Here is a 72,089-nt window from a genome sequence, read left to right as displayed (position 1 = left end):
CATGAAAATTTAAAAGGTAAATAAAAATTAAAAGAACATTTAATTGCCTCTTGTGTTAATTTATCTTCAAAGGCTAAAGCAGATAGACTCTGATGTCAATAAACAATGGTAGGAGCAGAAATGTTTCACGTCTCATAAAGAATCAGTCTTGCACACAGAAGAAAACTTTGACCTCTGTTGTTACATGTGGTCTGGAGTTTGTTTGTTTGTTTTTGACAGCGCCATTCACATTCAGGATTCATTTTTTTTCATTCAGGTCACTAATCTATATTCCAAATTTCTCTGGAAACACCCCAATAGACACAAATAGAAATGTGTTTTTAATATGTTTTTAGCTGTTACTTTTTATTTATTTTTTTTAAATTTTATGTGCATTATTGTGAAGGTGTCAGATCCCTTAGAACTGGCTTTACAAACAGTTGTGAACTGCCATGTGGATGTTGGGAATTGAACCAGGGTCCTTTGAAAGAGTAAACAGTGTTCTTAACCATTGAGGCATCTTTCCAGCCCTTAAGCTGTTTCTTAATGTAGTCAAGTTTACAAGGAAGATTAATCATAGCAATAGGAAAAGAAGCAAAATGCTTTCTATACAATTCATCACTCTATCAGCTTGATCCTCAGAATTCTTCTCTGATTCCTTTTTTGTAGTTTTCATGATATACAAATACTTTCATAGTTTTCATCTGTTCAGAGCAGTCTATTTATATAACTGTTTCTTACTATTTTTTTCTTATCAATTTTCCAACTATCTTCCTTCTAAGTCCTTGAACTTTTGGTCAAACTAATTGGTTTACAATGTTATGTGTGAATATTGCTAAACTCTTAATCTAATCATACTGTCTGTACTTACTACTCATTAGAATTACAGATATGCAACACCATGATTGAATATATATCTATGTAAACATACCCAGACATTTCCATTCATTATCATACTTCAGCTATGGCCCATACATAACTTTTAGTACTTTAGCTGTAGAGTTTTAAAAACTGTTGCATATAATATTCATAGTCATACATGTTTTTGATAAAATCTAATTCTTATCTTCAGCTTTCCAAATTTTTCCTATCCTCCCCAACACATTTTGTTCCTAATTTCATGTAGCCTCACTTTTTAAGTACACTCAGTGAGTCTATTTAATATACACATTCTTGCATATGCATAGGTGTGGGAGCATCTACTAGCTAACAAGTTGGAGCAAGGTTCAACTGTGCTTTCAAATGCTAATTTCAGTGCCTTGAGATCTGGTTACAGCCCTGCCAAGGGCATTGTTATGAATGGTGAATTATCTCCTTTAACCATGTGATGATAATGAATGTTCCTCAGTTATCCCTGATTGGCTAAATAAAGATGCTGAAGCCTATGACTGAGATGACTGAGCAGTAAAGAGGTAGGTGAAGTGTTAAGTTCATGGGCTTGGGTTTGAGAGAGGAGAGAGGCAGAAGGTGGAAGAGCAGTTTGAGGAGAGGAAGCTAAAGAGAGGGGAGTAGAGAGAAGGCAAGATGGCAATGAGCACATGGCTGTAGGACCAGACTGATGGAGCAGAAGCCACCTCGGGAGTCATCAGATTAGCAAGTAATTGGTTTTTTATGTGGCTTTCAAAGATACTAGTATTAGAGTAGCTCAGAATCTGCCCATCATAGTGTTTACAGCTTAAAAATAAACTGTAGTATCTCTGTGTCAGTCATTGGAGAACTAGTTGGTTAAAGGAAACTAACACTGTAATAATTTACTGTATTGATACATATAGGAAGAATAATTCTTCTTTCTACAATCATGGGTAGCTTCTCAGGGCACAAATCCCTAATGAAAACCTATTCTCTCCCCATCAGCCATCAATGACAAAATGCTGCTCTTCTATGTGCTGAACATAAGGAGCTCCCCTTAGGTATACTCTGATTTTGGTTGGTTTGATTTTGCGTAGGTCTTATACATGCAGTCATAGCAGCTGTCAGTTGATGTGTAAAACTACTCCATGTTTGGCAAACAGTGTTTCACTGTAGAAATACACTACCTCTAGCTCCTAAATAGTTTATTCCTTCTTCATAAGACCTCTGAGTTTTGCTTGAGCGTGCATGTGTGTGCGTGTGCATGTGTGTGTATTTGATATCTTATTTATGCCACAGTACTCCCCAATCTCTTTGTTCTCTTCACATTGACTGGATGTGGGTCTTTGCATTAATTGCCATTTATTGTTTAAAAAAAAACTTTGTCGAAGGTTGAGAGAGGAAGTATTCTAAGGTCATAAAAACAAGCATTTGGGGTAGTCTATTACTACATCCTGTTAGGGTTGATAACTTAGCCAGTCACAGATTTTTGAGTGTCATCTGCATATATGCAGAAGAAACTATAAATCAAGCTTCAGTACTCTCTTTTTCTGTAAAATGATGTTTAAAATTTTTTTTTACTTTTTAATTTGTTTATAATTTGTTTAATCTTTATAACAATAATAGTAATTATTATTAATTACAATTTATTCACTTTATATCCTGGCTATAGACCCCTCCCTCATCTCATCCCAGACCAACTTTTTCTTCTTCTTCTCCTCCATGTTCCCCTTCTAGTCCACTGATAGGGTTGGTCCTTCTACCCTCTTATCTGACCCTAGCCTATCATGTCTCATCAGGACTATCTGGATCTCTTTCTCTGTGGCCTATTAAGACCACCTAGCCAGGGGAAGGGGATTAAAGAGCCAGCCAGAACTGAGTCCATGTCAGAGATAGCCCCTGCTTCCCTTACTAGGGAACCCATATGGAGACTGAACTGTCCCTGTGCTATATCTGATCAGTGGATCTAGGTCCTCTCCATGCATGGTCCTTAGCTGATTCATCAGTCTCTGCAGCCTTCAACCCCGGCCCAGATTTTTTGACTCTGTGGGTCTCCTTGTGGAGCTCCTGTCTCCTCCTGGCCTTTCATAAGGCTCCCTGTGATTTGCCCAAAGTTTGATGTTAAGAAACTCACAGAGCTAAACAGAGAAATCTCAACAGAGGACCACTGAACGCCAGGAAAACACTTAAAGAAATGTTCAACATCTTTAGTCACCAGGGAAAATCAAATCAAAAGGACCCTGAGATTTCACCTTACAACCACCAGAATGGCTAAGATCAAATACTCAAGTGACAACACAGGCTGGAGAGGATGTGGAGAAAGGGGAAGCCTCCTCCATTGCTGGTGGGAATGTAAACTTCTACAACCACTTCGAAAATCAATCTGGTGCTTTCTCAGACAGTTAGGAATAGTGCTTCCTCAATATACAGCTATAGTGCTTCTAGGCATATATACAAAATATGCTCAAGTATACCCAACAATGGCATTTAATCAACCGTGTTCATAGAAGCTTTATTCACAATAGCAAGAATCTGGACACAACCCAGATGCTCCTCAGTTGAGGAATGGATGTAGAAATTGTGGTACATTTGCAAGATGGAATACTGCTCAGCTATTAAAAACAGAGAAATCATGAAATTTGCAGGTAAATGGTGGGACCTAGAAAAGATCATCCTGAGTGAGGTATCCCAGAAGTAGAAAGACACACATGTTATATACTCACTTTAAGTGGATATTAGACATATAATATAGGATAATCATACTAAAATCTGTACACCTAAGGAAGCTAATCAAGAAGGAAGACCCTGGGTAACATGCTCAATCTTCATTCAGAAAGACAAAAGGGACAGACATCAAAAGAGAGAGAAAACAGTACTGGAGCATACCACAGAGGGCCTCTGAAAGACTCTACCCAGCAAGGTATCAAAGCAGATGCTGAGTCTCATAGCCAACTTTGGGCAGAGTGCAGGGAATCTTATGAAAGAAGGGGTGATAGGAAGACCTGGAAGGAATAGGGACTCCACAAGGAGAACAACAGAACCAAAAAAATCGTGCCAAAGGTATCTTTTGTGAGACTGATACTCCAACCAGGACCATGCATAAAGATAACCTAGAACCCCTGCACAAATGTAGCCCATAGCAGCTCAGTGTCCAAGAGAGTTCCCTAGTAAGAGGAACAGGGACTGTCCCTGACATAAGCTCATGGGCTGGCTCTTTGATCCTTCCCCCCTGAAGGGGGAGCAGCCTTGCCAGGCCACAGAGGAGGACAATGAAGCCAGTCCTGATGAGACCTGGTAGACTAGCCTCAGGTGGAAGGGGAGTAGGACCTCCCCTATCATTGTATTGGGGGAGGGGCATAGAAGAAGAACAGGGAGGGAGGGTGGAATTGGGAGGAGATGTGGCAGGGGGCTACATCTGGGATATGAAGTGAATAAACTGTAATTAATAAAAATAAAATATTTTTTAAAAAAGAAACTCACCATGAGAAAGACAATAGGGGCAAGCTGAAATAGGAAAAACAATAAAGCAGTGGGAATCACTGTTGTTTGAGCCATTTTTTTTAGTTTGTTATTTTTTTCTTTTTTATTACTATTATCATTCATTACAATTTATTCAATTTGTATTCAGGATGTGGTCCCCTCCCCTGTCTCCTTCCAAATCCACCCTCCCTCTTCTCTAATAGGCGAGGTCCTCCTCCCCTTCCATTTGACCCTAGCTTATCACGTCTCATCAGGACTGGTTGCATTGTCTTCCTCTGTGGCCTGGCAAGGCTGCCCCCCCCTTCCAAGGGGAAGGTGATCAGAGAGCCTGTCACTGAGTTCGTGCAACCATTTTTAATGTAACTTTATTGTGTGTCAGGTTCTGCTTATGTGCATTACTTCCACTGAATGGTGGGATATTATTGTGCATATTCAATTATATAGCATGGTGGGTTATTTCTCAAATTGTAATTTCTCAAATTGTATAGCATGGTGGGTTATTTCTCAAACTGTAATTTCTCAAATTGTAATACTGAATGTAGTATTTTAGCTTACTGAGCCCATGCCAGTAAATGCAGCTTGATTCAATTGTATACTTTTACTTGACATTATATTTATACCGTTAATATCTGTTCTCCAGTATGTTCTTTGACTTTATATTTGTACAAATTAATAAGCCCAATGAATTGTATTGTGTCATAGTACATGTTTTATGGATCAAATTTTGTGCCTCACTTTTAGTTGTCTACCAGAACTTAAGGTTTCTAATCAGTCTAAAAGCAAAACAGATGATGAGAAGGGTGCATCCTGAGCATAAAAACTGTCATATTGCATGGTAACTGACTCAGAGAAGAGGCCCAGAGACAGGATCAGGCCCAGGTGGGAACCACATCAAAAAGCTCTCTTGGTAAGTCTGACCCGGGACCTTCAGTCTATGCCTCCCCCTGGATGGTTAGGCACAGGTGGCAGTTATATTTGGGTTGTTGTTGTTGTTGTTTTGTGACTCATTTTCCTCTCTTTTTATGCCTCCTTGCCAAGCTGAAGTGCACACAAAAGCCTCATCCGTGAGCCTTCTTGTTGAGTCTAACTTAGGACCCTCACTGTTGCTCAATACCTACAGCCTCTCATGGCCAAAGACCAAGTAGGAGTGACATCTGCAAGCTCCCTTGCTGTGTTTGATAGAGGACTCTCACCTGGTACTACCTTTCCATGTTGCCCTTCCAGGCTCAAGAAAAAGCCTTTTTTTTTTCTTGTTCCCTGGATCAGCATCTGTGCATTCTTTTATTGAGTCTGACTCAGGTCACTGGACCTGTACTTCCCTCTAGGCTAAGGCCCAAGCCCAACCAGTAGCTGCATTCACATGCTTTCAGAGTTTTTCCTGGTCTCTTGCCCTATACTACTTTTCTATGCCAAGGCATAGCTGAGAGACAAACCAGTGGACATTCTTGGACTTCACTTTCATTCAAGCAATATCACCTTACCCTTCTGTCACACCAGTTACTGCTGAGTTCTAATTACTTCATCCTCTTCAGTGATCATTGCTAAGTGCTTATAACAGTAACCTGCTCACACTTTTGATCTGACCTGAAGTCAAACCAAATAAAGGTAATAGGTAAAATAGAACAAGCTTCCCCTCTGCATCAGTAGAACAGGCTAGAAGTTCATACCTGAAGTACAAACAATGAAATAAATCCACTTCCTTCTAATCAAGGGAGATATTAACCAAGAAGTCATAATTCTAAACATCTTTAGACCAAACAGGTATTATACTGGACTTCAAGATGTAGATTAGCCCCAATTCAATAATTCTAAGTGATTTTAATACGCTACTTTATCTAATCAACAGATAATCTGAATTAAAGAAAAAACATTGTCATTAACAGATCCTATCCATCAAATGGCCTTAACACACACACATACAAACACACACACACACACACACACACATATATATACATATGTGTGTGTTTGTGTATGTATATATTTCCACCTAAACACCAAAAAATACACATTTTACTCAATAGACAATGGAATTTTTCTAAAATGGTCCACACATTGTGACACAAAACAAGTATCAGTGAACACAGAGAAATTGAAATGACTCCATGTGTCCTATCTGGTCACAAGGCAATAAAGGTTGAAATCAAGAGCAAAAGAATCTCTAAAAGTTCCACCAACCCATCGATACTAAACAACACACTGCATAATGATGAATGAGTCAAAGAAACCGGAAAGAAGGAAATACGAAAACTCCCAGAAAGGAGTGAGAGCACTGGGAAGCACTGCTGCCAAGAAGAAATTTATAGCTCTATGCATCTCCATTCAGAAGTCAGCAAAAACACAATTTTATGACTTATTTGGTTCATGAAAACACAAACCAAATCTAAATTCAGTAACAGAAAGAAATAAAATCAAGGGCAGAAATTAATGTCATAGAAAAACAAATGAAAAGTCAAACAATGATAATCAGTGAGTCTAAGAACAGGTTCTTTGAAAAAAATGTACAAAACAACAGACATTTAGTTCAACTAACCATATAAACGAGGAGATCCAAATTAATAAAATTAGAGATAAACAAAGAAACATTGCAAACAAACACCCAAGAAACTCAGAAAATCATAAGGGAGTACTTAAGAAATCCATGTTACATTAAAATAAACGGATGAATTTCTTGACACACTTAAACTACCAAAATTAAATGGAGAACTCAAAAATTTAACCAGACACAGAACAATGAGAAGACTGAAATAGTAAGAAAAATCCTTCCAATTAAAAGAAGACCAAGTCTAGAGAGACACACAGTAAAATTCTTATGGTCTTTCAAGGAAGAATTACAACCAAAACTTTTCAAACTATTGAAAAAAATAAATTGAAATTATACCCATGTCTATCTTCATGCACAATAATCACATTCACATTCTCAGGAGACCTTTCCATTTCATAAATTTTCTCTTTCTAATTCTAAGTATGATCTGTCACCTACATTTTTGTTTTCAAACATAAGAACCTGTAAAACTTCAACAAGTTCTCTGGTAGTCTCTCTACACTAATAACACCGAAGGTTCCACAAATACATAATGGATAAAACATAGCCTCTTTAATAAAGTTTGAAAAAATTAATACACAAAAGGATGCCACTGTATATTTTTCTTTTGTCACACATAAAATTAATTCAAATTAAATAAAGACTCAAACATAAGGCCTGGAAATACAGAATGCTTAAAATGAGAAGAGGTCTTTAATATTGGCATTGGAGAGGATTGTTGGATATAACACTTGAAGTACAGACACAAAAGTGAAATTTGGGAAGCGTGACTATCACATCTACCTGAGCCTGGCTCGAGTTTGGAGACCTGTCTTTAGCTTCTGACTTAAGAGGCACCACTTCCTGGCAAAAATGATTCAGCATATCTGCCTTAGTGACTCGGCATATCTGCCTTAAAATCAACCCTGCCTGGCAACTGTTACGTGGAGTTTTGTCGCTGACCCACCTCTCCTTGCACCACTTAACATTGCCCTCTACATTATCTTACCTCACTTCCTTAATCCTGCCCCTTGACTCAAACCTATAAAAGGGGCTGCTTAATTTAATAAACTGAGTTCCTGCTTCGACAGATCTCCGGCTCGGTGTTTTATTCACTGGGGCGTCCGAGGAGGTTCAGGCTGTCAACACTCGCCATCCCACTCAGCCATGGAGGGCATCCAGCTGGACTGGCCACCCTCCTCTCAGCTACACCTGCCAGGTACTGACCTGGCAGAAGTGTTTTGTTGAGCAGGAGAAAAAATCTACAGAATGGGAGAAACATATCTGAAATATTTTTCTGATAAGGTGTTAGTATTCAAAAATACATGAGAATCTCTAACCAGTATGGTCATACATAACTGTAAAAACTGCACTTAGAAGTTAGAGGCAGAGCTGGACATGATGGCCTTTAATCCCAGCATTCAGGGAGGTAGAGGCAGGCAGATAGCTGTGAATTTGAGGCCAACCTGGTCTACAAAGTGAGTCCAGCACACACAGCCAAGCCACAGAGAAACCCTATCTCAAAAAACAAAACAAAACAAAACAAAACAAAAACCCATGATAAAAGAAGTTAGAGACAGTAGGATTGCAAGCTCAAGGCTAGCCTAGGCTATATTAGAGAGAACTAATGCCAAATAGCAGCAATTAAACTACCAACTGGTCACCTGAAGAAAAATTGCCAAAGGACATGAACAGACATGTCTAACTATCTTAATGTTTTAGAGACATACAGATGTACAACAGTATTAGAATATATTGACTCTCGCTACTTGTAAGGAAAATGCAAATATCACTTGTATTACAATATCACTTCATACACATTGGTGCTATTTTCCCAGCACCATCACTACAGCAAAAAGATAGCAACAGGCATGGAGGAAATAAATTATTTTTAATGATAATTATTTTTTATTTCATTAGCTTTAGGAGTTTTGCTTGTGACCAAGTAGTTTAAGGTGTGATGTTAGTGAAATGAAGTAAAATATTAAAACTTTTACAAACACTGTTGCTGATAGATGTTGATGAGAATTGTCTTTTTAATTTTTGGAAATTTTATACATGTATACAATGTGATCTTATTCATCCCAATTATCCTATCTTATCTCTCTTTTATCTTTGATGTCCCCTCTCATCTCCCCAACTAGTCTTCCTCCTACTTGCATGCATTGTTTGTTTCTTTGTATATTTGTGCAAGATAGGAAGTCAAGCTGTTGTGTGTTCATGTGTGTTCAAAGGCCGTGACAAATTCAAAGACAGTATTTCATAGCACTTCTTCCCATTCTCTGTCTCATATTATCTTTTCAGCTCCACTTACATATACCATGTTCCTTGGCTCCTAGGAGTGATATACATATTATATTTAGAATTGAGCATACGACAATCACTTATTTTCTGCTCTTTGTCTAGTTGTTCTCTGCATATACCATTATCCATTTCAAGATGATTCTCTAATTTATGCCCAGGTGAAGTGTCATGTAAGGTTTTCAATGGAAACGCTTAGAAACCTGTTAACTGCATATCCATTCAGCAAACCATCAGTAGTAATACATTTACTACTAGCGCCTGTGACCTCCCACCCAGAGTACTCGGTATATATTTCCTCCAGTTAAGCAGGTCCCAAGCCCTACCAAACAGCAGTGCCTTGCCCTTAAAACAGTCATGCCACTATTGCATATATTACCTAACAGGTGACTACTGTAACATTCAGGGTTCACAGCTGGATAAGACACTGAAGAATTTCTCCTCCAAAAGCCTGCACAGGACATTCTGGCCTTACAACAGCTAGTCAGCAGAGAAGTGATAGCATCCCGGTCAGTTCCATTTTTATTTCTCTATGTTCTGTAAAGCAGGAATGTGGTGTCTTCAGTAATAGGGTCTTACCACTGCCTTATGGCATCCAAATAAGAGGTATATTTACTTTTTTTTTAAATACTTTTTTAATTTTAATTTTTTTCACAATTCATTATATATCAATTAATGCCCCCTACCTCAAATCCTCCTACCTTCTCTCCCCCTTCCCACCTAACCTAACCACTTCCCCTAGTCTACTAGTCTACAAAACTTTTCACCCAAACAAAAAAGAATTTACCTTCTCAGCACCTCATCAAATCTTCTTTAAAATAGACCATACAGTTGGTCACAAAGCAAGCCTCAACAGATACAAGAAGATTAAAATAATCCCGTGTATTCAATCAGACCATCATGAACTAAAGCTGGACCTCAACAACAACAGAAATAACAAAAAGCCTACACACACATAGAAACTGAACAACTCACTACTCAATGACAGCTGGGTCAGGGAAAAAATAAAGAAAGAAATTAAAGTCTTGCTAGAATTCAATGAAAATGATGGCATAACATACCCAAACTTATGGGAAATAGTAAAATCCTAGTAAAAGGAAAGTTTATAGCACTAAGTGCCTTCATAAAGAAATTTGAAACATCTCATACAAGCAACTTAATAGTTCACCTGAAAGCCTGAGGGGAAAAAAAGCAGACATACCCAAGAGGAATAGTTGGCATGAAATAATCAAACTCAGGGCTGAAAACAATAAAATAGAAACAAAGAGAACAATTCAAAGAATCAATGAAACCAAGAGCTGGTTCTTTGAGAAAATCAACAAGATAGATAAACCCTTAGCCAAGCTAACTAAAAGGCAGAGAGACACCATCTAAATCAACAAAATCAGAAATGAAAAAGGAGACATAACTACAGACACTGAGGAAATCCAAACAATCATTAGGTCCTACATCAAGACTCTATATGCAACAAAATTAGAAAACCTAAATTAAATAGACAACATTCTTGGTAGATTCCATTTACCAAAACTGACTCAAGATCAGGTAAATCACTTAAATTTTCCTATATCCCCTCAGGAAATAGAAGCTGTAATCAAAAGTCTCCCATCCAGATGGTTTCAGTGAAGAATTCTACCAGAACTTCAAAGAAGAGCTAACACCAATTCTCTTCAAACTATTCTTCAAAATAGATACAGAAGTAACATTACCAAACTCATTCTATGAAACCATAATCACCTTGATATCTAAACCTCACAAAGACCCAACAAAGAAAGAGAATTTCAGACCAATTTCTCTTATGAACATTGATGCAAAAATACTCCCAAATTGAATCCAAGAATACATCAAAGCGATCATCCACTATGACCAAGTAGGCTTCATCCCAGGTATGCAGGGGTGGTTCAATATACAGAAATCCATCAATGTAATCTATAGTATAAACAAACTGAAAGAAAAAAAAATCACATGATCATCTCCTTAGATGCTGAAAAAGCATTTTATAAAATCTAGCATTTATTCATGTTTAAAATCATGGAGAGATCAGGGATACAAGGCTCTTACCTAAACATAATAAATGCAATATACACCAAGCCTATAGTCAACATCAAACTAAACAGAGAAAAACTTAAATCATTCTCACTGAAATCATGGACAAGGAAAGGCTGCCCACCCTCTCCATATCTCTTCAGCATAGTACTTGAAGTTCTAGCTAGAGCAGTTAAGATTATTGAAGGAGCTCAAGGAGATTCAAAACAGAAAAAAAGTCAAAGTATCACTATTTGCAGATGATATGATGGTATACCTGAGTGACCCCAAAAATTCTACCAGAGAACTCCTACAGCTGACAAACACCTTCAGCAGAGTGGCTGGATACAAAATTAACTCAAAAAATCAGTAGCCTTCCTGTATATAAGAGAAAAAGGCTGAGAAAGAAATCAGGAAAACAACACCATTAACAATAGCCCCCCCAACAACAACAAAACAAAACAAATAACCCCAAAACTTATCTTGGTGTAACTCTAACCAAGCAAGTGGTTTCAAGTGAAAGACCTGTACAAAAAAAACAAAACAAAACAAAACAAAACAAAAACAAAACAAAAAAAAAAAACTTCAAGTCTCTGAAGAAAGAAATTGAAAATATCAGAAGATAGAAAGATTTCCCATGCTCATGGATTGTTAGGCTCAAAATAGTTAAAATGGCCATCTTACCAAAAGCAGTCTATAGATTCAATGCAATTCCCTTCAAATTATCAGCACAATTCTTTACAGATCTTGAAAGAAAAATTCTCAACTTCATATGGAATAACAAGAAACCCAGAATTGCTAAAACAATCCTCTACAATAAAAGATCTTCTGGAGGTATCTCCATCCCTGATCTTAAGCTGTACTATAGAACAACAATAAGAAGAACTTCATGGTACTGGCATAGAAACAGACTGGAGTTATAGTATTTACGAGTGTGTGGGCATGCATATTGGGAGTGAGAAACCACTCTAAGAATGGTTGGAAAAATATAGCTCATAAGAGCATCTTGGACCTGGAATTTGGATTTTCATAAAGCTTACATTTTCTGGGAGTAGTATTATCAGTTAATACAGTGTAACTTCTTTTAAACTGTTTTTTTTCTTTATTTTTTTTATTAGTTACATTTTATTAACTCTGTATCCCCGCTGTATCCTGCTCCCTCATTCCCTCCCAAGCCCTCCCTCTCTCATCTCCTCCTTGCCCCTTTCCAAGTCCACTGATTGGGGAGGACCTCCTCCCCTTTCATACGACCCTGTTTTATCAGGTATCTTCAGGACTAGCTGCAAAGTCCTCCTCTGTGGCCTAGCAGGACTGCTCCTCCCTTGAGGGGTGAAGAGGTCAAAGAGCCTGCTATTGAGTTCCTGTCAGAAATAGTCCTTGTTCCCCTTACTATGGGAAACCAATTGGATACTGAGCTATCATGGGCTTCATCTGAGCAGGGGTTCTAGGTTATATCCATACATGGTTCTTGGTGGAGTGTCAGTCTCAAAAAAGACCCCTGTGCCCAGATATATTTGGTCCTTGTGGCGCTCCTATCCTTTCCACGTCATGCAAACTCCCTCTTCTTTAAACTGTTTTTTAATATAAATAATATTTTTAGTTAATTTATACACTATTATAGGTTGCCAAGTGTTTTTTTTTTAATGCATGCTTAGTTTTGGTTAGCCTCCCTTAATCTTCTGCTTTTCTCTTTCCCTCTCTCCTACATTTTTATACCTTTCTACTCCTAGTATAACCCTGTCTATATATATCATGTATATTTTACTATCCTCCTTGATAACTATCTCCCTCTTCCACATACACACTCTTGTGACTCTTTTTTTTGCTTTCTGGTTTCAACAGACACCCCATATTAAAGACGGAGATCTAAATTTTTGATGTTAGTATCTAGTATCTACATATGATACCGAACACATGACGTTTGTCTTTTTGGCTGGGGTTACATTTTTCAATATAATATATTCCAGTTCCATTCATTAACTTTAAAATTTCATAATTTCATTTATTTTTAGTATGTGATAAAATTCTGTTTTTATATGTACCATGTTTTCATTATCTAGTCATTAATTACTGAATGTCTAAATTGAGTCCAAAGTTATTGTGAACAGAACAGCAATGAACTTGTATGTGCAGGTACCTCTATGATCTGTCCTTGAATCCTTTGAATGTGGTATAATTCAGGAGTGGTATAGCTGATGAAATTTAAGTTTTATTTTCAATTTTTTGAGAAACATCTATACTAATTAAAGAAATGACATTTTTGTGCACTGTTGTGGTGGTTTAAATAAAAATGGTCCCCACAGACTCAGGGAGTAGTACTGTTAAGAGGTATGGAAGTATTGGAGTAACTGTGGCCTTGTTGAAGGAAGTGTGTCACTAAAGATGGGCTAGTTTTGAGGTTTCAAAAGCTCAAGCCAGACCCTTTGTCACTCTTTCTTCCTGCTGCTTGCCACTCTGGATGTAGAACTCTTGGCTCCTTCTCCAGTACCATATCTGCCTGTGTGCCACCATACTTTCAATCAAGGCAATAATGGACTAAACATCTGACCCTGTAAACCAGCCCCAATTAACTGTTTTCTTTTTGTAAGTGTTGCCATGATCATGGTGTCTCTTCACAGCAATAGAAACGTTAACTGAGAAAACTGCTGAAAATTTGTGAGGCCAATACACATGTTTTGTTTGGGCATTTTTTGGTTTCACTGGTTTTGTGTTTGTTTGTTTGAATTTTTTGAGAGAGGGATATAGAAAGAGAAAGAAAAGTGAGAGAGGAGAAAGAGAAACATAGATTTTGGTGGGTAGTGGGGAAGGACTGAGGATATGGGAGGAGTTGGGGGAGAAGAAACATGATCAAATTTTTTTTGTATTTTTATTTTATTTTATCTTTTGTATTTAAATCATTTAATACTAACAGTATACATTGAAATTAAGCTTTCTCAGTAGAGACAGCATAGTCCTTTCTGCTCCTCAATTACACAGTGCACAAAGAGGTTAAAAAATATTCTGGTTTCAGACTTTTTTATATAAATTTTCTTTCTTCCTTTTATTGAAAATAGATATTTTTCTAGGCTGAGGGTGTCCTGCAAGGACTGATATGCTAAGCAAGGACCATGCATGGATAGGAACTAGAACCCCCGCTCTCAGATGTAGCCATAGGCAGCTCAGTTTTCAAGGGGTTCCCTAGTAAGGGAAGCAGGGGTTGCCTCTGACATGAACTCAGGGGCTGGCTCTTTGATCTCCTCCCGCTGGGGAATGCAGTGGGAGGAGATCTTTCCTACCTTTCCCAGGCCAGGTAGGAAAAAGATACAGCTTGCCCTGATGAGACCTGACAGGCTAAGGTCAGATAGAAAGGAAGGAGGTCCTCCCCTATCAATGGACTAGGGGAAAGGTCATAGGGGGACAACAGAGTATGAGGGTAGGACTTGGAGGAGACCAGGGAGGGACTACAGCCAGGATACAAACTGAATAAATTGAAATAAATAATAAATAAGTTAAAAAGAAAATAGTTTTATATATATTATATTATATTACATTATATTATATTATATTATATTATATTATATTATATTATATTATATTATATATCTTGATTATGGTTTTCTCTCCCTCTGCTCCTTCCAGATCCTTCCTACCTCCCTTTACATCTGGACCCACCCTTTTTTGCCTGTCATTACAAATTACAGGTTTCTAAAGGAAATAATAAAATAAAGTATAGTAATATAAAACAAACCCAAACACATCAGAATAGAAAAAAATAAACACATAGAAGGAAAAAAGCCCAAAGAAAAGCACATAATCAGATATAAATGGAGAAACACACTCATTTGTACACTCTGGAATCCCATAAAATCATAAACCCAGAATCCATAATGTATATGAGAAGAAACTGTAGGAAGGAAAAAAAAAACATTAAAATGAAAAAAAAATAAAGAAAAGAACAAAATTCTTGACAGGACATTATTAGACAAGGAGCCTCCAAAGACGCTGTAGAGTTCATTTCCTGTTGGCCATTTACTGGTTATGCAATCTTAAGAGTAGTTTGTTTCCACAGGAAGACACCCTTAGAGGAACCAAAATTTTCATTTGGAAGTAGTTATCAATTGGAGATAGCTTCTAGATTAGGGATTCAGGCATGTGTTCACTTGTCCTTTCAGCGCTAGGACCCCGTGTGGTGCAGCCCCACTTAAGACCTGTGCATGGTGCCTCAGTCTCTGTGAGTTCATATGTGTGTTGGTCTTGTGTTTAGAAGGCCTTGATTTTTGTATCCCCTTTGATTCTTACAATGTCTCGACCTCTTCTTCTAAAGGATCACCCAAACCTGGGGGAATTTGATGGAGGCATTCCATTTAGGACTGAGTGGTTCAAGGCATCTCACTCTCTGAACATTATCTTACTGTGGCTATATATATATATATATATTCCCATCTGCTATATTAGGAAGCTTTTCTAAAGATAGCTGAGCAAGGCATGTATATATATACCATTGCTGGTATAGAACCTTCATTTGGTGACAAAAGATGTCCACTTAAGGCTCTTTTTCCCCTGTTATTTGATGATTCCATTTAAATTGTTTTCATAAATGCATATATTGAGGAAGGTTCTACTGTATTAGCTTTTCTTATTAACCCTCAAATGTTCCTTGATTTTAGCTGCTTTTTCCCATATTATCTCCCTTGTCTCCCTCATTACTACCTCTCTCGACTTGACCTCCTTTTCCAGTTCCTCCCTGCCCATCCATTCATATTTTATTTTTTCTCATTTATTATTTATTTATTTAGGCTTGGGGGGGCTTGTTGCATATGGCACATCTCATTGGTAAAGGTGATTTTTTAAAATTTTATTTAATTTTATTTTTAATTACACTTCATTTACTTTGTATCCCCCCTCTAGTTCCTTCCCTCCTCCCCTCCCAATCCTCCTTTTTTCCCCCTTCTCCACACCCCTCCAAGTCCACTGATAAGGGAGCTCCTCCTCTCCTTCCTTCTGATCTTCGTCTATCAGATCACATCAGGAGTGGCTGCATTGTCATCTTCTGTGGCCTGGTAAGGCTGCTCCCCCCTCAGGGGGAAGTGATTAAAGAGCAGGCCAATCAGATTATGTCAGAGGCAGTCCCTGTTTCCATTACTATGTAACCCACTTGGACACTGTTGCCATGGGCTACATCTGTGCAGGGGTTCTAGGTTATTTCCATTCCTGGTACTTGGTTGGAGTATGAGTCTCTGGGAAGTTCCCTGTGTTCAAATTTTCTGGTTCTGTTGCTCTCCTTGTGGGGTTCCTGTCCTCTCCAGATCTTACTATTTCCCATGTCTTACATAAGATTCCATGCACTCTGCCCAACAGTTGGCCATAAGTCTCAGCATCTGCTTTGATAGTCTGCAGGGCAGAGCCTTTCAGAGGCCCTCTGTGGCAGGTTTCTAGGTTGTTTCCTGTTTTCTCCTTCTTCTGATGTTTTCCTCTTTGCCTTTCAGGATGGGGATTGAGCATTTTAACCAGAGTCCTCCCTCTAGATTAGTTTCTTTAGATGTACAGATTTTAGTAGGTTTATCCTATAAGTCTATATGAATGAGTATATACCGTGTGTGTCTTTCTGCTTCTGGGACAGCTCACTCAGGATGATCCTTAGTTTTTTGAGTTCTTACAAACTTTGGAGATTAGCCTTCAATCAGATATATAGTTGGTAAAAAGAATCTTTTCTCACTCTGGAGGCTGCTGCCCTGTCCGAATGGTGGTGTCTTTTGCAGTACAGAAGCTTGTAAGTTTCATGAAGTCCCATTTATTAATTGTTGCTATTAGTGCCTATGCTAACAGCGTTTTGTTCAGAAACTCTTTCCAGTGACAGGAGTTCCAGGCTATTCCCTACTTTCTATTCTGTCAGGTTCAGTGTATCTACTTTTCTGTTGAGGTGTTTAAGACAGTTGGAGTTGATTTCTCTGCAGGTTATTAAGTATGAATGTACTTGGATTCTTCCATATGTAGCCATCCACCTTGACCAGTACCATTTGTTGGAGATACTGTCTTTACAGGGTATATTTACTGCTTTTTTTTTTTAAACCAAAAAATGAAGTCGCCATAGATGTGTAGATTTATATCTGGGTCTTCAATTTGCTTTCATTGATAGCTATGTCTGGTTTTGTGCCAATACCATACTGTTTTGTATTACTCTAGCTCTTTAATTCAATGTAAGATTAAAGAAAATGATACCTCCAGCAATTCTTTTATCATTCAGGAGTCTTTTAGTTATTCTGTTTGTGTGTGTATGTGTGTTTCCATATTTTGGTGGAGACTGCACAGAATCTCTAGAATGCTTTTTTCAGAAGTTATTTTTTTATTATATTAATCATCCTGATCTATGAACATGACAGACTTTTTTTCTATCTTCTGTTATGTTCTTCAGTTTCTTTCTTTGGTTTCTTAAATTTTATCTTACAAGTCTTTCACTTGCATGGTAAAAGTTATTCCAAAATATTTTATATTTTTTGAGGCCATTGTGAAAGGTGTTATTTTCTTAATTTCTTTCTTAGCCCATTTGTCATTTGTATATTGAAAGGCTTCTCATTTTTGTGAGCTAACTTTGTAGCCACATACTTTGCTGGAAGTGCTTATCAGTGGAATGTGATTCCCAGTGGAATTTTTAGGATCACTGATGTATACTATCCTATCATCTGAAAAACAATATCCTTTGACTTCTTCCTTTCGAATTTGCATCCCCTTGATCTTCTTCAGTTGTTTTACTGCTCTACATAAGACTTCATTCACATAGTATATTGAATATGGATACAGAGAGTGAACAATCTTGTCTCATTCCTGAATTTAAAGGAATTACTTTTAGATTCTCTCCATTTAAGTTGATGTTAGAGATGGGCTTACTATAAACTGACTTTATTATGTTGAGGCATGTAACCTGTATTCATTTCTTTTAGGCTTTACTTATGAAGGGTGTTGGATTCTGTTAAAGGCCTTTTTATTGCATCTAATGAAATAATTATGTGTTATTTCTTTTACTTTGTTTATATGGAGAACTGTATTTATTGACTTTTGTATATTGGACCATCCCTGCATCTCTAGGATGCCTATTTGATCATATTGGATGATGTTTTTGAGGTGTTCTTGGATTCCATTTGCAAGAATTTTGTTGATATCATGTTCATAAGGGAAATTGGTCTGTAATTCTTTGTTGTTGTTGTTGTTGTTGGTTCTTTGTGTGGGTATAAGGGTCTCATAAAATAAATTGGGCAATATTCCTTATGTTTCTATTTTGTGGAATTATTTGAGGAGTATCATTGTTAACTCTTCTTTGAACATCTGGCAGAATTCTGCACTAAAACCATTTGTCCCTGGTTTGTTTGTTTGTTTGTTTTTTGGTTAGGAGAATTTAGTGAAAATTTCTATTTCACTAGGGGTTAGAGGTCTATTTGAATTGCTTATCTTATCTTAATTTAACTTTGGTAAGTGGTACCTATCAAGAAAATTATTAATTTGTTTTGAATTTCCAATTCGGTGGAGTACCAACTGATTTCTGCTTTTAATTCCATTTTTTTTTTGTTTCTGATTTTGTTAATCTGGATATAATCTCTTGGCATTTTAATTAGTTTGGATATGTCTTGTTGATTTTCTCAAAGAACAAAATCTTTGTTTCATTTTATTTTATTTTTTCTATTCTCTTTATTTTGTCCCTAAATTTGATTATTTCTTGCTGTGTACTCATTTTGGGTTTAACTTCTCTTTGTTTTAGAACTCTCATGTGTGTTATCAAGTTATTAGTATGAAACCTCTCCAAATTTTCTTTTTGTGTAGACACTTAGTACTATGTACTTGCCTCTCAGAGCCACCTTCATTGAGTTCCATATGTTTGTCTGTGTTTCCATTTCCATAGAATTCATTTTTTATTCTCCTCTCATATATTATATCTTGACTACACTTTCCCCTCTCCTCTCTCTCTGTAGTCTCCCCCTCCACGACACCTCTCTTTTCCTCAGATCCACCTCCCTTCCGCAACCCCTCAGAAAAGAGCTGGTCTCCCAGGAACATCAACCAAATGTGGCATGACAAGCCACAGTAAGACCAGGCACATACCATCACATCTTCTGTCTTTGACCCAAATTTCTTTCAGTAGTGAGCTTTTCAGTTTCCTAGATTTTGTAGGCATTCTGTTGTTTTGATATTAACTTTAACCTGTGATATTCAGATAGAATTCTGGCTGTTCTTTCTACCTTATTTTATATATGAGATTTGCTTTGTGTCTGGGTATGTGATCAATTTTGAAGAAAGTTCCATGAGGTGCTGATAAGAAGGTGTATTGCTTTGTCTTTGTGTGAAATGTTCTGAAAATATCTGTTAGGTCCATTTGGTATATAAAGTAAGGTAGCTCCAATATTTCTCTGCTTAGTTTTTGTCTGGATGACATGTAGATTGGCAAGAGTGAAGTATTGTAGCCTGCTATCACTGTGTGAGGGTCATTGTGTGAGTTAGACTATAGTATTACTTATTTTATGAGTTTGAATGCCATTGTATTTAATACATAGATGTTGAGACTTGCAATGTACTTTTGATGGATTTTTTTTCCTTTGATGAGTATATAGTTTTCTTTAAAAAATATCTTCTATTTAGTTTTGGTTTGGGATCTATTTTGTCAGATATTAAAATAGTTACACTGTTTTGCTTCTTAGATCTATTTGCTTGGAATATATTTTTCCACCCTTTTACCATGCGGTGATGTTTATTATTGATGTTAAGATATGTTTTGTAGATGCAGCAGAAGAATTGACCCTGTTTTTGCATCTGTTCTGTTAGTCCGAATTTTTTATTGGGGAATTGAGACCATTGGTGTTGAGAAACATCAATGAGCATTCCCATTATGTTGTTGTGGTTGTATGTGTATGGTTTCTTTCACTCTCTTGTCTCAGATTCTCTCTTCTATCATTTATATTCTTTTCATGAGGATTGCCTCTAATATCCCTATTTCTGTTCCTTAATTTTTCATTTTCATTTTTCCCCAGTTTGGGATTTTTCATTTATTCTATTTCTACTTTATTGTCTTTAATTGTTTTATTTGTTTCTTTCCACTGCATGTTTGTGTTTTCATAGATTTCCTTAAGGGACTTATTACTTTTCTTTTTAGGACCTCTATCATATTTAGAAAAAAAACTATTTTTTAAGACCTTGGCTTGTGCTTCAACTGTGTTGCAATATTCATAGCACATGGTAGTAAAGAGCTGCTGGGCTCTTGTGGAAATATATTGTCCTGCCTGTTACTGTATTTTTACACTGGTATTTAGGCATCTGGGTTTGGAATAATTTTAACTGTAGGTACTGAAATCTGGTGTTGTCTTTGTTGGATAGGTGCTGTTTTCCTTGCTTTCTGTTGCCCTCTTTTGTTCCTGGGGCTTTGTTGTTCCTTAATTTTTCATTTTCAATTTTCCCACAGTTTGGGATTTTTTTAATTTATTCTATTTCAGATCTTGAATTGTTTTGTTCATTATCTTCCACTGCATACTTGTATTTTTATAGATTTCCTTACGGACTTACAATAAATGCTTGCTGTATCTTGGTAAGTAGGAGATTATTCTGGTATCCTGCCAGGTATAGCAGGGTGTCTTGGTTCTAAAAGTGTTTCTAGGTATTGGGGTCTGGTACTTAAGAATGGGAATGGGCTAAAAAGACAGTGCTGACGTGGTTCAACCAGGAGGGAGGAAAACATGGTGTCCCACCAAGATTTGCTTAGTTCCCTAGTAATGGGACAGAAAGTGAGGAAAGACCACAATAAGTAGTCTGCTACAGAGCTGGGGATTAGATGGGTATTTGATGTGAAGGAGATCAAGGAGAGTGAAAATCTAAAGCTTGCCTACCTGTTTTATTTGTCTACTTTCTTGTTGCACATGTTTGACTGAAGTGTGCCCAGGAAATGCCTGCCAAAGTTGGCGATTTTGATAATGGGAGAAGTGAAGGAAAGAAACTTGGGGGAGAAAATCTGTTTGATCTATTGGAAATGGGGTCAGGAAGGGATGAAAATCTGCAGCAGATGAACTCTCATATTGCTGAGGATGAGACTGAGGGACTGGCATTGGAAGAAAGGAAGAAAATGTGAAGCTCTGCTGTTAGTCTACATGCTTCTCTGGTCAGTGTAACGTCTGAAAACAATTTTTTCTTCTTTTTGTGAAAACAATTTTTAATTGAAAATATTTTTTAAGAACATAGAGGTTTCTTCACAGATTAAATCTTTCATGTGATGAAGTAGCAATCTCATCTGAGGGACATATATCTAAATGTATTATAATCATGATTTCAATGATCCTAATCTTATGTGTTTTTTTTTTATTATTTCAAATAGCCAAGATACAGAAGTTACAGAAATTTATAGTGGTGGATGAATGTAGAAAGAAAATTTAGTCTATATATACTATTGAAGACTGTAGTTCACCTTTAGAAAATGAGGAAAATTTGACATTTGTGACAATGTAGATGAATTAGAGTACATCACGCTAAGTATCATATGGGAGATACAATAGGAAAGAAACTTATAATTCTTATATGAGAAATCTTTAATGCAAATTAAAAACCCTTTGAGTTTTTTTGTCATTTGAATTCAAATGTCTACCATCAAGAAAACAAATGAGAACAACTGCATGATGTCTGAAAAAGACTAATCCTTGTAAGAAACTGGTGTCACTTCTGTGGAACTCAATATGGAACTTTAAAAAAACTAAATGCAAGTTCTACCTATGTTGCTCCTGAGTATGTATCTAAAGGAAACTAAGTCAACATGCTGCAGAAATACTTTACACGTATATGTTTCTTGCTGTATTATCCACAGTAGTCAAAATGAGTGTACTAGTTACGTCATTGCTATGAGAAAATATCTCAGCAAAGCAAATATAGGAAGGAAAGTTTCATTTGGACTTGGAGTTGAAAGGGAAGTACTTTATTGCAGGAAGTCATGGCTCCAGGACTGTGAGACTCCTGCTCACACTGCGTCTGGGGTCAGGAAGCAGACACTGGTGAGTGCTGAGACTAAGTTCAGTTTCTCAGTTTTTGACAGTCCAGGACTGCTGCCCAGGACTGTCAAAATTCTATATGCCACCTTCACCTGAACTCGATCTGCCCACCTCAGTGAACCTAAGCTAGAAAATCCCTCACAAATTTGACCAGAGATTTGTCTCCAAGGTGATTCTATATACTGCCAAGTTTATAATCATATTAAACACCAAGATTCAAAACTGGTTTAGATGTTCATCAATAGCCCACTGGATAATGAAAAGGTGGTACACAAACACTGACTTTCTTTGTGAAATTACATTAGCTGCAGAAAATATAAATATTGTATATTTTCTTTCATATGTAGATTCTTTTAAAAAATCACTATTTGAGAGAAGAGGACCAGAGGAAGTTTCAGACCAGTGGACTGATAGATTATTCAAGGAATGGGGGATAAACATGAGTGAAGTACTCTGATAACAATATTCGAAAATGTCAGAATGAGACCTACTAATTGAAAACCAGCTTAGAAAAATCTGGAAAAAGAACGAGGAAATTAAATCTCAAAAATAGAATAAATAAAATACATTTCTTATATTGAAATAATTGCATATTTACTAGGAAATGACATGATGGGACAGAAAGTGCTATAGACTTTGAATCCAGTTTCCTCTGATGGGTAAATGCTGACTGTAGCAATAACTTTCTGCAATATTGGATTAGGTAATTGAAAATGAGGAAATGTTCATATCACTTATTTCTTTATCTTGTATGCATGTCTCTCTGTGCTCACATGCCATCGAGTACTTTTGGCTGCCAGAAAACAACTTGAAAGAATCCACTATGCCAGTCCCGGAGTCTAAACTCAGGTCACCAAGCTTAGTGCTTTTCAGAGGTGAGCAATCTCATTGCTTCTCAACCTCCCAAGGGAACAGGCACTATTTCTGACATGAACTCAATGGCTAGCTCTTTGAACCCCACCCCCACCCCCGAGAGAGGAGCAGCCTTTCTAGGCCACAGAGGAAGACATTGCAGCCAGTCCTGATGAGACCTGATAAGCTATTGTCAGATGTGGGGGAGGAGGACTTCCCCTATCAGTGGACTTAGAGAAGGACACGGAGGAGATGAGGGAAGGAAGGTGGGATTGGGAGGGAATGAGGGAGGGGCTACAGCTAGGATACAAAGTAAATAAACTAATTAATATAAAAAATGAAAAAAAGTTTTATATGTTTTAGTATTCAACCCTATCATTGCATTTTTATTTATTTGTTCTTATTTTGTGTCTTGCCTTCACTACACCAAGAATTATGTAAGTATCCACATGATACTGTCTTAAAGAGCTTGAAATGTAGACTTTAGCCAACACTAAATTGTTTTGCTTTGACAGAAACAGGCTACTTTCCTAAATAGATTCATACTATATGAAGAATAAAGTACATGTTCTTACAGGGTACAGTGCCATGAGTTAGTTGTTTAATTTTATGTATAATTTGCCCTTTTCTTCCTGACTTGGTCCTTTGATCTTGATTCATTTAAGAAATTGCTGGGGATGACAAAAGAGCCCTTGAAATCTTACACTTGATTTTTTTCTGCCCTTGTACAGAGAAGTTTACAATACTTTTTAATGTTAACACCTGATCATTAAGAGTCAGCAGGACTCTCACTGGTCTGTTAATAATAAGTGGCTCTGATAGTTTCCAGGCCCACACAGACTAACATTCTTATTAGGAATTAGGGTTTGGCCTTTAATGTAGAAACATTCCTACCAAAACCAAATCCTGACTTACAGTCATTTTAAACATCAAAACTGTACAGATTTCAAAAAACAAGGTTTTTGGAAAGGTCCACAAAAATGCTGACATCTGTTAAGAGATTATTATATGTGTAGAAATAGATCAAATAGATCAGGTCCTGTCATAAGAACCCAAAATTATCACTTCCCTTCTCAGCTTCTCTCTGGAGAAAATACTGAGTAATTTTTTTTTTTCTGAAAGACAGATAACATAAGCACATATCATCTTTTACCCTCTGGTTTGATGGCCATGCTGGAGGACTGTGAGTTATTTTCCTTCTCTCTTTAATTGTGGCCAACATATGTTCTCTTCAGATACCTGGAAAAATAGCCAGGTAGAAACTTGGTGTAGAAATGATTATCTCATTGTTTTCCAATAATAGGTATGTTTCTTTGTGGTCCATTTGTGGCCTTTAACAATATGTTCTTTTTTAGGAAAGAACAAAATAGGGTCTTCTGTTGGTAGCATAAGGTCACTGGGGTGCACAGCATGACTGGGGTTCAGAACATGACTCTTGTCAAGGCCATAGACAAACAGTAGTAACATGCTAGGAAGAGTTAAAGAGCTTAAAGAATTTTTGAAATATTTTAGGAAAACCAAAATTGAACTCCTCTCAAAACGCAAAAAATACTAACTTTGTTTCAACTTCCTCTGAGTGTTAGTTTTCTCCACCCTTTTTTTCTAAGTTTCCTCATTTATTATTTTTCTCATATTCAAATCTTTCTTTTTATGCTGAGGTCTGAATTATTCATTAATTCATCATTTGCCAAGTGCTTACTTTGTAAGGCACTAAACTGTATTATGTGTGCCTGACGCAAAACTTGACTAGATTGGTTTTCTACCCATAAGGATCCCACTATCACAACTTTAAGTCTTATTCTAGGCAGAAAGTGGCTTTTCTAAATTTGAAACCAGTTTTCAGTTGAGAAGATAGAATATCAAACTTCAGTATTTTAGGCATTATTGGAAAGTATTTGAAGGACCCTAAGACCACTTCTCCAAACAGTTAATATTAAAAATAGGCCCATGTTGTGTTAATGAGTTCTCCAGATCAGTGAGAACATAAAACTTTAAAGTTGATCGGTAGCAGTATATTAAACTGCACACACCTTAAGTCAGGAGCTATAGATTATTTATCTTTGAATACCCATTGCATTCCAGACTATATAGGCTTAGGAAACACTGACTCCAGAGGTGGAAAAATAGAAAAAGATGGGCTAACTTTACACATCTGTCTCAAAAATAAATGTATTTTAGGGTATTGAAATAGCCCCTGGTTACTGATGATGGGGCCCTAACATTCATTATGCACACTTCTCTATGCACAATGTAACATTTTTTCAGCAAAAAGCAAAAAGGTTATGCTGTTAGTCTCTAACCAAAAGGGGTGGACATGCAAAGTGAGATTTTTTTTTTCGTAGATCTGTTAGCAATAAATAGTCAATATGTGAATATTATTCTGTAGAATTGCAGGCTAATTATGACATAATATATAAAAAAGTTAAAATTGTTCTTCCTCTTAGAAAGGGAGAAAAATTTAGTGAAAAGAGGCCCTGAATAAATATAGTTTGAAATGCTTCTTAAGATATTTATTGTTGTTATGTTATATTGGACAGTTTATTGAATAGTTTTAGTGCTACAGAGTCATGATCTGTAATAATAATAATTGTTACCTAAAGTTACTCTAATGATTATATTAGATAGTATATGTATATAAAACTAAAATATTTTGAGATTTTTTTGTATATGAGTATTGTATTTACACCATTGGCTGGTCTCTTCCTCCTCTAACTCTTCCCATACCTTACCTACTCCACTTCCCATACCCTAGCATATGTACATATATATATGTGTGTGTGTGTGTGTAAGATATATATGTATATATACATAGATGTATACGTAGGATATATGTATATATATCTTACAGATATATATATATATATACGTGTATCCTACAGATTATATGTGCATATATATCCCATATATATATATGTATAGAGGTATTTGTGTGTGTGTATATGTGTATGTATGTGTCTGAATTAAGGCCATTTAACATTGTTTTGTGTATGTGTTCAAGGAACACCCACATGGGACTAGATAATCAAACAGTTCTCTCATTTATGAAGAACACGAATTGTCCCTTTCTCACCAGTCATTGATTGCATATAGCTCATTATTTAGGGGTGGGGCCTTATAAAAAAAATTTTTTTGAGCTAGACTTTGTGTTTCTTCAAAAAACTGTAATTTTAGTCTTTCCATTCATTAGCTGCTTAAATGTCTCTAACACATAAAAGGTGTTTTATAAGTGTTTGTGTAATTAATCAGCATTTTACATGCATTAGTAAAACAACTTCCAATACAGTTTTCCAAGTAATAAAGGCAACACAGATTGCAATGTTTTATTTTAACGCCTTAACACCCAAGAAATGTTAAGCAAATCATCATTCTAAAACACATTTATAAAATCCTAAATCAATTGTTTCATAGACATATATGAAAACTTTAGCATTACATGAAAAGTATAGTATAGTTTTTTAAAAAAGATATTAAAGCTATTTAAACATAAACCTTGCCCATGGGTTAATTATTGTGTCAGTTTGAAAAACAGCTATAGGTATCTTGAAGCACACCATAAAATGTAAGGAGTATGCAGACAAGGCTCCCACATTTTAATTACTAAAGGCATAAACTCGTTCCGGTCTGGCTAAAAATATCAGGAAGTCTAGGCCAATGTTTCTAGTCTACCATTTTCATGAGTGTAATGTAATGCCATGGACTTGACTTTGGATTTTCTCATTAGTTAATGATGTTGACAACTTCCACAGTTGCTTACAAATTACTTTTCAATCATAAAAATTTGTGAACATAAGGACAGAGTAGTCTCACATAAATGTGTGTTAAGGTATAATTCACATCAATCATAAGAAAAATGACAGGATCTCTTACTAGCTCAGGGCTTTCCTATTAAGAAAGACTGGCTCGTCCTTGATTCAAAGAGATCTTCTTGTTTTTGTTACCCTGACACTGGGATTACAAATGTGTGCCACTATGCCAGGGTTTTATCTGAGTGCTGAGGCCTCAACTGAGGTAGGTCCTCATGTTTGTAAGGCAAGTATTTTATACACTGAGTTCTGTCCCTGGGCAGGGTGCATTATTTCAGACAAAGTAGCTTTGGGTTGTTGAACAAATAAATCATCTGAAATTGTTTTTATTCTTTATCCAATTTAAGATGTAGTGAAGTTTTTTACTGATAGTGTTCATTAAAATAGGAACAAACCCAACAGTGTATTAAAAATCATCCAGAGATTAAGGTTTTTGTCACTGTTAGAGCACTGAACAAAGTTATTATAGGTACTTGTTAAAAAAATACTTGATGAATAAATAGGTAAGTGGTATCTTGTTGCTTTTTATAATACCATGATCCAGCCCAGAATTTAAGGTCTGTTTATATACCCTTTCCTTCTTAGCTTTCAATATAAACTAAACAGAAAATCTCGTTATTTCTTCCTTTGTGACATCTTTTTTTAATTTTTAAGTATTTAAACTATATTAGGTATGTGTTTCCCTTCCTACCACATGCATACCTGGCACCCATAAAGGCAAAAAGAGGGTATCAATTGCTCTAGAAATGAAAGTACATTTGGTTGTGAGCTGCATTGAAGATGTTCTTAACTTCTTGAGCCATCTTTCTAACTCCATAACATATTTTAATCTTATTCTTTGTTTTTGTTACCACTAATTCTATCTGCCAGTATTCAAGCAAATGACTTTGTTGTCATGCTTTTTATTATTCCATAAACAACATTTCTTACCTAGTTTGCTGATAGCCAGTAGGCTGTAAGAATTAAGGAATGCTCTCATCTTAACATCATAGACTTTCTTTGTTGATTATACATAATTACTTGTCCATGACAGGCTTTGAGATTTTTAAATTTTTAGTCATTCTCTTTCTCCTCTTATTCAAAATAAATTTCTGAGTACTAGTTTAGATCAGCTACATTTTTCCTTATTTGTTTCTTATTTAATTTAATTTTTCTTATAATTTATTCATTTTATATCCCGATTGCAGCTTCCTCCCTCATTTTCTCCCAGTTCCACCCTCCCTTCCTCCCTCTTCCCCCCATCCCCTTCCCTAGTCCATTGGGGAAGTTCTCCTCACCTGATATCTTACCTGAGCCTATCAAGTCTAATCAGGACCACCTGGATACATTTCCATGTCAGAGACATCCTCTGCTCCCCTTACTAGGAACCCACATGGACTGAGATCTCATGGGCTACATCTGAGCAGGGGGTCTAGGTCCTCTCCATGCATGGTCCTTGGTTGATTCATCAGACTCTGCAGACCTAACCTGGGCCCAAGTATTTTTGGCTCTGATGATCTCCTTGTGGAGTTCCTGCCCCCTACAGATCTTTCTATCTCCCCCTTTTTCCATAAGATTCCCTGCACTCTACCCAAAGTTTGTCTGTGAGTCTCAGCATCTGCTACTAGTCCCTGCTGGGTGGAGTCTTTTAGAGGACATCTGTGGTAGACTCCTGTCCTGTTCCCTCTCTTCTGCTACTTCCAGTGTCTATCCTGTTTGCCTTCTGAATGTGAATTAGGCATCCTCCCTAGGGTCCTCCTTATTGTTTAGCTTCTTCAGGTCTGTAGGTTTTAGTCTGTTTATTCTTTATTTTATAGCTAATATTGGCTTATAAGTGAGTATATAACATGAGTGTTTTTCTGGTTCTGGGTCCTTATTTGTTTCTTAAAACAATACCTCTAGTTTATTCATTTCAAGATTTGCTCATTTTGTCTTTTCATGTCTCTAGCTTTTATATGTGTCTTCCTTTAGAAAACTACGAGGGCAAAATAACTCTAAAATAAGGTATTTAAAATGAATAATAATAATAAGATAATGTAAATCCATTGACAATATGCTCACAATTTCAAGGATTCTGTTACCCAATGAAAAAGACCATTTTTTTGAATCAAGATTTCAATTTTCTCACTTAGTGGGAGAGCAGGATATGATTGTCTTAGGAACATGGATAGAGTAGAAATAGGGGGAAGAGAGAGGGAGAATGGGAACAGGGGGAGAGGAGGGAGGGGGCTCTGATTGAGTTGTAAAGTGAATAAAAATTAAGATTTAAAAAAATAAAATATAATAAAGACAAATTTAAAAATTAAAAAAAGAACTCTAGTGGCCATATTTTTGTTGGTTTACTTGAGTCCTCTGTTGTATTCCATTGGTCTACAAGTCTATTTTTGTGCTAGTGACATACTGTTTTTGCGATTGAGCTCTATATTATATGTTGAAATCATATAATGATAACTCCAATATATTTTTTTTGGCTCAAGATTGTGTGTGTGTGTGTGTGTGCATGTGTGTGTGTGTGTATGTGTGTGCGCGCACGCGTGCACGTGTGTGCATGTGTGTGTGTTTGTGCCTTTAGTTCTAATTTTCCTATTGTTTTATAAAAGTTCTGTGAAAAATGCTCTTGACATTTTTATGGGGTTGAATATAATTGACATTTCAATGTGCATTATATTGAATGTATCAATTACTTTAAATAATGCACCCATTTTCACCTTTTAATTGTACACATTCATGATCTTTCTATCTTCTAATGTCTTCTTGAATGTCTTTATTCAAATTACAGGTCATATTACAGACTTGTAATAAAAACAGCATGGTACTAGTATAAAATCTGACAAATTGTCTAATGGAATAGAATAAGACACAGATAAAAGTCTACACCTCTACAGATACCTTATTTTTAACAAAAAGACCAACAATACACACAGGAGAAAAGGCAGCATCTTCAAACATATGGTGCTGGTCAAGCTGGGTATTTGTATGTAGAAGAATGATATTCAAACTTCTTCTCTGACCTTTCTCAAAACTCAACACTAAATGAATCAAAAAGCTCAATATAAAATCTTGTACACTGATAGAAAAAAATTAGGAATAATCACATTCATTAGCACAGGAAAGTACTTTTTTCCTGCTTTGGCATGTGTGTGTGTGTGTGTGTGTGTGTGTATACATACATACATATGTAACTTGTTTTTTTCTTGTAATTCATCCTGATGGCAGCCTCCCATCCTTTCACTTTTCACATTCCCCCTTCCCCAGAAAGTACTTTTTATTAACAGGATATTATTAAGTCTTTAAGCTTAACAATTAAAAAAATGTGGCCTCAGAAAACTAAAAAGCTTGTGTTTAGCAAAGGACATCATTGTTCAAATGAAAAGGCAACCTACAGAATGAGAATATATATATCGGATATGCATTTAACAGAAATTCACTTACTAGTATATACAACTAACTAAAAAATCTAAATGCAAGTAAACAAATAATTCTGAGTGAGGGAACCCAGACCTCAAAAGACAAACTTCACATTTTTCCTTTTGTTTGTGTAAGTTAGCTTTGAATCTTAAGATATGAGTTTTTAATTTGGAACACCCTTAGAAGTCAAAATTTACTAAATGACCATATTGTAGCATAAAATTAAATGTAATTCTCAAAAGATGAAACACAAATGGCAGAGACACATTTCAAAAATATATTCAACATCTTTTTCCATCAATGAAATGCAAATTTAAACTAATTTTAAATTTCATCTTGTCCTTTCCAGAGTAAAAAAAAAAAAAAAAGACAAATCCCGGCATGGGTTTAAGTAAAGCGGAACACTTACTTCCTACTTGTGTGAGTAAAAAACTGTTGCAGTCATTATGGAAATCAATGTGGAGGTTCCTCAAAAAGCTAAAAATAAATCTGCTACCCAAATCTACTTTTGAAAATATACCCTAAGAACTCTATATATTTTAGTGTAGAGATGCCATTGAATACAAGTTCTATTCTCTTCATGATTGTTAGGAATGGAATCAGCCTATATGTCTCTTAGCTGATGAAGAGATAATGAAAATATGATATATTCATATATTCATATAGAATGGAATACTACTCAATTGTTAAGAAAAACAAAATCATCAAATTCTCAGGTAACTAGATGAAACAAAAGAATTATTCTGATGAGTTAACCCAGACCACAAAAGACAACTGTCACATTTTTTTCTCTTGTTTGTGTATGTTAGCTTTGAATTTTCAGATATCTGTGTGGGATGTGGAATACCCCTAGAGGTAAAAAACAAACAAACAAACAAAAAAACTAAAGGGCCATAAGAGCACTTTTCAAGGAAGAGGAGATAGAACTCAGGGACTTGAATGTTTAAGGGGAATAACAGAACAGGAACAAAGGAGCAATTAAAGGTGGGTTAAGGTTGGGAGAGTAGGGTAGAGGAAGGAATACTGGGAAAGATATATAAAACTAATGGCCTTTTGAAAAAGTCGCATGGAAGCCTAATACTGTAGATTCTTCCCAAAACACACACACACACACACACACACACGTGTGTGTGAATGTGTGAGTGTGTGTGTATGTGTATAAATGCAATTACCCTAAAAATAGGGCAACAATGTCCCTTGTAGACTACAGGCTAACAAAAGAAAAGCCTATGAAGACAGAAATAGGCAAAAAATGGAAGAAACCTTTACCGGGAGTGGGGATAGATAATACAGTGGAAGAGCGAAGAAAAGATAATGCTAAGAATGTTGAAAGAAGCCATAGGGATGAATTTTTATATTTTATATTTTATAATTTTAAAATACATCCATACAGCAACACACACATACAAACACACACACACACAGTTTCAATGAGGTTACATCACTTGGGATGATAATGCTCACCCATGGATTACCTAATAAAATCTTTAGCACCAGACAATGGAAGCTTCCCTTCAGATTGTTGGTCAATGAAGTCCAAGAGATAACCCCAGAACAACACATGCTATTGTCATCGTTCTTAGTTGCGTTCTAGAATTTGAAGGTAAGACTACGTTGCTGAAGACACCACAAACTTTAGACACAGAAACTGTAAGATTTTTGTGTTGGAACTGAACTGGGAGCCTCTTGTCCAATTTCTCTCACACAGCATCAAAAGGTGCTATGTAAGCTGCCTTTAGAGAAAAGTAATCAATAGTACTACTGGGTGATAACATCCATGGACCACAACAATAACCATGTAGTTCTTGGTTCTTTGGAATTAGTTTGTGGCTGGAGCATAGAATAATTTCAAATTTTTGAATGTTTAGACAGAGCTTAATGGGAGTCTGGAAGAAAAAAAAATATTAAGTAGACAGTGGATACCTGGTTCATAAGGTTTCAAGGGGAAATAAGGACTCTGATCTATCAAGAACTGGGTTAGGTGTCATTTGAGTGGTATTTTGGTCAGGAATCTAGCTGCATTCTACCCATCTTCTGAGACCCTGAGTGCATTTTAATTAAATGATAATGGTCTAATTTCCTTAGGTTGGTGCAAAGGTGTCAAGCAGGCACACATACATTGCTGATTATGGATATAATATAACTAGTTACTTCTAACTTTTGTTGCTTTGATTTCCTTGCCTTAGAGCATTGGACACTGAACTGTAAGCAAGGATAAGACAAAACAAAACAAAACCTTCCTCCCATAAGTTGCTTTTTGTCAGGGCATTAATTACAGCAAAGTGAAAGAATCTATGATACTGCTTTTCTGAATAATTAGTTCTTTTCTTTCTTTCCCTCTTTCTCTTTCCTTCTTTCTTTCTTTCTTTCTTTCTTTCTTTCTTTCTTTCTTTCTTTCTTTCTTTCTTTCTTTCTTTCTTTCTTTCTCCTTGAGGCTTCATGCCTCAAAGCAATATAGTGCTCATTTGCTTTTTCTGCCATAATATAAGAAGATACAAAAGGGATGCAAAGGGGAAAGATCCAGAATAAAATAAGTTTCCAGAGCACACCATAGTATCCACAATACTGAAACTATAAAATAATAAAATTAAGATCACTGTGAGGGGCTTTCAATTTCAAAGCTTTGTTTTGTTTCTTCACCTGCTGTTTTTAGATAAATATCTGTATATGACTAACAAGTTAATCCTTTCAATGGGGCCAAGACTAAGATTATGAAATCCTAAAAGTTTGTATTTGAAATCCTTATAACTACATTCTGAGAAATTGAGGTGTTTTTAGTCGTTTCACTCTTTCTCCAGCCATGCTTAAAGCTATCCTAACAATATCTTTACAACATGGTTTTAAGAAATGAATATGTTAAAGTTAATATTGTTAAAGATAAGTATAAGAAGACACAACTCTTAATGTCAAACAAGACCACAAATCACATATTTAGTCATCTTTTGGGGTGACCTTACTAAGCACAGTCTCAAATCATTCCATTTGAGTGACCCAATAAGGTTTGTCCTAACTCTCAAAGAAGTTCTTATTGTTACTATTCCTTAATTTCTAAAACAGACACTATAACAAAATATAGCTACATTCCAATTTGGATATATTGATCTCATATAGCCAGCCTGAAAGTCATATGTGACTCAGACATATGCCTGCATACACATATAAGGGGGGGAGGGGAGGAAAACGCAAGATGATAATAGAGTAAGATGGGTATGTGCATAGCATGAAGCTCAGTACATTCTTGACACATTCTCTGTTAAAGTACCATTGCAAATGTACATGACCCTTGTGTCTTCGGATGGAAACATTAGAGGTTGTAGTCATGGGATGGAATGATGTCTGGAAGCATAGTGTCTTCTTTAAGGTTAGCAAACGGTGAAGGCTACCTAGCAGCCTTCTGAGCACTGCAAATGGATTTCTCTAATAAGTAGATGTTAGAAGACTGCAGCAGAAAGAAGGCAGGGTAAGGAATAAACTGATAGAAAGAGAACGGGAGATCAATATGCAAATTGATATTACTGCTTTCTGTAAAGAGGTGATTAGGATTTTATGTGCATAGCAATTGTCCCCCCCCCCCGCCCCCGCCAGTGGTAAAATAACCCAGTTAAACTAGGCTTTTGCATAGCCCAGGCTTTAATTTCAATGTTCAGAACAGACTGAGAAAACTACTGGTAATATGTGGCAAATTGAAGTCAGATACTCTGTTCCCGGTTGAAGACGTGTACAAATCATGGAAACTCTGAATTTATCAAAGCCAAAATTTGAATTTACGTTGCCCACGATATCCTCTGAGGCGAATGCTTTCCCAAACAACTGAGGGATGCTGATGAACAGTTCTACCTCCCATTAGAGGTAAACGCTTTTTTTTTTCCTGTTTTGCTGAATAAACTACGTTACTTCCTCTTCTAGCTGTACAAGCCTGCAGTTCACTACAGGATATCTGGGTAGAAAGGGTAAGGTTTTTGGCTTTCTCTTCATATATTCAAAAATAGACCTTAAAAACCTCTGTGAATTGAAAACGACAGTGTGAATTTCTGCTGCTTCCACTGAAAATTCAATTCTGAGTCTGCTAATATCTTACCTTTGGGGGGATTTATTGTTATGAAGAATGGAGACTTCAGTGAGGTAATATCTATTTATAAGTTTAAGTGGTGCAAATGTTTGCTCTAACTGCTGCATGCTTTCTGAGAGGAAATGTGGCTGCCGAGATACAAAACTCCTTTCTCTAAAATTTAACATGCCACTGACAAAAACCAGGAGTCCAGACTTGTACTAAATATTGCTCCTAACAATTCTATGTTAAAATTGAGATTGTGGTTCATTAAATGCATTATATGTATTAAATACATTGTTAGTGTGAGCCAAGGGGAGAAAATAAACTTAGAGTTTTAAACTCATGGTTTGTATTAACCAAATTAACAGCGTTCAAATAGTAAATGTAGCTAAGTGTCTTAATCTGTTTATAAGATGAGACTTGACTTTTTTTTTTTTTTTTTCGCAAAATGGGACATTTTCCATGCATGCATTTTCCAGTGGGATGTGATGGCTTCAAATAGCACAAAAGGATTTTCATCAAGCCCTAGAAGCTAGTACAGCTGTCGAGTCTCAATGGGGCTGATTCTCAGCTTATGATGAACGTTTCTTTGGATGTATTTTTAATTTGAGAACATGGGAAGCATTTTCAAAAGACATTCCAAGCATTTTGCTGTCTTTTTAGAAGGAATTCCTTCTGTGGTTCTTAAGGAATGTGTTCTTTTTAAATTCTGCTAATTTCACACATGGAATTTGATTCTTCGATATGTAAAAATATCCACATTATATAAAGTTACATGTGATTCTAAATGAGTATGTAAGCTGTAGTAAAATATAAGTGAAGCATATTTATTAGGGAAATATAAATGAAACCTATTTACACCAGCACCTTCCTTCTCCTGAGGTGAAAAATCAGTGTATTTTGTACATATTTAATTTCCCCCCAAACGAAGTGTTGAAGACAGTAATTCCCCTTCCCTTTTTTAAATCCTCAAATGAAGTTTATTATTTTCTATAAAAATTTGGAATGTTTTATCGTATTACTAGTTTTTCCCAGTAACAAAATGAAACTAACAACTCCAGACTGCATGAGCATGACTCACAGAATGGCACTATGTGTATATTATGGTTGCCAAGCGGCACCATACTGTCTGCTCTTGAGAGAGCTTTGCCTAATCTCTCTGACCACAAGTGTGGGTGGAGCTTTTTTTCCTATAGCAAAGTTGTTCCAAAGTGACTGATCCTTGGGCTAGTGTATGAAATCCAGCAGCCTAAGCAGATGCACAGCCCTGGGAACCTCCAGAAGGTATTGAAATCAGCAGGACTCCCTGGACAGACCCTCCTTAGAAACAGCTTTGGTGGGATTGTGACAAAAGATAGCCTCAGTAGACTTAAAAAATTCTGGGTGGAGTTTTCCCCACAAGTCAGATGCCTCTTCCCCCACTCCACCCAGGAAGTTTAATGGGAAGATCAAGTTACTCAAGCAGCTTCTGAGAGGAAGAAGGAAGGAAATTAATCACCCTCCTGTCCCTAGCAGTAGACTTTAACACAACATTGAAAGTTAGTAGGGACTAGATGTTTGCTAAATTGTAGAGCCCTAGGGGAAGGGAGAGGTTTCTGTTGGCTGACTATGCTGATGTCTTACTTTCTGCAGCTGTGAATGTGTGTGTCCTAGAAGACTGAGAAAGAAATTATTCACTAGAGCATGAGACATTTTCCACATGGTCGAACTTATTGCTCAAGATTGGAAAAATAATACTTGTCTGAAATTTCTAGTGGTATAAAATTATAATATAGCATGAGGGTTAGACTTACAAGTTGGCAACTTCTTAGGCACATTATTCTGAGCCTGGGAAAGAAAAAAAAAAAGACAGCATTCTGAAGTGTTTCTCTCTGCCTTTAACCAGAAATGCCATGAATAATCTAATCCAGTGGCTATTTATTGTCTCTCAAAGTTCTCCTTTCTTGAAACAAGTGATTCTACTTATGGTAAAAGGTTAAGCTAGTAAAATTAGCTAATGAGTTTACAGGCTCAAGTTTTCGTCAGTTGGTAGATTTTTCACAAACCAGCAAGATCCACACTTTGAAAGATACTAAATAATTGAAAAGGAGGTAAGGGAGACAAAAAAAGAAACATTACAGCATAGTACAAAGAGAAGTTTTCTGACTTCATATATCTTACTTACGTATTAACCAATACTGTTGCTAACAAATACATGTGCCCCATACGTAGATAACAACCTCAGAACATTGCTATGAAAATGAGCGCCATCAATAATAGGGTATTTTTTTTCTATGTTTGCAAATTTTAATTTTACTTCTTAAATTTTATCACAAATATGTGACATAATTTACTTTGGTAACTTCTATATCTTTTCAATAATTTATTCCCCTCCTAAAACTAACTTTTAAATGTAAATAGCAGTGTATGTTTATAAGCTACAATATGGATGATCTTTTGATCACCAACTTGCCTCTCTGTGGTAAAGATATAAAAATGTGGTTTCTTTTTTTAGAATTTTGTAATATACAATGTTATTTACTCTGCCCACCATGTAATGAAGTTTATTGTTATAACAATTTCTTTATTAACATTATACCATTTTTAAATTTTAGCTTTTCGAGACAGGTTTTCTCTGTATAGGCTTAGCTGTCTTGGAACTTGCTCTGTAGACTACCCTGGCCTCAAATTCAGAGGTCTGCCTTCCCTTTCCCCCATGAGTGCTAGGGTTAAAGGCATGCATAACCATGTCTAGCTAACTTTGTACACTTGATTTACCATTTCCCTTCTTTTATTTCTTCTTCCTTCCCCTTCCCTTCCCCTGCCAGTCTCTGTTAACCATTTTTCTATTCTCTGTTTCTATGAAATATGTTTTTCTATTAAATCTTAGATTATATAGCATTTTTTAGCCTGCTGTATTTCATTTAGCGAATTATCTCTTAGTTCTACCTATTTTGTTGTATATAATAAACTATTTCAGAGTTATATAGTATTTCCTTTTGTATATATGCCACACCTTTTTAAACAATATTTTATTATTATTTTATTTATTTGTTTGTTTTATTAAAATTTATATACTTTGTATCCTGGCTGTAGCCCCCTCCTTCATCTCCTCCTGGTCCCACCCTCCCTCCCTCTTTCCCTGCTATGTCTTTCCCCTAGTCCACTGATAGGCGAGGTCCTTCTCCCCTACTATCTAACCCAGGCTTGTCAGGTCTCATCAGGACTGTCTGGATCCTCTTTCTCTGTGGCTTACTTAGGCCACCTCACCAGGGGATGGTGATCAAAGAGCTGGCCACTGAGTCGATGTCAAAGACAGTCCCTGCTTTCCTTGCTAGGGAACCCACATGGAGATTGAGCTGTCCATGGGCTATGTCTGAGCAGACGGTCTAGGTCCTCTCCATGCATTGTCCTTGGTTGGAGTATTAGTCTCTGCAGGACACCTGAAGTCAGATTTTTTGTATGCCACACTTTTATTCATTTATCTATTTCTAGACTTCCTGCTTTCATATATTGACTATGCATAATCATGAAATTATCATAAAAGCATCACTATCTCAACATATTGATTTCAGTTATTTGGGCATATACTCAAGATTGGAGTTATTGGAATATATAGTTCTATTTTTTATTTTTTGAGGAACCTGAATTCTGTTTTTAAAAGTGACTGTACTGATGTGTATTCCTATTAGCAATGTGCAATGAATTGTTTCTTTTCTGGATGGCTTCTGTGTGCTGGATCTGGACTGAAGGGATTCTGAGGCATTTCTTTGGGCAAGTCAGATAATTCAATATTTGGCCTTACTTAAATAACATGAAACATCCAGAATTTCTCACTTGAAGGCTGGGTCTGATGGAAGAATCAATTCAATAGCTGCAAATTTCACACATGGTTTTCCTGAGAAGCTTCTGAAGCTTTTGAAACTGAGCTTCTCCAGCCAGAGAGTGAAATTTACAACAAACAAAAGCAAATCAGAAACCCAACTCGACAAAGATCTCCCACTGACACCAAACAAGGCAGTCCAGCTAGGGGAAAGGGATCCAAAGGAAGGAAACAGAGTCAGAGACAGCCTTTCCTCCAGTTGTTAGGGGTCCCAACATGTTGATCAAGCTGCACATTGCACATCTGCTACATATGTATATGGGGCCTAGGTCCAGCCCATGTGTGCTCTTTGGTTGGTGGTTCAGTCTTTGTGAGCCCCCATGGACCCAGGTTAGTTTGCTCTATAGGTCTTCTTGTGGTGTCCTTAATCCCTTTGGCTCCCTCAACATTTCCTCCCACTCTTCAACAGGAGCCAGGAGCTCTGCTTATTGTTTGGGTGTGGGTCTCTGCATCTGTTTTCATCAGTTTCTGGATGAAGTCTCCCAGAAGAGAGATATGCTAGGCTCCCATATGCAAGCATAGCACAGCATCATTAGTAGTGTCAGGGGTTGCTCTCTCATGGGTAGGTCTCAAGTTGGGCCAGTCATTGGTTGGCCTTTCCTTCAATTTCTGCTTCAGTCCCAGAAATCCAGTCCCAGAAATGCCCCCACTGATTTCTATTCTTTCTTCCAGTTGTCCTACCCTCTGTCTCCCCACAGCTGACCCCCTTCTACAATCCCCTCCCCACTTTCTTTTCCACCCAGTTCACTCCCTCCATCCACCTCCAATGTCTATTTAATTTCCCCTTCTAAGAGAGATTCCAGCATCCTCCCTTGGGTCCTCCCTGTTATTTACCTACTTTGGGTCTCTGGATTGTAGCATGGTTATCTGAAACTTTATAGCTAATATTGACCTATAAGCGAATACATACTATTCAAGTCTTTCTGGGTCTGTGTTACCACACTCAGGATGATATTCAGAAACTCATTTCTTAATTTTGGGCTACATTTATTACAAGCAACAACATGGTGCAGATGCAATGATTTCCTCTGAATACATTATAGACCAAACATCTGAGACATTCCCTCTTTTATTAGTTTCCAGTCAGTTGAACCTTAATGAATCTAAGCAAAAAATTATAAAACCTTTTTATTTGCAAATATTTTTTTCACAATAAATTGAAAAAAAAATTAGTACAGGTTCTTTATGTACACTTTGCCAAGTTTTCCCTAATGAAAAAATCTTAGGAAACTAGAGGGACAGGGAGGAGATGAGGGAAAGAGGGTGGGGTTGGGAGGGAATGAGGAAGGGGGTTACAGCTGGAATACAAAGTGAATAAACTATATTAATGCAAAAATAAAAAAAAAATACTCTGCCCCTCAAGAAAATTAAAAAAAAAAAAATAAAGGAGCCTGAAAAAAAAAAAAGGAAAAAAAAAAAACTATAGTAAATTACCATTAGGAGGAAACTGAAAGTGATATAATAAAATGAACTAGATTACAGGCCTTATTTATATTTCATCAGTTTAGCAAGTACTCATGTGTGTCTTTTATCACATGCATATATTTGTTCCAACAACATCACAATGAATTTGGAAATCCTGTATTATCGCAAAAGTTCTCTTGTGTTATACCTTTACATCAAAACCCACTCTAGTCTACAACACTTTGATAACTTTTCATATACTTTCCACATCAATGTTTTGTTTTGAGTATACTATATAAATGAAATGAAATAATATATAACCTTTTAGATGGGTCATTTTCACTTAGCTAGTTTCTTTAAACCTATTTATTTTCTTTAAAAACTATAAATAAAATTTGTATTAGTAGCTGGTTCCATTTTATTGTTAAACATGAGTATATAGCAAACCCTGTTAAAGTACTTACATATTAATCCACAAAAATATCTGTATTGTTGCCATTCTGTTTCTGGGGGGGGAATATTACAGGTAATGATAATGAGCATTTAGTTACAAGTTTATTATGGTTAGGTTTTTATTTTTTTTTAGCATCTACCTAGAAGTAGAATTTCTAGCATTTATAGTATGTGTGCTGTTAGTAAAGGCAATATACAGCAAGCCTATAGTCAACATCAAACTAAACAGAGAGAAACTTAAATCAATCCTACTGAAACCAGGGACAAGGCAAGGCTGCCCACTCTCTCCATATCTCTTCAACATAGTACTTGAAGTCATAGCTAGACCAGTAAGACAACTACAGGAGATCAAGGGGATACAAATCGGAAAGGAAGAAGTCAAATATCACTATTCACAGATGATTTGATAGTATACATGAGTGACCCCAAAAATTCAACCAGAGAACTTCTTCAGCTGATAAACATCTTCAGCTAAGTGGCTGGATACAAAATTAACTGAAAAAAAAATCTGAAGTTCTCCTTTCTAAAAAAGACAAATGGGCTGAGAAGGAAATTAGGGAAACAACACCCTTCACAAAAGCTGCAATTAACATAAAGTACCTTGGTGTGACTCTAACCAAGCAAATGAAAGATCTGTATGAGAAAAACTTCAAGTCTCTGAAGAAAGAAATTGAAGAAGATATTACAAAATGGAAAGATCTCCCCTGTTAATGGGATCAGTAGGATTAATATAGTGAAAATGGCCATCCTACCAAAAGTAATCTACAGATTCAATGCAATTCCCATCAAATCACCCACACAATTCTTTACAGAGCTTGAAAGAACAAATCTCAATTTCATATGGAATAACAAAAACAAACAAACAAACAAACAAACAAACCCAGAAGAGCTAAAAAATACTCTGCCCCTCAAGAAAATTAAAAAAAAAAAAATAAAGGAGCTATCTACCAAAAAAAAAGATCTTTTGGTGGTATCTCCATCCCTGATCTTACCCATCAGAAAGGCTAAGATCAAAAACTCAAGGGATGATGCATGCTGTAGCATTTTTTTAAGAGCTTCTCTGTCATTCAGTATTCCTCTGCTGAATATTCTCTGTTTAGCTCTGTACTCCAATTTTTTATTGGATTACTGGTTTTTTTTTTTTTTTTTGGTTTTGTTTCTTTTTTTTCTGTTTAAATTCTTGAGCTCTTCAAATATTCTGGATATTAATCCTCTATCATATATAGACTTGACAATGACCCTTTCCCAATCTGTAGGCTGTCATTTTGTTCTGATGACAGTGTCATTTGTCTTACAGAAGCTTCTCAGTTTCATCATTTCCCTTTTATTGATTTTTGATCTTTGAGGCTGTGCAGTTGGTGTTCTGTCCAGGAAGTTGTCTCCTGTGCCAATAAGTTCAAGGCTCTTCCCCACTTTTTCTTCTAACAGTTTTAGTGTGTCTGGTTTTATATTGAGGTCTTTGATCCACTTGGATTTTAGTTTTATGCAGGGTGATAAGTATGGATCTTTTTGCATTTTGTACGGTTTTGGCTTCTTTGTTAAACAGGTGCCCGTAGGTGGTAGGTGTGTTGGTTTGTTTTTGGGTCTTTGATTTGATTCCATTGATCCAACAGTCTGTTTCTATGCCAGTACCATGCCGATTTTTTTTTTATTACTGTTGCTCTACAGTACAGCTTGAACTCAGGGATATAGATACCTCCAGATCATCTGTTATTGTACAGGATTGTTTCAGCTACTCTGTTTTGTTTTGTTTTGTTTTTCCTTATGAAATTGAGAATTGTTCTTTCAAGATTTGTAAAGATTGTTCTGTAAAGAATTGTGTTGGTATTTTGATGGGAATTCCATAAAAATCTATAGATTGTTTTTGGTAGGATGGCCATTTTTACTATGTTAATTCTACTGATCCATGAGCATGGGAGATCTTTCCATTTTCTGATGTCTTCTTCAATTTCTTTCTTCAGAGACTTGAAGTTTTTTTTCATACAAGTTTTTCGCTTGCTTGGTTAGAGTCACACCAAGGTACTTTATGTTATTTGTGGATATTGTGAAGGGTGTTGTTTCCCTAATTTCCTTCTCAGCCCATTTGTCTTTTGTATAAAGGAGGACTTCAGATTTCTGAGACAATTTTGTATCTAGCCACTTAGCAGGTGTTTATCAGCAGAATGTGTTCTCTGGTAGAACTATTGGCATCACTCGTGTATACTATAAAATCATCTGCAAATAGTTATACTTGATATACTTGACTTCTTTTCCAATTTTTATCCCTTAATATCCTTTAATTGTCTTATTGCTCTAGCTATAACTTTGAGAATATGTTAAAGAGATATGGAGAGAGTGGGCAGCAGTGCCTTGTTCCTGATTTCAGTGGGATTGATTGTTTCTCTCAATTTAGTTTGATGTTGGCTTGCTGTGTATTGCTTTTACTATGTTTAGGTACATATCTTGTATCTCTGATTTCTCCAAAACTTTAAATATGAATGGGTGGTGGATTTTTTTCAAATGCTTTTCTGGCATCTAAGGAGATTATTATGTGGTCTTTTTTTTTTCTTTCAGTTTGTTTATATGGTGGATTACATTGATGGATTTTTGTCTGTTGAACAACCCCTGCATGCCTGGGATGAAGCCTACTTGGTCATGGTGGATATCTTTAATGTGTTCTTGGATTCTGTTTGTGAGCATTTTATTGAGTATTTTTGCATCAAAAAATACTCAAGTATTTGGTCTGCAGTTTTCTTTCTTTGTTGAGTCTTGTGAAGTTTAGGTATCAAGGTGACTGTGGCCTCATAGAATGTTCCTTCTGTTACTATTTTGTGGAATAGTTTGAAGCATATTGGTGTTAGCTCTTCTTTGAAGGTCTGGTAGATTTCTGCCCTGGGAATTTTTTGGATGGGAGACTTTTGATGACAGCTTCTATTTCCTTAGAGAATATAGGACTATTTAATTTATTTACCCGATCTTGATTCAGCTTTGGTAAATAAAATCTATCAAGAAAATTATCCATTTCATTTACTTTTTCTAATTTTGTTGCATATGGGCTTTTGAAGTAGGACCTAATGATTATTTGGATTTCTTCAGTGTCTGTTGTTATAGTCCCCTATTCATTTTTGATTATTTTTTATTTGGATGGTGTCCCTCTGCCTTTTAGTTAGATTGACTAACTAACTAGATTGTTGATTTTCTCAAAGAACCAGCTCTTGGTTTCATTGATTCTTTGAATTGTTCTCTTTGTTTCTAATTTATTCCTTTCAGCCCTGAGTTTGATTATTTCCAGCAGTCTCCTCCTCCTGGGAGTGTCTGGGCCTTTTTTTCTAGTGCTTTCAGGTGTGCCATTAAGTTCCTTGAATAAGATGCCTCGAATTTCTTTATGAAGGCACTTAGTGCTATGAACTTTCCTTTTAGTACTGCTTTCATTGTGTCCCATCAGTTATGATAAGTTATACCGTCATTTTCATTGAAATCCAGGAAGTCTTTAATTTCTTTCATTATTTCCTCCCTGACCCAGTTGTCTTTGAGTAGAGAGTTGTACACTTTCCATGTGTGTGTAAGCGTTTTGATATTTCTGTTATTATTGTTGAGGTCTTGTTTTAGAACATGGTGGTTTGATATGATACAAGGGATTATTTCAATATTTTTGTATCTGTTGAATCTTGCTCTGTGCCTGACTTTATGCTCAGTTTTGGGGAAGGTTCCATGAGATGCTGAGAAGAAGGTATAGGCTTTTATGTTTGAGTGAAAGGTACTGTAGACATGTATTAGGTCCATTTGATTTAAGACCTCTGTAAGTTTCATTACTTCTCTGTTTAGCTTCCGTCTTAATGATCTTTCCCTTGGTGAGAGTGCAGTGTTGAAGTCTCCCACTATTAAGGTGTTTGAATAGATGTGTGATTTAAGATTTAATGATGATTCTTTGGATAAATGCAAGAGCCCTTCAGTTTGGTGCTTAAATTTCAGGATTGTAATGCTGTCTTGGTGGATTTTTTCTCTGATAAGAATGTAGTGTTCCCCATTTGGATGTCTACATGCAGAAAAATTAAAATAGATCCTTATTTATCACCCTGCACAAAACTAAACTCCAAGTGGATCAATGACCTCAACATAAAACCAGATACTCTACATTGGTTAGAAGAAAAAGTGGGGAACAGCCTAGAACTCATTGGCACAGGAGACAACTTTCTGAACAGAACACCAACAGCACAGGCTCTAAGAGCAACAATCAATAAATGGGACCTCATGAAACAGAAAAGGTTCTGTAAAGCAAAAGGCACTGTCGTGAGAACGAAACAACAGCCTACAGACTGGGAAAGGATCTTCACCAATCCTGTAACTGACAGAGAGCTGATATCCAGACTATATAAAGAAATAAAGAAATTAAAAAGTGATAAATCAAGCAATCCAGTTAAAAATGGGGTACGGAGCTAAACAGAGAATTCTCTGTAGAGGAATATAGAATGGCAGAGAAACACCTAAAGAGATCCTCAATGTCCTTAGCTATCAGAGAGATGCAAATCAAAACGACCCTGAGATTTCACCTTACATCCATCAGAATAGCAAAGGTTAAAAACTCAAGTGACAACACATGCTGGAGAAGATGTGGAGAATTGGAAACCCTACTCCATTGTTGGTGGGAATGTAAACTTATACAACCACTTTGGAAATCAATCTGGTGCTTTCTCAGACAATTAAGAACAGTGCTTCCTCAAGATCCAGCTATACCACTCCTATGCATATATCCAAAAGAAGCTCAAGTCACAACAAGGAAATTTGTTCAACCATGCTTGTAGCAGCTTTATTCTTAAAAGCTAGAACCTAGAAACAAACCAGATGTCCCTCAACAGAGGAATGTATACAGAAATCGTGTTACTTTTACACAATGGAATACTACTCAGCAATTAAAAACAAGTAAATCATGAAATTTGCAGGGAAATGGTGGGATCTAGAAAAGATCATCTGAGTGAGGTATCCCAGGAGCAGAAAGACACACACGGTATATATTCACTTACATAGACGTATAAGATAGGATAAACATACTAAAATATGTGCACCTAAAGAAGATAAACAAGAGGACCTGGAGTAAGATGATCAATCCTCACTTAGAAAGACAAATGGGACAGACATGGGAAGTAGGAGAAAACAAGTAACAAGAAAGAAGCCTACTGCAGAGGGCTTCTGAAAGACTCTACTTAGCAGTGCATCAAAGCAGATGGGGAGACTCATAACCTTGGGTAGAGTGCAGAAAATCATATGAAAGAAGGGGGTGTTAGTATGACCTAGAGAGAACAGGAGCTCCACAAGGACAAAATATATCAGGGCACAGGGGCTCTCTATGAGACTGTTTCTCTAACCAAGGACCATTCATGGATATAATTTAGAACCCCTGCTAGGATGTAGCCCATGGTAGCTTAGTAACCAAGTGGGTTTCCCTAGTATAGGGAAAGGGAACTATTTCTGACATGAACTCAATGACTGACTGGCTCCTTTACCCCCCACCCCCAAGGGAGGAACAGTATTGCTAGGCCACAGAGGAGGACAGGGCAACCTGTCCTGAAAATACCTGATAAGCTACGGTCAGATGGAAGTGGAGGAGGACCTCCCCTAGCAGTGGACTTGGAAAGGGGCAGGGAGGAGATAAGGATTGGAAGGGAATGAGGGAGAACACTATGGCTGGGATACAAAGTAAATAACCTGTGATTAATATATATATATATATATATATATATATATATATATATATATATATAATGTAATGTCCCTCTCCATCTCTTTTGATTAATTTGGGTTGAAAATCCAATTTATTAGATATTAGAATGACACTCCAGCTTGCTTCTTGGGTCTGTTTGCTTGGAAATTCTTTTTCCAACACTTTACCCTGAAGTAGTTTCTGTCTTTGTATCAGAGGTGTGTTTCTTGAATGCAGCAGAATGTTGGATCCGTTTTTTGCTACCATTCTGTGTCTTTTTATTGTAGAGTTGAGGCCATTGATGTTAATAGATATTAGTCATCACTGATTGTTAGTTCCTTTTATTTTGGAGTTGATGGTGATTGTGTGTTTGTATGCTTATTTTCTTTTGCTTTTTTGTTGTTGTTGTTTGCGAAGTTATCTATGTCCTGTGTTTCCTTGGGTGTAGTTGATTTCGTTGAGTCGAAATTTACATTTCAGTATCTTCTGTAGGGCTAGATTGTTGTGTATATCTTATTTAAATTTAGTTATGTCATGGAATATTTTGTTTTCTCCATCTATGTTGATTGGAAATTTTGCTGGATATAGTAGTCTGCGTTGACATCTGTAATCTCTTAGTGTATTCATGATATCAAGGCCCTTCTGGCTTTCATGGATTCTGTTGAGAAGTCTGGTGTGATTTTAATTGTTCTGCCTTTATATATTATTTGGCTTTTTTCTCTTGCTGCTTTAAACATTTTTCTTCATTCTTTAGATTTAATGTTTTGATTATTATGTGGCCAGAGGAGTTTCTTTTCTGGTCTAGTCTATTTGGTATTCTGTAGGCCACTTTTATATTTAAGGGTATCTCTTTCTTTTTTCTTTTAAAATTTATTATTTTTGAAGTTTCATTGCATACATCCTTTATGTGTGGTACTGTGTTGTATAAGGACATTTTTATACAATTATGGATTTTTTCTTCTTTTTTTAAAAATTTTTCTTTATTAATTACATTTTACTCACTTTGTATCCCCCCCCGTGGTTCCCTCCCTCCTCCTGTCCCAATCCCTCCCTTCCTCCACCCTTTGCCTACATGCCCCTCCCCAAGTCCACTGATAGGGGAGGTCTTCTTTTCCTTCCTTCTGATCCTAGTCAATTAGGTCTCATCAGGAGTGGCTACCTTGTCCTCTTCTGTGGCCTGGTAATGCTACTTCCCCCTCAGGGGGAGGTAATTAAAGAGCAGGCCAATCAGTTCATGTCAGAGACAGTCCCTGTTCCTATTACAATGGAACCCACTTGGATACTGAACTGCCATGGGCTACATCTGTGCAGGGGTCCTAGGTTATCTCCATGCATAGTCCTTGGTTGGAATAGCAGTCTCAGGAAAGACCCCTGTGCTCAGAATTTTTTGGTTCTGTTGCTCTCCTTATGGAGTTTCTGTCCTCTCCAGATCTTACTATTTCCCACTTCCTTCCTAAGATACAATGCACTCTGCCCAAAGGTTGCCCATAAGTCTCAGTATCTACATTGATAGTCTGCAGGGCAGAGCTTTTCAGAGGTCCTCTGTGTCAGGCTCCTAATTTGTTCCCTCTTTTCTCCTTCTTCTGATGTCCAGTCTCTTTGCCTTTCTGGATAGGAATTGAGCATTTTAGCAAGAGTCCTCCCTCTTGATTAGTTTCTTTAGGTGTACATATTTTAGTAGGTTTATCCTATATTATATGTCTATATGAGTGAGTATATACCGTGTGCATCTTGTTTTTTATTGCTGAGTAATATTCCATTGTGTAGATATACCACAATTTGTGCATCCATTCCTCCACTGAGGGGCATCTGGGCTGTTTCCAGCTTCTGGCTATTACAAATAAAGCTGCTACAACCATGGTTGAGCAAATGTCCTTATTGTGTACTTGAGAATCTTTTGGATATATGCCTAGCACAATACTAAAAACTGCATGGTACTGGCATAGAAACAGACTGGTGGATCAATGGATTCGAATAGAAGACCCTGACATAAATCCACACACTTATGGACACCTGATTTTTGACAAAGATGCCAAATCCATTCAATGGGAAAAAGACAGCATCTTCAATAAATGGTGCTGGTCTAACTGGAAGTCTACATGTAGAAAAACGCAAATAGATCCATACTTATCACCCTGCACAAAACTAAAGTCCAAGTGGATCAAAGACCTCAACATAAAACTAGACACACTAAACCGCTTAGAAGAAAAAGTGAGGAATACCCTTGACCTCATTGGCACAGGAGATAACTTCCTGAACAGAACACCAACAGCAGAGGCTCTAAGAGCAACAATCAATAAATGGGACCTCATGAAACTGAAAAGCTTTTGTGAGGCAAAGGATACTGTCATCAGAACAAAACAACAGCCTATGGACTTAGAAAGGATCTTCACCAACCCTATATATGACAGAGGGCTAACATCCAGAATATGTAAATAACTCAAAAAGTTAAACACCAACAAATCAAAGCTTAGGATACTGTTCTCAGAACAAAACAACAGCCTACAGATTGGGAAAGAATCTTCACCAACCCTTTATCTGACAGAGGACTCATATCCAGTATATATAAAGAACTAAAGAAGCTGAAAAGCAGCAAACCAAGTAATCCACTTAAAAAATGGGGAACAGAGCTAAACAGAGAATTATCTGTAGAGGAATACCGAATGGCAGAGAAACACTTAAAGAAATGTTAAACCTCATTAGCCATTAGGGAAATGCAAATGAAAACAACCCTGAGATTTCACCTTACACTCATCAGAATGGCCAAGATCAAAAACTCAAGTGACAAAACGTGCTGGAGAGGTTGTGGAGAAAAGGGAACCCTTCTGCACTGCTGGTGGGAATGTAAACTTGTACAACCACTCTGGAAATCAATCTGGCGCTTTCCCAGACAACTAGGAATAGTGCTTCCTCAAGATCCAGCTATACCACTCCTAGGGTATCTCTTTCTTAAAGTTAGAGAAATTTTCTTCTATGATTTTCTTGAAAATGTTTTCTGGGCCTTGGAGCCTGGAATCTTCTTTTTTATCTATTCCTATTATTCTTAGGTTTCATCTTTTCATGGTGTCCTTGATGTTTGGTGTTTGGAAGTTTTTCAATTTCATTTTTTTTCTTTGAGAGATCATATCAATTTCTGGAATTGTATCTTCATCATTTGAGGTTCTCTCTTCCATCTCTTGCATCCCGTTGGTGATGCTTACCATTGTGGTTTGTGAGCTCTTCTCTAAGTGCTCCAACTCCAGGATTTTCTGTGTTTGTGTTTTCTTTATTGATTCTAATTCAGTTTTCATGTCTTGTACCATTTCCTTCATATGTTCAAATGTGGATTCCTGTCTATGATGGAGAACTTTAAGTGTCTCATTTTTTCCCTTACCTCTTTATGTGCCTCGAATAACTGCACAATTATAGATAAGATCATTTTCCTGTGTTTCAGCTGCAATAGAATATCCATTGATTTTTGAAGATTATGCTAAAACCATGATGCCCTGGTTTTTGTTGCCTGTATTCTTCTGCTGGCCTCTAGCTATCTGGTTGTCTGTAGCCTTGACTTACTGTTCTTGGAGCCTGTACTGAAGAGTGGATACACCTGTCTCAAATAGTCGTACCTGGATTCATTGTCTCTGTTGACTCACTGTTTTTGAACCAGTATACCCCGTAGCTGGGGCACAGGAGGAAAGATCTCAGAGTCTAGAGCTTCTCCAGTGTCCCACGGGCTTCCTTAAGATTGTAGAGAATAGGATTTGGATCCCAAGCCTGGTTCAGCTCTGCTGGGTTCATTCTCTGTGCTGGGGTTGTTGTTTCCAACCAAGGTGGCCTTATTGTTGGGGAGCAGGCAGAAAGATATCTGAGCCTAGAGCTGCTCCAGTGCCCCATAGGCCTCTTTGGGCAGTAGGCCAGTGGAACTTGGATCAGGTGCTTAACTCATCTTATCTAAGTTCTCTGTCTGTGCTGGGATTATTATTTCTGAGCTAGGTGAGCCGGGATGCTTGGGTGCTTGTGGAAAGATCCCTGTGCTTAGAGCTGCTCCAGGGCCCCACAGGCTTCCTTAAAGATGGAGCATTAATTTGGGTCCTAAGCCTAGCTCAGCTCAGCTTTGTTCACTGTTTGTCCTGTGCTGGCTGATTCTGACCTGGGATAGCTAGGCAGGTGGGGAGCAGGCAGAATGGAGCCATGCCTCCCCCACAGTACCAGAATGTATCCTCTCAACAGGGCAGTGAGAGCGAGTGCCACCACCTGCGAGACCAGGAAAGTGTCCACAGATGTTGAATGTGGCCTCCTGGGTTTGGAACCAGGAGCCACTAGTACACAAAAAGTGTTCACAGGACTGTGAAAGTGCACACCAGAGTTTAAAGCCTCACCCTCAGTACAGGAAGGTGTTAACTCCGCAGGTAGTGAGAGTGAGTGCCCAAGGTCTGTGCCTCCAGACTCTGGTCCCAGGAAGATATCCACAGATGGTGGGTTTGGGCATGTGGCTTAAGGTGGCAGGGTAGGAGCCCCATGTGTGCTGCTGCTGGTCCCAGAAGGTATCCACAGATGGTGAGTTTGGGCAGGTGGCCCAAAGCTCTGGCAGTGCTGGGTAGGAGCCCGAGGAATTTTTTTCTTGGTGCTACCTGGGTGGCCTAAAGATGGACCTTCAAGTATCCCCGTGTATTCTCTCACTTGAGCAACACAGACTTCTGGGATTTGGAGTTCACAGTATGTCTTGCCAGTCACTCTGCTCTCTCTGCTGAGTTGCTGTTCAGATACCCTGCACGGTCACCAACATCTTGGATCTCCCCTGCTAACAGGCTCCTTGAGTATTCATTCTCTCAATGTTTTATGGTATTACATAATTTTAATTTAATATTCTCTTTCCTTTTCATTTGTTTTACATAGACACCTCTTTGTGATTATTTGAATTTAACTTCTTATTTATTTTTGTTTCTTCTGCTTTCACTTCAGTTCTTTACACTTGAATTGCAAGCAACGCCTTTCCTTGAATAACTTCACTTCTGATCTATATGAGCTCAGTGTCAATGAGCTTCATTGGAAGGAAAGAGACAACTTTGTAGCTAAACAAGAGATAAAAAGATGGCTACTTGTATCAAAATAGGGCTAAGTACAGTGGGATAAAAGACACGATTATATACTTTAAAGTTCAGGAAAATAGAAATACCATTTGGTGATTGTGGATGAGACTAGTCAATAAATGTATTCAAGGTATCACGTGTTCTGTGGATTGAGTCTACATCAGAGTGCTCATATAACATCATGCAAATACACACTTTTAAGCTATGTCTCAAAACAAGTAAGATATCATGTAAGTACACACTTGAGGGACTAGGGGCTATGTTTCAAAAATAGTAAGATAATATGCTTGTTAAGGAAGTTAGAACTCAAAGTAAATTCCCCAAACAATATAAAATTATGTCACTACTTCCGGTCATGAAATATTGAGTGGCCATGAGGATTAAATGATAGAAAGTGAATATAGTTCATTAGAGATTCTCAGTAAATTTAATTGTCATGAAATATGGTATCCATGCAGTTGTAAGTTGGTAGATACACAAAAAATTCAAAGAAAATTGAGGTTATCAAGGGTTTATGAAGTCAGGAGTAATTTCCTGAGGTAAAAAAAAAAATAATAATCCTAAGCAGAGCTTTGAAATATATTTATATTTTGTCTTCTCTCATGACTCAGAAGAATTTCATGAAACAAAAGAGAATAAAAGCAGCATGTGTCATGACATTGCTAGATACCAGATGCAAACACTGTGAAAAATTAGCTTCCTTTCTAAATATATAAACCATGGTGCACATTGTGTGATAGTACGAGACTATATATAAGAAAAATCGAGAAAAACAACTCATAAGCACAGATACTTGCTTTCAAACTCAGGTCTGTCTGAAAATAGTCTATAGTTGTATTACTATAGTATATTGACTGTCAAGAAAAAAATAAAAAAACAATGCCAGAAAATGAAATTTTAGTTATGTTGACACCAGGTAAAAAAAAAAAAAATTGAAATAGGTGGCCTTGGGACAAAGTCTACGAGTTTTTCCAAATACTGGGGAAGGGGTGGTGAAAAAAAAAAAAAAAACAAAACAAAAAACCAGAAATAAATTTTACCATTAAAATGAACATAAGCCACAAATAAGTAAAGTGTTTTTACCTTCTATAATTTGAAGCCAAAGAAAGTTTTAAGATCATCTTATCTTTTGACTTTTATTGAACCTTTTGTTTTGAAGTTTCTGACACTGGAGGAGGGCTAGAAAGTTTAAGACAAAATAATTTGTTTTTCTATAATTCATGTTTTCTCTTAAAGAGTTTTGAGTTTTGGGAAACATTGTTTATGCAAGTGCTTAAGCCACAGTATGGTGGTGACTCTGAACATTAAAAATGACCTGTGTGGAACTAGTTGTATAAGACGTTTCAGAAGTAAGTTCATTAAATATTTCTCAAAGATTCACTGGGAAATAAATAATAATTTAAATAACTGACATTGTTTTCCAGCTGTGGGAGTTTATTTATTAAACAGAGAACCTTGACTGTTAGAAAAATACACCTTAAACATGATGAATATTTGAATTAAAATGGGTTTATTTTTATTATTTTATGTGTATGAGTATTTTGCCTGCATGCAGATCTGTGCACCACATGTGTACCTCCTATTTGAGGAGGTGATGAGTCCTGCTTGTGGGTGCTGGGAGTCAAAACCTGCTCCTTTGCAATAACAAGCGCTCTTAGCCACTGAATAATGGGATCAAAAACCTCTTTTAAACCCCCCCTCTGCCAGTGGTTCTTATTTATTTATTTATTTATTTATTATCATTTACTATAATTTATTGAATTTGTATCCCTGCTGTGGCCCCCTCCCCAATCTCCTCCCAATCCCACCTTCTCTCCCTCTTCTCCCCCTATGCCCTTCCCCTAGTCCACTGATAGAGGAGGTCCTTCTCCCCTTCTATTTGACCCTAGCCTGTCAGGTCTCATCAGGACTGGTTGCATTTTCTTCATCTGTGGCCTGGTAAGGCTGCACCACCCATGGGGAGGCAATCAGAGAGCTTGCCACTGAGTTCATGCCAGAGAAAGTCGCTGCTCTCCTTACAAGGAACCGCACTTGGAGACTGAGTCTATGAGCTACATCTCAGCTGGAGTTTTAGGTCCTCTTGGTGCATTGTCCTTGGTTGGGATATCATTCACTTCAGGGCCACCTGTGCCCAGATATTTTAGTTCTCTTGGTCTCCTTTTGGAGCTCTTTTCCCTTCCAGGTCTTTCTATCTTCCCTTCTTTCATAAGATTCCATGCTCTCTGCCCAAAGTTTGGCTATGGTTTTTTGTTTTGTTTGTTTGTTTGTTTTTTAATTAGAATTTCTTTCCAGAATCTCATGAGGGCAGAGATAATGAAACATACTTAAACATGTCAGATTATACTAGAAATTATTGGAAATTAGACCACAAACTTGCCAAAAGATTTCCTCATCTCCAATGTGAAAAAAAAAGTGAGTTAAATGATTTACAATATTTGTGAGGGGGGAAAAATACTGTTTTCCCAGATAAAATTTTCTTGCTGGTAATGGAAGTGTGTTAGGGTAGAGATTTTTAAAGAATGATCTTTGAATCACATGGGATAATTATTAGAAATGGTTATTGTTGGATTATTGATCCCCATCCCAGATCTACTGAATGAGCAATTCTGGTAGGAGTGTACTCTAGATCACACTGAGGAATGATTAACTTTGAGGACCATGTGTTAAAGTATTTGGATTTGTGATTACAGGCCTATTAAAAGTGTGACATTCAAGATTCTTTTTCATTACAATGTTAAGATAACTGTCCTAGATTTCTAACCACAGCTGGGTGCTAAGGAATGAGTCATACATTCTGGAGGTCTACTGTGCACCATCACAAAAACAGCAAGCAATTCTTAGAATATTGGAGAATTACTAGCAGGAATTTTTAAATAATCTCATAAAAATCATAAATATGTAAAGGATTTTATTCAGATTGGTTTACTTATTTAACAATCTATACAGCTCTGTTCAGCCTACACATTCACAATTTGCCATGTCATTTGATGGAGTCATAGTTAGCTACATCATACTTCTTCTACCAGATAGACAGGATTTGATTTATTTGCAATACTAACATATTTGACATTGTGATGTTACAGAAAGGAACATGGACTTTGAAATTTCATATGGGAGGCCTTCTTGGACAATTTGAATCACCCATTTAATGTCTAGCAATTCAACTTAAAATTTAAGAAACAAGTTGTTCAATGTAAACAGATGAGTTTGCAATAATGTTTGGTAAATATTTTAATGTTTTTTTTTGAGAAATATCTCACATAGCCACAGGCTACCCTTGACACATCTATGTAAAGAATGATGACCTTGAACTCCTGATCCTCCTGCCTGAACCTGCCAATGTTGGGATTGTAGGCAGGTATCGCCATTCTGGAAGTTTCCATTGTTTCTAATAATAATAAGGTAATCTACTAAAAGTCCATTAATTAAATAAGTTATACTAGATAATTGTAATCCAAATTAATTAAATATATGATTTAGATGTAAAGGATATGAGATTTTATGCTAACTATGGTTCAGTGATTAAAACTGTGTTTATAGAGTTATATGTGTAATAAAGTCAAATTCAATTAAAATTGCTACATATGAATTTATTTATAAATCAGCATACATAGAAAAATTGCTTAGAAAACTATGAATGAAAATGTTAGGTCTGGAAACTCTTGTTTATATATAAATGTCTTTGTGTATAAAACCAGATTTATGAGAGCCTCAGTGTGAGTATTTTATATTAATAAAATTTGCTTTGTCATTTCTTATCTTTGTTTTCTAGTGGAACTCATTGCCTTATGTGTAGACATAATGAAAGATTAAGGACAACATAATTTTTTTAAAGATGGCTTCTTATCATGAGGGACTAGAATATTCCTTTAAACGTAATGTATTTGCCCTAGAAAAAATGGAAGGAAGCAATATCTCTTGCAGCAGTTAACTTTCTAGATTTGTGGTCTAAAACCTGGTATTGGTGCATTTCTGAACATTTGTGTTTTTGTGTAATTACCAAAATGTGCTTTCCATCTTCAACGTTCCTTGAAATGTAGATATTTTTCTGTAGTGAGAGGCAAGAGACACCAGGTCAATCATTACCACTAACTTTCTGTGTGAATTTGTAACTTTTAGGTTTCCCTTTTCTGGCGTTGTTTTTGTCTTTTGATAAGTAACTGATTCTTATCTAGAGGCCTTTAACAGCTACATAATTTAGGAATCTGTAATACATCTAGAAGCTAAGCAATCTTTAGAAAATGATTATGAAGTATGAAAGCTTAGGACAAGAATAAACCAAGTCTTCTTAAATACTGTTCAAAGATTTCTGTTTCTGAAGTTCATGGGATACCTAATTTTTCCATTATTGAGGTATCAAACAAATTCCTTTCAAGTGTCAATGTAGTTGAACATTGGTGTAGTTATGACACCTGGTGGTCAAGTCAAACATCACAGCTAAATTCTAATCCCTACACACCCATTTAATCCCACTCATTACCTTCCTCTCACAAAACTTTCTGTCTCTGAGATTCATTTGCCTTTCATAAAATTATTCACCCAAATAACAGTCAACAGAACGTTCACATATTTAAGACACTTCAGTAGACTTTTATTTGGGAGGATAGGATGTAATAAGGAGATGAGCAGTTGGCATGTAGGAGTTTTCTAGCTATTTCCTGTAGTAAAGCCACTTGGAAAGGAAAGTAACCTCATCTTGCCAGAAATATTATGTTATGCTCACTAAAGAAAATGGACAGAATTATGGATACTGTGAATCCAGAAAAATGACATTTGTAACTTATGGATGTCAAAAGGAGTTTCATGGAAGAAGTGAGTCTCGCCTTTTGGAAACCTCAGTTTGTTCATCTGACAAAACAGCCATGATATATCATTGTTTCATAGCTTTGGCATCAGAAATTGATAGAGTGTACACATGGTATTTAGCTTAGCATCTGGCAAAATAGACATTCAGCAATTGCTATTCATGTTTATAATAAAAGCAAAGATGATTATAAAGATTAATTGTCTGATTGTATTTGGATACTCCACCTGGTTTGTGTTTGCAAGTATTTTAAAAAATTTACCCTGAATATAGAAAACACATTTTCAATTATTGCAGTTAGTTCAAGCAAATTATAAAAAAGAGATAGTGTTGTCTCTGTTTACACTTTACTGCACCAACTGCCTAATTCAGCAGCATATTTTACTCAGTGAAAGAAAATCCAAGTACCTCTTTGCCTGAATAAACCGGTTGTTTGATTTCACTGAACTTTCAGCTCAGTAAATAGAGTTTATCCAAGAATTATATACACTCACTGCAGAGACATAAAATAAGTTTGACACTGTGTGGGCTTTGTTTGGTTGACTACATTTCTATGATTTTTAATTGGCTGTGCCTAGGTTTGTACACATAATCCTAGACCCTGTATTACTTTCCAGACTAATTCAAGAGGCATTGCCAAATATGCATTCTACTTTACCACTTGAGTACGTGTCACCATTAAGGTTGTTTCATTTTTTTTCTTTAGCTTTATAAAATGTGTAACAAACTAATTGCTCTTTCCAGTACTAAAATGTACAATGAGGCATTAAAATCTTATTTATTCTTCTGTTTGAAATCAGAATATATAAAACATATTTTATAAGAATTATCAAACATTTATTAGTTAAATATTTGCTTCAAGGGTGAAATTAGCTGTACTGTGGTGGCTTTTGGCCAGAAGTAATAATGATTTAACATAAAACAAAACCAAGAACAAGGACAATTAGAAAATTAATTTTTAATCTGGATAACGAAGATTTGAGAAAAGACATGATTGTTATCTTCAGATATTTGCAAAGCTTTTGTGTCTAACAGGGAGTAAATTATTTTGTCTTTGACAAAAATAACTGAGTTGAAACAATACGGGAACAGATTTTAAGTCACTAAATAAATGGAAGATATTTCTAAAATTTATGACCACTGAAAATACAACCATTTACATGAATGGTTTTCACCATTTGCTTTATTTATTACAGGATATCCTCTAGAGCTTTACATATTCTGATAGTTGACTGAAATAGTGAAAAGATAGTTTCAATATATATGAGTGTTTGGAGCTGCCACCGTAGTGTTAATAAACACAGAGTGTTTTGGAAAGAGCTTATAAAAGGTGTTATAAGATGATAGCAAAACAAACCCTCTTTTCATCCAAAATTTGAAGAAGGGGTTCCTGTTTTTCCCAAGGCCAAATCATCCCTAAATGACTCTCTGTGACATGCCAGCCTTTGGTTAGGTCCCTAATCCATGTGCCATTCAAAAGAGTTTGTAGCTCACCTTAGCAACCATTTATTAATTTATAATGTAGCTATTAAAAGTAAATTAAGATTTCATTTTCCCAGAGTTGATGACCGTAACTCGGGCAAACTTTAGACAGAAACAGATATACAAATGCAACATGGAGAGATTATGGGTCAAGATGGCGACTAGCATGTACAAATGCAACATGGAACTTCACAAGGGTAATGGGATATTTGTCTGAAGGCTGTTTGACCATGAGATCTTGGCTGTTGGTTAGCTATGCAACCCTGATGATTCTCTGTCAGAGTATAAATCAAACTGAAGTTGTTGTCAAAATAATTATCTTAAAAGATCATGTAATCATGCTTGAAAGTATCTTCCTCAGTACTATTTATCTGTTGGTAAGTTGCTTTTAATTTTACATAGACAAGAACTTTCAGATTTATGAAAGTTCACATTTAAATACCTCTGTGGTAGGACTACAACCAATATGCATATACACATGTGCTGATCCGCCTCTGACTCTATCTTTATTCTATTTTCCACAGAAATCACCATACAAAGGCTTTTTCTAAGAAAAGACCACAAAGCTCAAGATGGGAAGTAACAACCCAAACAGTATTATATAGTAAAGTACACTGATCTACAAATGCTGGGTCACTACTGTCTCTTTGCAGCCAGCTATATCTTTGGGCAGAAGTCATAATTCCGCAGTTTACCTTGATGAACATACTGAGATATTCAAGATGGGCAGCAACAGTACCAACACCACAGAGAGTAATTGCAATGTCACTCATTTGACGTTTCAGGACTCTCTGTATGCAACCACGTACATCTTCATCTTTATTCCTGGTCTCCTGGCTAACAGTGCAGCGCTGTGGGTTCTGTGCCGCTTCATCAGCAAGAAGAATAAGGCCATCATTTTCATGATCAACCTCTCAGTGGCGGACCTTGCTCACGTCCTGTCCTTACCTCTGCGGATTTACTATTATATCACTCATCACTGGCCATTCCAGAGGGCCCTTTGCCTGCTGTGCTTCTATCTGAAATATCTCAACATGTATGCCAGCATTTTTTTCTTGACATGCATTAGCCTTCAGAGATGCCTCTTTCTCCTCAAGCCATTTAGAGCCAGAAACTGGAAGCGTAGATACGATGTGGGCATCAGCGCTGCCATCTGGATCATTGTGGGGACTGCCTGTTTGCCACTTCCCATCCTGAGAAGTGCTGGCTTAGCCAGTAACAGTGAATACTGCTTTGCTGATTTAGGTCTTCATGACATTAGTATGGCTTCCTCCATTGTCATGATAACTGCCGCTGAACTTGGAGGGTTTATATTGCCCATTGCAACTATTACTTATTGCACATGGAAAACTAGAAAATCTTTACAGGAATTCCAAGATCCACCTCAGAATATCAAAGAGAAGAAAAAGGCGTTGAGAATGGTTCTAATGTGTGCAGTGTTATTCATAGTGTGTTTTACTCCTTACCACCTCAACTTCCCATTCTTTATGATGGTAAAGCAACGTGTCTTCTTGAACTGTTCCTTTATTAAGAGCACTCTATGTTTCCACATCATTTCCTTGTGTCTTGCAAATCTTAATTGCTGTCTTGATCCAGTTGTGTATTATTTTATGACTTCAGAATTTCGTGATCAATTTTCAGAACATGGCAGTTTGGTCATCCAGTCATGTTTGTGTTGTAAAGACAATACTTTGGAAATTCACCAGAGGAAGGAATATATTCAGACTATCTCTCTGGAATGTTTGGATGTTCTAACACAATGAGATGAAATAATCACCTAGAACAGCCTTTATACTCTGGCATGTTAGCCATTTCAAAGTGATACTGAATGCCATGAAGAAACACAGCCACTTCACTCCAAATAATCTTTCCACAGGAGTTCTCTATGCCAAGATTATTTGTGCAGCAACTGAGAAAAAATTGTCTTCACACAAAGCAATAATTGACTGAAAGAATCTCACACCCATTCCTCAGTAATGGATCCAATATTTTCTTCTTTAACAGAGAAAAAATATTAAAATATAGTGAACATGTGTAAGTTATATAAACATTGAAAAAATCTACATCAGAATATGACCCTAACTTTATTTAGAAAATATACACTCCTTGAATCAATTGTGTTACAGGATAACTTTTCATATTAATATGAATTATGGAAATTAACATTATCAAACCTTAAGTTAAAGAATTAAAACTGAAACTCTTTGAAAGTCTGTGAGTTTATGATTGATGCATACTTTTGTTTACTGTCAATTTTTGGGCAATATTCTCATATATTTGTTTATTAAAATCAATCTGGCTAGGTGATTGTTTCATAAGTAACTTCACTTGATGCACTTAAATCAACAGGTAATGAAGAATCACACAATACATATAGTGTTTATTCTGTTGAAGTTTAGTTGAGCTTAATTTTTTATATTAGAATATACCAATGAACTGAATCAAATTCAGTCATTAATGCAGAACAAACATTGCCATTTAAAAATGTCTGTAATTGGGGGCTAGAGAGATGGCTCAGTGGTTAAGAGCGTTCTCCGCTTTTCCAAATGGACCCGGGATCAATCCCCAGCACCCACATGGCAGCTCACAACTGTTTGTAGCACCAGTTCCAAGGGATCTGACACCTTCACACTAATACATATAAAATTAAAAAAAATTAAATAAATTTGAGTCTGGAGAGATGGCTCAGTGGGTTAAGAATGTTGTCTGCTCTTCCAAAGGACCTAGGTTCAATTCCCAGCACTCACATGACAGCTCACAACTGTCTGTAATGCCAATTCCAAGGGATCTGACACCTATATACTAATGCAAATAAAATAAAAAAAAATTTAAAATGCCTGTAATTTATTGTTAATATAAATCATTCTCACTGGAAAATTTGGAGCTTACCATTTTCAAGTACTGGATATCATTAAACTGAAATTTTATAAAGCAATGTTTAGTTTTATAAAATTGCTATTTTTGTCTTGTCTCTACTTTTAAAAATAGCCTTTAAATTTTTATTATATTTTTAGGTTAACATATAAGGAAATGGAATTCATGGTGACAGTTTCAAATACACACACACACATATATTTGCATATATATAAACATATATATCATTGTACTTGTTCTTATTTACTTCCCACAGCCTTCTTTTGGCTGTCCTCCCATTCTTGTTGATGCCCTTTCTACCTCCTGCATTTCCCTTTTTGCACTCTTGAAACAAATGTTCTATTACCTCCTGTATTTGATCATACTTTGCATGCAACCCTTTCCATCTCTCCTTTCACGTTCTACTTTCATGTTATCTATCTATATATTGTATATATCATATATATATATGATTGAAAATGTGATATTTGTCTGGCTTATTTTGGTTAACAAACTAATCTTCAGTTCCATTCCCTCAAAATGTTGTATTTTAATTCTTCTCTGCAGATCAATAAAAGTCCATTGTTCATACATACTACATTTTGTTGATCCATTCATTCATTGATGGATACCTAGACTGATTCTATATCTTTGCTGTTGTGAACAGTTCAGCAATAAACAAACATGTGGAACTATCTCTGTAATATTATTTCTTACAACCATTGAGCTATATATCCAAAAATAGAATAGATAGTTGGAATATGATTTTAAATAAAACAAGCTAATCTCTTTTTGTTGGTTAGTTAAGGCCATTTACATTTAAAATTATTATTAAGAGAGGTCTATTAATTCATTTAATTTAGTTGGGTGTGTTTTGGGTAGGTTGGATTATATTATTGGCTCTTTTGTTTTTTGCTATTAGAATTTGTCGTTTTCTGAGTTGTACATAATAGATCCTTTCCTCACTCTCCTTGGTCATTTATTCTCTCATAAAATTTATTATTTGATGTACTCTCATAAAAAGACTGTCTTCCTTTCTGTGTATAATTGTGTGTGTGTGTGTGTGTGTTGTATGCATGTCTTTGAGGGTGTGCATAGTGTGTGCAGATAGAAGCCAGAGTTTTGACATTTTGTATGTCTTCCTTGATCTCTCTCTATTTTACTATTTTGAGACAAGGTATCTAATACTGTACCAGTTAATCACTTGACTAGACTAGATTCCCATTAAGAATAATCTGTTCATCTTTGCGTCAACGGCACTGGAGTTGCAGGTGTCTGCTGCTGTGGCTGGCTTTTTTAAGTAGGTGCTAGGGACTGAAACTCAGGTCCTTATATTTGTGCAACTGACACATTACCAAGATCCCCATCTCCACCAATCTGTGGTATTATTTCAAGCATATTCTGCAGTGCTGGATTTGTGGCTATGAACTGACTGATAGCTTTGCTGGATAGAGCAAATTTTTGTTGGCAGTTATTTATTTTGGAGGCTTAAAATATATCATTCCATGGTTTCTTGGCTTTAAGACTTCTGGGGAGGGATCTGATATTATTCTGATGTATTTACATTTTGGGTGAATTGCATTTTCTCCTGAAAACCTTCAATATTATGCACTCACCATTTGCTTATAATATTCTTTGATGCTGTTCTTCTCTGATGATGCTTAATTAGACTTCTAAAGGCATCTTGTGTTTGGATGTTTATACAGATTTGAGAAATTTTCTGCTGTAATTTTGTTGACTAGAATTTTGTACCTTCATATATTTTTTTAGCCACAAATTCATCTATCACATAGGTTTTTATTATGTTTGTTATCTTTATAGTAATCCAGCATTTTGGGATGTTGTGGTTATGCTCGTTTATATTTTTCAGTATTAATGTCTTAATTCAGTAACTCCTAGATTTGTCCTCTATATGATATTTTTTCTTCTGTTTGGTTAAGTTTCTTTGCGGTTCTTACTATTACAGTTTTTTAAGAATTACTGTAAATTTTATTTCTGAAACTCTTTTCAAATTATGAATTTTTCTGATGAATTTGTCTTCCAAATTATGACTTTTCCATTTTATTTTGAAGTTTATACATGTTGTTGACTGTTCTCTGTATGTTACTGGCTTTCCTGTCTAAATCCTGGGTAAGTTTCCAAATCTTCTTCATATGCTTTTTTTGTATTATTCTAGTTCAGGTTGCTATTCATTTTTGCTTATAATTTTTGAGATCTAATTTCATATTTTACCCATGTCAGTTTTTTTTTTTTTTTTTTTTTTTAGTTTAAGAGTTACGGTCTTTTGGAGAAGTCAGGTTGCATTGTTTCTTTTTTGTTTCTTTCTGTGTTGCAATTTTTACGTACTTTAATTTGGATGTTTCTTTTGGTTTTATTTGGAAATCTTCTCTGTAGCCTGCTCTTAAAGGCTCAACCTGCAGTAGTACTCAATAAGGATTAAACAAACTGCTGTGTAGTACCAAGTTTATCTCTACCAGATGCAGAAATGCATGCTCAAAATTAATTAAAAATACTCAAAAATATCATTAATGGCTGCAAGGCAGTAAATTACAAAACAAATATAGAGTCTCCCTTGAGATTAAAATGTACTTAGAGTAAATGTAGAAATAGTCAATGGATGAGATGAAAGAAGAAAACAGGGAGAGGGAAGAAATGGAGAAAGGAGCATGATTAAATAACTGAGAGAAAAAAAAGGTGAGTGAAGAGGTTTATGATGAGGATGAAAAAAGGACCAGAGGATTAGAAAAAGATACAAATATATTAAATAAAAATGAAAAAGTCATTCCAACAATAAGAAAATATGCAATCAAAATTAGATAATGTAATAAGGAAATAAGTGTAAAAACAAACCATTTCTGGCTAGACATTCTTTCCCTGGATAAGGAGTCTTTCTCCTACATGGCATCCTTGTGGATCCCTCTCTGCTCTGCATTCAACAGCTGTCTGATCTCTCTTTTGATGGGTTTTGCAGGCTTTATTTGGGATCGTCTAATTTTTCTTATCTTTGTCCTTTCCCTTCATTGGTCAATCCTGAAGAAAGTTCCAGTCCATCATCTCATAAAAGAGTATTTTTCTTAGCCTTAGGAGACTAGAAAAAAAGGTATTTGAATTTTCATAGTAATTTCTGATAATTAAAAGAACTCAACTAATATTTTCCACAAGGGAAAAATTAGGTGTATTCTGTATTTTTCTGAAATCTTCCAGGAATCCATATTTTAGAGCTGTGTTCTGTAGAAACGCTATAGTGGCTTTGAAAATATCTGAACATGAGCTGCAAATAGCTAATGTATTTAATATAACAGAAATATCTATATGTATGTATGTATCACTTACCCATTCTATAGTAACCGTTGTAGTATGTGTAGTAAGGAAGAAGACTGACAGAGATTTCTAATTTTGGGTTTGTCAATGATGGATTTTATGACTTTGGGTAATACTTGTGTCTGGGTTTTAGCTGTATCATCTGTATGAAAGAAGGAGTGGGGAAAGCCAGTATGGGGGAAGTGGGTGGAAGGGTGAGACTAGGAAGACAGAAGGGAGTACGGTTGCAATTGAGATATAAAATTAACAATTAATTAATGAGTGAAGGAAAAATGAAGGCTGTGCTAGATGAAATCGATACAAACCTATTTTAGAGAACACTGTCTAAACATTAAGCACTTTACAAACATTTGTTGTTACTACTATTATTTTATTATTTATAGATAGGTAAATATAGGGCTGGTAACATACCAATTAACACAAAGCCTAAGGATCTGAGTTTTATTCCTGTGACTCACGTGGTAGAAGGAGAGAACTGACTTATAAAAGTTGTCCTCCAGTCTCCATATACACCCTGTTGCACTCCCACTTATGCACACAAACACATGCCACGCACAAACACACACATACATGACAAATGAAGTGTAATAAACAGTTCTTAAAAAGAGTAGTTAACAATGAACTACTCTTTTCAGAAAGACTATCAAAGCAGATGCTGAGCCTGATGGCCAACTGTCGGGCAGAGTGAATGGAATTTTATGTAAGAAGTGGGAAATAGTAAGAGCTGGAGAGGACAAGAACTCCACAAGGAGAGCAACAGAACAAGAAAATTTGAACACAGGGAACTTCCCAGAGACTCATACTCCAACCAAGGACTATTCATGGAGATAACCTAGAACCCCTGCACAGATGTAGCCCATGGCAGTTTAGTGTCAAGTGGGTTCCATAGTAATGGGAAGAGGGACTGCCTCTGACATAATCTGATTGGCCTGCTCTTTGATCACCTCCCCCTGAGGGGGGAGCAGCCTTACCAGGCCACAAAGGAAGACAATGCAGCCACTTCTGATGTAATCTGATAGACTAAGATTAGAAAGAAGTATCAGTGGACTTGGGGAGGGGCATGCAAGCAGAAAGGGGAGGAAGGGTGGGATCGAAAGGGGCTTATGGGGGGATACAAAATGAATAAAGTGTAATTAATAATAATAATAAAGTGAAAAAGGTCATTATTATAAACATCAGTTATCATATTGTGATTTGTTACTTCTGTTTGTTTCTATAATAGATCTATTTATGGATTCCAGCTCTTTACATTTATTATATTTATAGAGCTTATAGCTCTAGCTTTTCAAACTACAAGCTCTCGCATTTCTCTCCTATTAATAAGCCCGTTTCCCTCCTCTTGCTTAAATACTTATGATCTTCTGTGACTTTGAAAGCACAACAATTGGCTGCATCTAGGTCCTTGGTTGTAGCTTCAGTTGCTGCAGGACACTCTGGGCTCAGATATTTGTAGCTTTGTTGGTCTCTTTTTAAGCTCCATGTCCCCTCCATGTCTTTCTATATCCCCCTTTTCCATAAAACTCCCAGTTCTCTGCCCAAAGTTTGGCTGTGAATATCAGCATCTGCTTCAATCCCTGTTGGGTGGAGCCTTTCAGATGACCCTCTCTAGTAGGCTCCCATCCTGTTCCCTCTCTTCCACCCCTTTTGGTGTCTATACTATTTGTCATTTTGAATGAAATTTAAGCATTCTCCTACCTAGGATCCTCCTTGTTTAACTTCTTTAGGTCTGTAGATTTTAGTACACGTATCCTACATTATATGGGTAATATCCACTTATAACTGAGTGCATACCATGTGTGTCTTTCTGTTTCTAGATTACCTCACTAACGATGATGATGATTTAGACCCCATGCTCAGATGTAGCCCATAGGCAGCTCAGGCTGCCTCTGTCATGAACTGGATTGCCTGTTCTTTGATCACTTGCCCCTGGCAATGCAGCCTTCCCCGGCCACAGAGGAAGAGAATCCAGGAAGTCTTGATGAGACTTGATAAACTATGGGCAGATGGCAGGGGAGAACTCCCACTTTCAGTGAACTAAGGGAAGGGGATGTGGGAAGAAGGAGGAAGAATGGGACTTGGGGAGTTGACGGAGGGGGCTACAATCAGGCCATAAAATGAATGAATGGTAAAAAAAATACACAAAAAATCAAGGTAAATAGAGCAAAATTTTGATTATTTTTTCTATGCCAGTTTTTAAATTTTTATTTATTACCATTTTTTTACATTGTATTCCCACTGTAACCACCTCCATCATCTCCTCCCATTTCCCACCCTCCTTCCCTTCCCAAGTCCACTGATAGGGGAGGCCCTCCTCCCATCTAACCTTAGTTTATCAAGTCTCATCAGGACTGTCTGCAGTCTTCCACTGTGGCCTGGTAAGGCTCTCCACCATCAGGGGTGGGGATGGGGAGTGATCAAAGAGCCAGCCACTGAGTTCATGACAGAGACAGTCCCTCTTCCCATTACTATGGATTCCACTTGGAGACTGAGCTGCCATGGGCTATTTGTGCAGGGGTTCTAGGTTATCTCCATGCATGGTTCTTGGTTGTAGTATCAGTCTAAGAAAAGTCTTTTGTACACAGGTTTTTGGGCTCTCCTTGTGGAATTCCAGTCCCCACCAGATCTTTTTATCTTCTGCCACTGTCATAATATTCCCTGTACTCTGTCCAAAGTTTGAATTTGAATCTCAAAATCTGCTTTAATACACTGCTGTAAAGTGTTTTTCAGAGTCTTTGTGGGTAGGCTCCTGTCTTGTTCTATTCCATTTGCCTTTCTGAATGAAGATTGAGCATCTTGCCCAGGGTCCTCCTTCTTGCTTAGCTTCTTTAGCTGTACAGACTTTAGAATGATTATCCTGTATTACGTGTCTAATATCCACTTATAAGTGAGTATACACCGTGACCATGACACACATGCTTTTGGGAATACCTCACTCTGGATGATCTTTTCTAGTTCTCACCACTTGCCTGCCAATTTTATGAGTTCCTTGCTTGTGATTGCTGAGTTGTATTTTATCTTGTAAGTGTACCACATGTTCTGTATCCATTCTTCAAAGGAGGGATATCTGGGTTGTTTCCCGATTCTGGCTATTACAAATTCTACGAACATGACTGAACAAATGTCTTTGCGTACTTGAGCTTCTTTTGGATATATGCCTAGGAGTGGTATAGCTGGATCTTGAGGTAGCACTATTCCTAATTGTTTGAGAGAGCACCAGATTGATTTCCAGAGTGGTTGTACAAGTTTACATTCCCACCAGCAGTGGAAGAGGGTTCCTCTTTCTCCATAACCTCTCCAGTATGTACAATCACTTGAGTTTTTAATCTTAGCCATTCTGATGGATGTAAGGTGAAATCTCAGGGTCTTTTTGATTTGCATTTCTCTGATAGCTAAGGATGTTGAACGTTTCTTTAAGTGTTTCTCTGCCACTCAGCATTCCTCTATTGAGAATTCTCTGTTTAGCTCTGTACACCATTTTTAACTGGATTACTAGATTTGTTCTTGTTTAACTTCTTGAGTTTTTTATATATTCTGGATATTAGCCCTTTGTTAGATATAGGGTAGGTGAAGATCCTTTCCCAGTTTGTAAGCTATCATTTTGTTCTGAAGACAGAGTCCTTTGCTTTACAGAAGCTTTTCATTTTCATAAGGCCCCCTTTATTAATTGTTGATCTTCAAACCTGTGCTGTTGGTATTCTGTTTGAGAACTTTTCTCCTGTGCCAGTTAACTCAAGGCTCTTCCCCAGTTTTTCTTCTAACAGGTTTAGTGTGTCTGGTTTTATGTTGAAGTCTTTGATCCACTTGGACTTTACTTTTGTGCAGGGTGATAACTATGGATCTATTTGCACTTTTCTACATATATATATATATATATATATATATATATATATATATATATATATATGTATGTATCCAGTTAGAACAAAACAATTTATTGAAGATGCTATCTTTTTTCCATTGTATGGTTTTGGCCTCTTTCTCAAAAGTCAGGTTCTGTGGGTACATGGGTTTATTTCTGGGTCTTGTATTTGGTTCCATTGATCCACCAGTCTGTTTCTATGCCAGTACCATGCAATATTTATTACTGTACAGCTTGATATCAGGCATGGAGATACCTTCAGAAGATCTTTTATTGTAGAGGATTGTTTTAACTATTCTGGGTTTCTTATTATTCTATAAAAAATTGATAATTGTTCTTTCAAGATCTGTAAAGAATTGCATTGGCAATTTGATGGGAATTGCATTGAATCTGTAGATTGCTTTTGGTAAGATGGCCATTTTTACTACGTTATTCCTCCCAATCCATGAGCATAGGAGATCTTTCCACCTTCCGATTTCTTCTTCTATTTCTTTCTTCAGAGACTTGACATTTTTTTCATACAAGTCTTTGACTTGCTTGGTTAGAGTTACACCAAGGTACTTTATGTCCTTTGTGGCTATTGTGAAGGGTATTGTTTACCTAATTTCTTTTTTCTGCCCATTTGTCTTTTGAATACAGGAGGGCTACTCATGATTTTTGAGTTAATTTTGTATCCAACTACTTTGCTGACGGTGTTTATTAGTGGTAGGAGTTCTCTGGTAGAGTTTTTGGGGGCACTCATGTATCTATACTATGATACTATCATATCATCTGCAAATAGTGATACTTTGATTTCTTCCTTTCCAAACTGAATCTCCTTGTTCTCCATTAATTGTCTTATTGCTCTAGCAAGGATTTCAGATGTCTATCCTGCTTGCCCTTCTGAATGAGGATTAAGCATCTTCCATAGGGTCCTCCTTGTTAGCTTCTTTGGGGTTATAGATTTTACTTGATGTTATATTTTGAATTACTCATGTATTCCAGATGTGGTAGTTTGATTAAGAATGGTCTTCTTAGGTTCATATATTAGAATGTTTGGCTTCCAGTTGATAGACTGTTTAGGAAAGATTAAGAGTTGTGGCCTTGGAGGCGGTGTATAACATGAAGTTGGTCTTTTAGGTTTCCAAAGTCTACACCAGACCCAGCCTCTCTCTCTCTCTCTCTCTCTCTCTCTCTCTCTCTCTCTCTCTCTCCCTTTGTCTTTACAATAAGATGTTAGCTCTCAAATAATGTTCAACTTCCATGGCTGTCTGTCTTCCACAAGGATTACCAACATGATGTCATAATAATCATGAACTAATCCACTGAAACTGTAATCAAGCTTCAAATTAAATGCTTTTCTTCTTCTTCTTCTTCTTCTTCTTCTTCTTCTTCTTCTTCTTCTTCTTCTTCTTCTTCTTTTTGCAGATTGCCTTGCTTATGATTTCTTTTCACAGCAATAAAACACTAACTAAGCCTTCTATGAAGTATAGCTAATTATACCCTATATTTTGAAAATTAAAATTAAGCATAAAATACAATTATAAGCTAAAAACTAAAAAACTTAAAAAGGAAAGAAGTGCTCACTTTCTTAACCGTAAGAGATATAAAGTAAAAGTATTTTGAGATTTTATTCCCCCCGCCCAGTTAAATTAGCTAAGATCAATAAAAAAAGAAAAAGAAAGAAAAGAAAACAGATGACAGCAAATGATAGGGAGGATGTGAGAGATGGAAAAACCCTCATACATTGTGCTACAGGGAGTGCACACTTGTGCTACCACTATGAAAATCATTATGGTGGTTCCTTAGATTCCCATAGTATTCAGGCCACTATTGCACTGATAAATGGGCAAATCTTGCTACAAAAGTCATTATTGTAGCTCCCAGCATTCATAGGAAGGTAAGACCATTGATTTACCACAACAGCCTATATAGTACTTTACTGTAATATGATAGCCAGTCATCGAGGAAAAAATCTTCCAGGTTATTATCAACTTGAGCTATTTATTTCATATGTGTGTTACTTTTATTTTTATTATCAAATCTTTGAATTACCTAGAGACACGGCCTAGAAACAGGCATAGTTATCTCTAATTTTATACCAGTGCTTAACAGAACTTTTATACCAAATAACAATCTGTCCATTGTTATGGATTTGCTGATTCATAGTTTTCATAAACCCTTAATTAGTTAAATGCTTGCTTTATAATTATTCATCACTTATTCATTTAAATCAGAATAATGATCTATGTAGCAAAATGGAGTGATAATCAACAGCCATGTGCCAGCACTTTAAAATAGAGGGTGACAATTATTCTTTTTGAGACATTTAATGTGTCACCATTCCTCTCTGGGACTTAGTTTCTTCCTTTACAATTTTTGTTTTTATTTTGAATTATTATTTTATTTTTTGATTGTAATATTATTATATCAATTCTTCATTTTCTCCTCCAAAACCTTCCCATATATCTTACTCTTTTTTAAACTTGTTAAATATATATGTATATGAATAGTTACATAAATATATACTTATAAATATGTAAGTACAGCCCTCATAGCCAGTATAATGTTATTTGGATGTAGATTTTCAGGGATGACCTTTGGTATAGTATTATATCATTTTTTTCTTCTCCTTCCCCTCCCTCCAACACCCCCCATGTCACACTTTTTAATTCATGGTATTTCTTTCTTTATTAATATTAAATATAGAGAAAAATAGATGTTAATAAATGTATAAATAGAAATTTCTGAGTCCATTTGTACTCTTGGGATGATCACCTGTATTGGATAACCAGTTAGGAGGCTCATCCCCGGGGAGGATGAATTCTGCTTTTCTTAGCAGTCATTAATTGTTTTTAGTTTTATAGTTTGTGGTGGAACTCCCTGCAATTTTCCCCATGAAGGTTTAACATATATTTTTAGGTTCTTCATTCTAACACTCCAAGTAACAATGACTTCTCAGTTTTTTATTTCAGTGAGTTATTTGGTTTCTCGAAGATTTTATTTTGGCGGTGGTAATTAAAGCTATATTTTTTCTTTTTTAAAAATTTATTTATTTTTTATTAGTTACAATTTATTCACTTTGTATCCCAACTGTAGTCCCCTCCTTTGTTCCCTCCCAATCCCACCTTCCCTCGGACTGTCTGCATTGTGTTTCTCTGTAGCCTGGTAAAGCTATCCCTCCCCAGGGGGAGGTGATCAAAGAGGAGGCCACTGAGTTCATGTCAGAGACAGTCCCTGTTCCCCTTACTAGACAACCCATTTGGACACTGAGCTACCATGTGCTACATCTGTGCAGGGGTACCAGGTTATCTCCATGAATGGTCCTTGGTTGGAATATCAGTCTCAGAAAAGACCCCTGTGCCCAGATTTTTTTCTTTCCTTGTGGAACTCCTATCCCCTCCAAGCCTTTCTTTATGCCTCTACTTTCATAAGATTCCCTGCACTCTGCCCGAAGTTTGGCTATGAGTCTCAGCCTCTGCTTTAATACCTTGCAGGGTAGAGTCTTTCAGAAGCCCTCTGTGGTAGGCTCTTGTCCTGTTCCCTGTTTTCTCCCTCTTCAATGTTTGGCCTCTTCGCCTTTCTGAATGAGGACTGAGCATCGTACCCAGGGTCCTCCTTGATTAGCTTCCTTAGGAGTACAGATTTTAGTATGATTACTCTATATTACATGTCTAATATCCACTTATAAGTGAGTATATACCATGTATGTCTTTCTGCTCCTGGGATATATCACTCAGGATGATCTTTTCTAGATCCCACCATTTGCATGTAAATTTCATGATTTCCTTGTTTTTGGTTGCTGAGTAGCATTCCATTGTTTAAATGTACTACAATTTCTGTATCCATTCCTCAACTGAGGGATATCTGGGTTGTTTACAGATTCTGGCTATTACAAATAAAGCTGCTACAAACATGGTTACAGATTGGGAAAGGATCGTCCCCAACCCTATATCTGATAGAGGGCTAATATCCAGAATATATAAAGAACTCAACAAGTTAAACAGCAACAAACCAAGTAATCCAATTAAAAATTGTGTACATAGCTAAACAGAGAATTATCAACATAAGAATATCAAATGGCAAAGAAACACTTAAAGAAATACTCAACATTCTTAGCTATCAGAGAAATGCAAATCAAAACGACCCTTATATCCATCAGAATGGCTAAGATGAAAAACTCAAGTGACAATACATACTGGAGAGGATGTGGAGAAAGGGGAACTCTCCTCCATTGCTGGTGGGAATATAAACTTGTACAACCACTTTGGAAATCAATGTGGCACTTTCTCAGACAATTAGGAATAGTGCTTCCTCAAGATCCAGCTATACCACTCTTAGGCATGTATCCAAAAGATGGTCAAGTATACAACAAGGAAGCTATAATTTAAGTTTAGCTCTGGCATCAGTATGGAGAGAAAAATATAAATTAAAACTATTTCTACCACAGGTGGTACTTACTAGATGTGAAAGATATCATAGTGATGGTAATCTATATCATGTACAGATGGATTTCTATGATATTTTGTCAATATATAGTTGTATATATTCTTAATATTGAATTTATTGCACTTTTGAATAAGTTTGTAGTCTGTAAGTTAGCAGTACGGAGGTGTGGATGCTGACAAACTCAGAAACACTTTATTGTTTTGATGGCTCTTCTCCATATGGTGACACAATTCAGTTTTAAATTTTATTTTAGCTATATTGATGATTGGATGTGTGGTTTGACTGTATGTATGTATATGCACTAATTGTATGCCTAGTGCCATGGACATTAGACAAAGGCAGAGGATACCCTAGAGTGGGAGTTAAGGATGGTTGTGAACACAATGAAGGTATGAAGAATTGAAATTCCAGTCCTCTGCTGAAGCAACAACAAATTTTGACCCAACGAAGTGGTAACAGTTACTGTAATGAAAACTCAAATTTCTGCCAATTCTCCAAACAGACTTCTGGCATATGTCTTTCTCCTCAGTAGCTATGAATGCTATGTTACCAGAGGTGACTGTTTACCTCTGGTAACTGAAATATGGCTGATATGAGAGGAAGCACTGCTTCTGTAGAACAAAGAAGAAGAAGAAGAAGGA

At 36.5% G+C, this 72,089-nt stretch overlaps 1 protein-coding gene across 3 annotated transcripts; it reads left to right on the top strand.

Annotated features, from left to right (window-relative positions):
• The first annotated feature begins 33,841 nt into the window (after positions 1–33,841).
• On the top strand, positions 33,842–60,418 carry LOC110544941 (putative P2Y purinoceptor 10). 3 transcript variants are annotated; one of them, XM_060374580.1, is made up of 2 exons: positions 33,842–34,034; positions 57,512–60,418. In XM_060374580.1, the coding sequence occupies exon 2, from the start codon at positions 57,710–57,712 to the stop codon at positions 58,748–58,750; it is 1,041 nt and encodes a 346-aa protein (XP_060230563.1). In that variant the 5' UTR covers positions 33,842–34,034; positions 57,512–57,709; the 3' UTR covers positions 58,751–60,418. The 3 variants fall into 3 exon arrangements, with proteins under 3 accessions (XP_060230563.1, XP_060230560.1, XP_060230561.1); XM_060374577.1 differs by having other exon boundaries at positions 33,842–34,135; XM_060374578.1 differs by lacking the exon at positions 33,842–34,034 and adding an exon at positions 34,159–34,307.
• The last annotated feature ends 11,671 nt before the right edge of the window (positions 60,419–72,089 follow it).

Source organism: Meriones unguiculatus, chromosome X (genome assembly GCF_030254825.1).
Source record: "Meriones unguiculatus strain TT.TT164.6M chromosome X, Bangor_MerUng_6.1, whole genome shotgun sequence".
Taxonomy (NCBI): Eukaryota; Metazoa; Chordata; class Mammalia; order Rodentia; family Muridae; genus Meriones; species Meriones unguiculatus.
Note: the sequence above shows the minus strand (reverse complement) of the source record. Positions and strands in the feature narration are given on the sequence as shown.

Coding starts and splice junctions, on each gene's coding strand:
- LOC110544941 (XM_060374580.1), top strand. CDS start 57,710: ATGGGCAGCAACAGTACCAACACCACAGAGAGTAATTGCAATGTCACT.